We start from the raw sequence: 72,089 nt of genomic DNA on the forward strand, positions 1-72,089 counted from the left end.
ACTTATTTTTTTGAAGCGTGATGTGGGTCCAAAAGAAAAGCATCTTTGGAGGCCTAGCTTTGTCCTCTGACTGTACAGTCCCTATGCAGACATCACTGGGTTCAGGGGTCTGTACCACCTTCTGCAGCCCCTCTAGGGCAGGACCAGTCTCGCTGTCTCTGTACCTCAGTCCTTAGGTCATAGAAACGATATAACAGCTTGCATGTTTTGTCTTATTTCATCCTTATACCCAATTTACAGATGAGGAAATGGAAGCCAGAATGGTTAGGTATATAATTCTGACACAACTTCAACATGTGTCTGATACCACCAAGCAATTCTCTGACACCAGCTGAATGTCCTATCAGATCCCACAGGTTAAGGGCTCAGTTCTACCATATTGCTCCCTCACCCATTTCAGATGCCAATTGCAAGTCCAGGTTATTAACTGTGCTTCTGACCTACCATAAATCGGAGGTTCCCACTACCCCCTCCTTGGGTTTTATTTATTTGCTAGGATGGCTCACAGAACTTGGGAAACATTCTATATATGAGATTATCAGTTTAATATAAAAGGGTATAACTTAGGAATAGCCAGATGGAAAGATGCATAGTGCAGGATATGGGGAAATGGTGTAGAGTTTCCATGCCTTCTGCAGTGGTGCATTCTCCCTGAATCTCCATGTGTTCACCAACCTGGAGGCTCTCTGAACACCAACTTTTTTTTTTTTTAATGTAGGCTTCATTACACAGGCACAATTGATTAAATCATTGGCCATTGGTGATTGAACTCAATCTCTAGCCCCTTTTCCTACCTGGGAGGTTGTGGGGAGTGGGTAGAAGTGAAAGTTGCAACTATTCTATCACATGGTTGGTTCCCCTGGCAACTAGCTCCCATTCTTAAGTTACCTAGGGGCTTTTTGAAAGTCACCTCATTGACAACAAAAGACAGCTTTATCCCTCTCAACACTTAGGAAATTTCAAGTGTTTTAGGAGCTTTGTGCCTGGACCAGGGATGAAGACCAAATATATATATTTCTTATCATAAATCACAATATCACAGGTAACTTGTCCAAAGTCACCTGCTTAGTAAATGGTAAATGCAGGAGAAGGACTGGAGAAGTGTGGTTTTATGCAGATCCTACATAAGCCAAAGCACTGTGCTGACTCATAGCAGTGACTGTTAAACTCATCCAAACATTATTCAGCATTGACAAATTTATAAACACATCTGGACTTGAGGAAATAAGTATAAACTTAAAGTCTTAGATTCTTAAATGTTCTTTCAGTATAAGGAAAAAAAAGATGATCTCATGGTTTCTAAAAGTAGTGATAGTTTTTCTTAGCATAGAACAAAATTCTTTCAGATGTTCTCCCTTGGCCTCTCAGATTACATAGTGTCTTCCTTCACACAGATGTGATGGTTGTGTTTCAATAATCGAATCTTGACTTACTACACACTCTCTCAGAAGAAGAGTGTCTTTCTAGATGCAAGGTGAAGGAGCTTTCTTTGAATTACTGCCATCTGCTGTTGTTATCGTATCGAACTTGGGTCTGCTCACCCACCACAAAGCAAAGCCAACTTACTGACACTGGGTTGTGGTGAAGGAAAGTACATCATTTATTGCAGGGCCCAGCAAGGAGTATTGGCAGCTCATGCTCAAAAGACTTGAACTCCTTGACGGTTTTCAGGGGAGCATTTTTAAAGGCAACATTTGGAGTGAGGGCTGCAGGATTCATGATTTTCCTCTGATTGGTTGGTGGTGAGGTAACAGGGTGGTGCTTTGGGAATCTCAGTCATCAACCTTCTGGTTCCAACCAGTCTGTGGTCTATGTGTTTGTGGTCACCATGTAATCACTATCCTCCACCTGGGGGGCGAGTGGCAGTGAGTGTCTTAGTTCCTGAAGAATAACTCAAATATATAAGATTTTTATATATATCCATTGAGGAGGAACTAGGACTCTGTTTTATTCAGTGATTTTGTCATTACTTTTTTATTTAATTGTTTTTCCTTTGTTTCTTCATTCCCTCACTTCTCTAATTAGTAACTGCTTGTGCCTGATCTTTGGAACTCAGGGAAGGCCTAGGAGACTAAAGCCTTTTTATACAAACAAGAAACAGGGGACATGGAAGGGCTTTGGTACCTGAGAGTGTCAGGGGAAACACTGACTGAAACTGCTCACCATGGCCAGGCACAAAGGTAACCATTTGCATGAGTTATTTTGTGACAGGAGGCCCTGGTAAGGAACACGAAAAACAAGCCATCACCAACCAGAAGAATTCAGGAAAGATCAAAAGGAGACACCAGTCCATATGTCCTACCAACCTCCCAGAATCCTCCTCACTGGAATCCATCTTGGCTGAGTGATATGTGTGCCACCAGGAAGGACCCTGAGTCAGAATACTTGTCCAGAGACAACCTGGAAACTAATCCCATCACTATAAAACCTGAGACTGTGAGCCATGTGGCAGAGCAGTCCTCCTGGGTTCCATTACCTTCCTGCTCTCCACCCAGGTGCCCCTTCCCAATAAAGTCTCTTGCTTTGTCAGCATGTGTGTCTCCTCAGACAATTCATTTCTGAGTGTTAGACAGGAGCCCACTTTTGGGACCTGGAAGGGGTCCCCCTTCCTGCAACAGGAGAGCCCCATAGGGTACTGTTTGGTTTTAATCCCCCCTTTTCTTTCATACTTCTTAATATTCGGGGGAACAAGTGTGGGACAAGAAAAGTAATAAAGTTTTGGATAGAGAGGTTAATCATACACTCAGCAGAGGAACTCAGTTTCAGGGGCACTTGGTTTCCATGTGAGGGTTTGAACTCCAGCTTGTTATCCTTGAAATAAACTGCTGTCTTTCCAAAGATCCACTACCCAAGGTCACTTAGATGAAGACACAGCTGCTGTTCAGGCAAAGGTTTAATAAAGGGCAGAACTCGAAGTTCTTTATAAAAGTTCTGACAACTGAAATGTGAAAAGAATATTTTGAAGAAAAAAAAGACTTAAAAAAGGACATTACATTACTGGATGTTAAAGTCTGTTTTTACAGAAAGACTTGGCCCTGGGTGGTTAGAGAGAACAGGTCCAGCATGATCTGTGACAATGAAGCCAACCATGTCCTCCTTCCCTGCGTTCTGAAGGGCAGGTTCAAACAGTTGTTAATCAGGGAAGGGAGGGGATGCAGAGACAAGGGAGGAGCAGTCAAGAAACAATACTGCAGCCTTGGGGCAGGGTCCTGTTTCTGCCTCAAGGGATACACATAACGATATCTTTACGCTCTTCTACAGAACTAAAACTCCCACCAAATGGAAGATGTTCCAGAGAGAAAGTCACAGTTCAATAACCTCAAGAACCACAGAACACAAGACCACCTGACGCCAGAAGATCTCTAGATTGAAGAAATACAGGCCCTGCACGCACACTGATCCTTATCAGCAATCATGCCCCTTGACTACAAAACTACTCACAACCACCCCACCCCACCCAGGTTGGGACACACAGTTTTTGAGGGCACAAGCCCACTCTGTCTCCCTTTGCCTGGCAAAGCAATAAAGCGATTCTTTCCTACTTCACACAAAACTCTGTCTCTGAGACTCGATTCAGCACCAGTGCACAGAGGTTGAGTTTCCAGCAACAGTCATGATGCTGAAGGCAGACTGGTTTGATGGAGATGGAATGAAACTCAAAAGCAAAGGTTGATTTCATTTCATATTTAAAATTTTCACATTTAAAAAATAGAAAGCGTGCATGCAAAACTGAATTTTTATTTTCTATCAAAAAAGTAAAATGGTCATTACAAAATCAGATGAATTTATTTAAAAATGGTTTATCAGAAGCAGAATATTTGTCACTTTTTGGGCATCCCAGCATCTACCCTTAGCCACACCTGGATTTCCTACTGGAAAGTCCCTCTCTACCAGCCATGTACAATTTTGTTGAGATTCAAAGTTTTCTGCTCTCTGCATCAGTCCTCTGATGACTTTGGACAAGCCAGTCATCTCACTAACCTAGGGGGGATGAGGGTACATGACCTTAATCTAAACTCCGCTAATAGGATTCTCTCTACCGAGGACTTTGATGTTGAGACAAAAACAGTGGAAGTTTATCATTTATTCCAGTGACGATTCTCAGATCTTACTGTCAAAACCCCATATTAGTTTGCTCAGGCTGCTATAACAAAAATACCACAGACTAGGTGATTTACACAACAGAAATGTATTTTCTCACAGTTCTGGAAGCTAGAAGTCCATGATCAAGGTGTTGGCAGGTCTGGTTTTCTCTGAGGTCTCTCTCCCAGGCTTGCAGATGGCTGCCTTCTCCTTGGGTTCTCACGTGCTCTTTCCTCTGTGAATGCATCCCTGGTGTCTCTGTGTCCTAATCTCTTCTTCTTATAAGGACACTGGTCAAATTGGATTAGACAACCTCCACCCCCCCCACCCCACCCCCCCCCCCCCCCCCGCCCCGCCAATGGCCTTATTTAACTTAATCACCTCTTTAAAGGCCAAAATACAGTCACATTCTGAGGTACTGGGGATTAGGGCTTCAACATTTGAATTTCAAATTCAGCCCATAACATCTCCCATTTCTTGTTTACTAAAAGCCAGCTTCCTCCACATTCCTTTCAATTCTGTGAGCTCCCCCTACCCTCACTGTATAGTCTTCTTATTTAAGTTACCTAAAGTCACTTTTTGTTCTTTTGCTAATGCACACCCAGTGTCGAGCAGACTGACAGACGTTACCATGGGATTATGTAAACCCTGACATGGTGGAGCAGTTTGACATAGAAAGGGTCATTCTGTAGGAACTTCTTTTTTGTTTTTTTTTGGTCTAAAATTTGTTGAATCTTGCAGTCAAAAGGTACAAACTTCGAGTTATAAGATAAATAAGCACTGGGGATGTAACGTGCAACATTAACACTGCTGTATGTTACATGTGACAGTGTGAAGAGGGTAAGTCCTAAGAGTTCTCATCACAAGGAAAAAGGTTTTTAAAAAATATTTCTTTAATTTTTTTTACTTACATGAGATGATGGATGTTCACTAAACATTGTGATAATCACTTTATGATGTATGTAAGTCAAATCATTGTGCTTAATTATCATTAAACTTCTACTGTGCTATATGTCAATTATTTCTCAGTAAAACTGGAAGAAAAAAAAACTAACGTAATTCACACACACAAAGCTGTTGAATCAAAATCTTCTCTCAGAAGCAGCTGGTAAGAGAGACGCTGATGAGGCTGGAATGATTAGGATGAGCTAATGAGATGCTGTGATGGGAATTACCGATAAAATTTTATTCTCCAGCATTTGCACTTATGAATTAATTTTGTCATTTATGTGTGTGAATGATAAAAGTTACCTTTTCAGAAACATCCACTGACATTTTACACCATTCATAATAGACACAACTCTTCCTCTGAGACAATAAGAAGGAGGAAGATGAAAAGAAAGTTTGTGAACTAGAGAGCGTCTGAGAGCAGTCACTCCACAGGACCCCATCCTCTCAGCAGAGCGAAGGTGCACCTGTGAACTCTCCTCACAGACTTCAGACACCTCACGTACTTTGATTTCATTTAAAGCTCACAACCAAACTGTGGGAGGAATGAAGGTCACCCACAGGTGCGGTGAAGGGAAATGAGGAACAACTTTGCAACAAGAGCTGGGAAATAAGGACATATCTGGAGCCATCAACTAGAGATGAGCAAATTTCCATTGCAGCACAGCTGAGGACAAAGAAAACACATGTGGGGGAGCAGCCCACTTTAAAGACATTTACCAGCAAAACTTGTGGTTTTTTAACAGGAGAAGGAACATAGATTAGAGGATTTTTTTTGGTAGGATGCCCCATTATTATGTTTTTCTCCTGATAGGACTTGAGTTAAGGGTTTTTGGGAGGAAGACCACAAAGGTAAAGTGTCATAGAGAGTACACACTATCAGCAGACGGTTTATGAATACCAATGCTGACCTTGCTCACCTGGCTGAGGTAGTCGTTGTCAGGTTTCTCCATTGCAAAGTTACTCTTTTTTTCCCTGTACAGTTCTCTTTAGAAGGATGTCACTAGGCACAGCCTGTACCTAAGGAAGGGGGAGAGGATTCTTTTCAAGGTGGAGGATTAGTAAATTAAGCACAAGGGAAATCAAGGGAGGGAGGTAAGGGGTAACATATGGAATGATGGGTGCATGTCTAATAGGACAAACCGCTGGCTGAAGAAGGGGAGCAAGAAGAAACAGGCTGACAGAATTGAGGACAGACAGCTAATTTAGCAGGAATAAATAACTGAAATAGAGTATAGACTGGCAGTCTGTTGGAGTTGGGGCATTTAAAAATGGTGTTGAGATATAAACAGAAGCCAGGTGAGGGTCCTTTTTGCTGGAGCAGAAACCCCTGTTCACACAGCATGGTGAGCAATGGCCCCAAAGAGTGTTTATACTTTACTACAAGTATTGGGCTATGAACTAACACTGTTATATTCTACCACGTAAAAGCCTATCAGGATATGAAAGAGTTTTTCACTTCCTTATGAAACAATAAGACTACAGACCACAATTTAATATCCTAGAATATTCTAAAATTCCTTGACTGAACGATGACATCAGGCTTACCAGTTTTATTTTGTTTACAGTTGATTTTACAGCCCAGCTCATCATTTATACAGTTTCCATCTGAATTCATAGACGAGAAACTTTCCTATGAGCCATCTCTTCATAAATTCACTTTAGAACCATCCCACGTTAGATTTCATATAATATCATTTGAAAAAACTAAAGTAAGACATCAAATAAATTATACCTCCCAGAGACCTTCAAGATGGCGGAAGATTAAGATGCGGAGATCACCTTCCTCCCCACAAATACACCAGAAATACATCTACACGTGGAACAACTCCTACAGAACACCTACTGAAGGCTGGCAGAAGACCTCAGACCTCCCAAAAGGCAAGAAACTCCCCACGTACCTGGGTAGGGCAAAAGAAAAAAGAAAAACAGAGACAAAAGAATAGTGACGGGACCTGCACCAGTGGGAGGGAGCTGTGAAGGAGGAAAGGTTTCCACACACTAGGAAGCCCCTTCATGGGCGGGGACTGCGGGTGGCAGAGTGGGGGGAGCTTTGCAGCCGCGGAGGAGAGCGCAGCAATAGGGGTGCGGAGGGCAAAGCAGAGAGATGCCTGCACAGAGGATCAGTGCCGACCAGCACTCACCAGCACGAGAGTCTTGTCTGCTCACCCTCCGGGACGGGCGGGGGCTGGGAGCTGAGGCTCAGGCTTTGGTTGGAGCCCAGGGAGAGGACTGGGGTTGGCGGAGGAAACACAACCTGCAGGGGTTAGTGCACCACGGCTATCCAAGAGGGAGTCCAGGGAAAAGTCTGGACCTGCCGAAGAGGCAAGAGACTTTTTCTTCCCTCTTTGTTTCCTGGTGCGTGAGGAGAGGGGATTAAGAGCGCTGCTTAAAGGAACTCCACAGACGGGCACGAGCCGCGGCTAAAAGCACGGACCCCAGAGATGAGCATGAGACGCTAAGGCTGCTGCTGCCGCCACAAAGAAGCCTGTGTGTGAGCACAGGTCACTATCCCCAACTCCCCGCCCGGGATCCTGTGCAGTCCGCCACTGCCAGAGTTCCGTGATGCAGGGACAACTTCCCCGGGAGAACACACGGCGTGCCTCAGACTGGTACAATGTAACACTGGCCTCTGCCACTTCAGGCTCACCCTGAAACCATGCCCCTCCCTCTCCCCGGCCTGAGTGAGCCAGAGCCCCCGAATCAGCGGCTCCTTTAACCCCGTCCTGTCTTGAGTGGGAACAGACGGCCTCAGGCAACATACACGCAGAGGCGGGTCCAAATCCAAAGTTGAACCCCGGGAGCTGTGAGAACAAAGAAGAGAAAGGGAAATCTCTCCCAGCAGCCTCAGGAGCAGCAGATTAAATCTCCACAATGAACATGATGTACCCTGCGTCTGTGGAATACCTGAATAGACAACGAATCATCCCAAATTGAGGCAGTGGACTTTGGGAGAAATGATATATATATTTTTTTCCTTTTTCTCTTTTTGTGAGTGTGTATGTGTATGCTTTTGTATGTGATTTTGTCTCTATAGCTTTGCTTTTACCATCTGTCCTAGGGATCTGACTGTGTGTGTGTGTGTTTTTTTTTTTTCTATAGTTTTTAGCACTTGTTGTCCTTGGTGGATTTGTTTTTTGGTTTGGTTGCTCTCTTCTTTCTTTCTTTCTTTTTTCTTTTATTACTCTTTATTATTTCCTAATTTTTAATAATTATTTTTTACTTTTTATTTTAACAACTGTCCTTTCATTCTTTCTTTCTACTCCTACTAATTATTTCTTTCCACTTTTTCTCCCTTTTATTCTGAGCCATGTGGATGAAAGGCTCTTGGTAGGAGTCAGTGCTGTGCCTCTGAGGTGGAAGAGCCAACTTCAGGACACTGGTCCACAAGAGACCTCCCAGCTCCACATAATATCAAGTGGCGAAAACCTCCCAGAGATCTCCATCTTAACACCAAGACCCAGCTTCACTCAATGACCAGCAAGCTACAGTGCTGGACACCCTATGCCAGATTACTAGCAAGACAAGAACACAGCCCCATACATTACCAGAGAGGCTGCCTAAAATCATAATAAGACCACAGACACCCCAAAACACACCACCAGATGAGGACCTGCCCACCAGAAAGACAATATCCAGCCTCATTCACCAGAACACAGGCACTAGTCCCCTCCACCAGGAAGCCTACACAACCCACTGAACCAACCTTAGCCACTGGGGACAGACACCAAAAACAACGGGAACTACAAACCACCAGCCTGCAAAAAGGAGACCCCAAACACAGTAAGATAAGCAAAATGAGAAGACAGAGAAACACAGCAGATGAAGGAGCAAGGTAAAAACCCACCAGACAAAACAAATGAAGAGGAAATAGTCTACCTGAAAACGAATTCAGAATAATGATAGTAAAGATGATCCAAAATCTTGGAAATAGAATAGACAAAATGCAAGAAACATTTAACAAGGACGTAGAAGAACTAAAGAGGAAACAAGCAATGATGAACAACACAATAAATGAAATTAAAAATACTCTAGAAGGGATCAATAGCAGAATAACTGAGGCAGAAGAACGGATAAGTGACCTGGAAGATAAAATAGTGGAAGCAGAGCAGAATAAAGAAAAAAGAATGAAAAGAACAGAGGACAGTCTCAGAGACCTCTGGGACAACATTAAATGCAACAACATTCGAAGTATAGGGGTTCCAGAAGAAGAAGAGAAAAAGAAAGGGACTGAGAAGATATTTGAAGAGATTATAGTTGAAAACTATCCTAATATGGGAAAGGAAATAGTTAATCAAGTCCAAGAAGCACAGAGAGTCCCATACAGGATAAATCCAAGGAGAAACATGCCAAGACACATGATAATCAAACTATCAAAAATTAAATACAAAAAAAACATTAAAAGCAGCAAGGGAAAAACAACAAATAACACACAAGGGAATCCTCATAAGGTTAACAGCTGATCTTTCAGCAGAAACTCTACAAGCCAGAAGGGAGTGGCAGGACATATTTTTTTTTTTTTGCGGTATGCGGGCCTCTCACTGCTGTGGCCTGTCCGTTGCGGAGCACAGGCTCCGGACGCGCAGGCTCAGCAGCCATGGCTCACAGGCCCAGCCGCTCCGTGGCACATGGGATCTTCCCAGACCGGGGCACGAACCCCTGTCCCCTGCATCGGCAGGCGGACTCCCAATCACTGCGCCACCAGGGAAGGCCAGCAGGACATATTTAAAGTGGTGAAGGAGAAAAACCTACAACCAAGATTCCTCTAATCAGTAAGGATCTCATTCAGATTTGAAGGAGAAATTAAAACCTTTACAGACAAGGAAAACCTGAGAGGGTTCAGGACCACCAAACCAGCTTTACAACAAATGCTAAAGGAACTTTTCTAGGCAAGAAACACAAGAGAAGGAAAAGACCTACAATAACAAACCCAAAACAATTAAGAAAATGGGAATAGGAACATACATATCAATAATTACCTTAAATGTAAATGGATTAAATGCTCCCACCAAAAGACACAGATTGGTTGAATGGATACAATAACAAGGCCCATATATATGCTGTCTACAAGAGACCCACTTCAGACCTAGGGACACATACAGACTGAAAGTAAGGGGATGGAAAAAGATATTCCATGCAAATGGAAACCAAAAGAAAACTGGAGTAGCAATTCTCATATTAGACAAAATAGGCTTTAAAATAAAGACTATTACAAGAGACAAAGAAGGACACTACATAATGACCAAGGGATTGATCCAAGAAGAAGATATAACAATTGTAAATATTTATGCACCCAACAGAGGAGCAACTCAATACATAAGGCAAATACTAACAGCCATAAAAGGGGAAATTGACAGTAACACAATCATAGTAGGGGACTTTAACACCCCACTTTCACCAATGGACAAATCATCCAAAATGAAAATAAATAAGGAAACACAAGCTTTAAATGATACGTTAAACAAGATGGACTTAATTGATATTTATAGGACATTCCACCAAAAAACAACAGAATACACATTCTTCTCAAGTGCTTATGGAATATTCTCCAGGATAGATCATATCTTGGGTCACAAATCAAGACTTGGTAAATTTAAGAAAATTGAAATCGTATCAAGTATCTTTTCTGACCACAACGCTATGAGTCTAGATATCAATTACAAGAAAAGATATGTAAAAAATACAAACACATGGAGGCTAAACAATACACTACTTAATAACAAAGTGATCACTGAAGAAATCAAAGAGAGGAAATCAAAAAATACCTAGAAACAAATGACAATGGAGACACAACGACCCAAAACCTATGGGATGCAGAAAAAGCAGTTCTAAGAGGGAAGTTTATAGCAATAAAAGCCCACCTTAAGAAACAGGAAACATCTCGAATAAACAACCTAACCTTGAACCTAAAGCAACTAGAGAAAGAAGAGCAAAAAAAACCCAAAGTTAGCAGAAGGAAAGAAATCATAAAGATCGGATGAGAAATAAATGAAAAAGAAATGAAGGAAACGATTGCAAAGATCAATAAAACTAAAAGGTTGTTCTTTGAGAAGATAAACAAAATTGAAAAACCATCAGCCAGATTCATCAAGAAAAAAAGAGAGAAGACTCAAATCAATAGAATTAGAAATGAAAGAGGAGAAGTAACAACTGACACTGCAGAAATACAGAAGATCACGAGAGATTACTACAAGCAACTCTATGCCAATAAGATGGACAACCTGGAAGAAATGGACAAATTTTTAGAAATGCACAACCTGCCAAGACTGAATCAGGAAGAAATAGAAAATATGAACAGACCAATCACAAGCACTGAAATTGAAACTGTGATTCAAAATCTTCCAAAAAACAAAAGCCCAGGACCAGATGGCTTCACAGGCGAATCTATCAAACATTTAGAGAAGAGCTAACACCTATCCTTCTCAAACTCTTCCAAAATATAGCAGAAGGAAGAACACTCCCAAATTCATTCTATGAGGCCACCATAACCTTGATACCAAAACCAGACAAGGATGTCAAAAAGAAAGAAAACTACAAGCCAATATCACTGGTGAACATACATGCAAAAATCCTCAACAAAATACTAGCAAACAGAATCCAACAACACATTAAAAGGATCATACAGCATAATCAAGTGGGATTTATTCCAGGAATGCAAGGATTCTTAAAAATATGCAAATCAATCAACGTGATACACCATATTAACAAATTGAAGGAGAAAAACCATATGATTATCTCAATAGATGCAGAGAAAGCTTTTGACAAAATTCAACACCCATTTATGATAAAAACACTGCAGAAAGTAGGCATAGAGGGAACATTCCTCAACATAATAAAGGCCATATATGACAAGCCCACAGCCAACATCATCCTCAATGGGGAAAAACTGAAAGCATTTCCACTAAGATCAGGAACAAGACAAGGTTGCCCACTCTCACCACTCTTATTCAACATAGTTTTGGAAGTTTTAGCTACAGCAATCAGAGAAGAAAAGGAAATAAAAGGAATCCAAATCGGAAAAGAAGAAGTAAAGCTGTCACTGTTTGCAGATGACATGATATTATACATAGAGAATCCTAAAGATGCTACCAGAAAACTAGTAGAGCTAATCAATGAATTTGGTAAAATAGCAGGATACAAAATTAATGCACAGAAATCTCTTGCATTCCTATACACTAATGATGAAAAATCTGGAAGTGAAATTAAGAAACACTCCCATTTACCATTGCAACAAAAAGAATAAAATACCTAGGAATAAACCTACCTAAGGAGAAAAAATACCTGTATGCATAAAATTATAAGACACTGTTGAAATAAATTAAAATTGATACAAATAGATGGAGAGATATATCATGTTCTTGGATTGGAAGAATCAACATTGTGAAAATGACTCGACTACCCAAAGCAATCTACAGATTCAATGCAATCCCTATCAAACTACCACTGGCATTTTTCACAGAACTAGAACAAAAATTTTCACAATTTGTATCAAAACACAAAAGACCCCGAATAGCCAAAGCAATCTTGAGAAAGAAAAACGGAGCTGGAAGAATCAGGCTGCCTGACTTCAGACTATACAACAAAGCTACAGTAATCAAGACAGTATGGTACTGGCACAAAAACAGAAATATAGATCAATGGAACAGGATAGAAAGTCCAGAGGTAAGCCCACACACATATCGTCACCTTATCTTTAATAAAGCAGGCAGGAATATACAGTGGAGACAGGACAGCCTCTTCAATAAGTGGTGCTGGGTAAACTGGACAGTTACATGTAAAAGTATGAGATTAGAACTCTCCCTAAAAATAAGGTGAAAATGGATGAAAGACCTAAATGTAAGGCCAGAATCTATCAAACTCTTAGAGGAAAACATAGAACACTCTGTGACATAAATCACAGCAAGGTCCTTTTTGACCCACCTCCTAGAGAAATGGAAATAAAAACAAAAATAAACAAATGGGACCTAATGAAACTTCAAAGCTTTTGCACAGCAAAGGAATCCATAAACAATACCAAAAGACAACCCTAAGAATGGGAGAAAATATTTGCAAATGAAGCAACTGACAAAGGATTAAACTCCAAAATTTATAAGCAGCTCATGCAGCTGAATATCAAAAAAACGAACAACCCAACCCAATAATGGGTGGAAGATCTAAATACACATTTCTCCGAAGAAGTTATACAGATTCCAACAAACACATGAAAGGATGCTCAACATCGCTAATCATTAGAGAAAATGCAAATCAAAACGACAATGTGGTGTCACCTCACACCAGTCACCACAGCCATCATCAAAAAATCTACAAACAATAAATCCGGAGAGGGCGTGGAGAAAAGGGAACACTCTTGCACTTCTTTTGGAAATGTAAATTGATAGAGCCACTATGGAGAACAGTATGGAGGTTCCTTAAAAAAACTACAAATAGAACTTCCATATGACCCAGCAATCCCACTACTGGGCATATACTCTGAGAAAACCATAATTCAAAAAGAGTCATGTACCAAAATGTTCATTGCATCTCTATTTACAATAGCCAGGACATGGAAGCAACCTAAGTGTCCATCACCGGATGAATGGATAAAGAAGATGTGGCACATATATACAATGGAATATTACTCAGCCATAAAAAGAAATGAAATTGAGTTATTTGTAGTGAGGTGGATGGACCTAGAGTCTGTCATACAGAGTGAAGTAAGTCAGAAAGAGAAAGACAAATACCATATGTTAACACATATATATGGAACCTAGGGGGGGGAAAATGTCATGAAGAACCTAGGGGTAAGACTGGAATAAAGACACAGACCTACTAGAGAATGGACTTGAGGATCTGGGGAGGGGGAAGGGTAAACTGTGACAAAGTGAGAGAGTGGCGTGGACATATATACCCTACCAAACTTTAAATAGATAGCTAGTGGGAAGCAGCCACAGAGCACAGGGAGATCAGCTCGGTGCTTTGTGACAACCTAGAGGGGTGGGATAGGGAGGGGAGGGAGGCTCAAGAGGGAAGAGATATGGGGATATATGTATACATATAGCTAGTTCACTTTGTTATACAGCAGAAACTAAAGCAACATTGTAAAGCCATTATACTCCAATAAAGATGTAAAAATTAAAAAATGTATGTAGCTCATAGGATTAAATGGATTAATTCAAGTAAAGTTCTTAGCACAGTTCCTGGGCCAATAGACATTAGCAGGAGCCAGATCTTATAGGCCATGATGAGGGCTTAAGATTGTATGAGAGACAGTTCTAGTGGTAGTATGGAGAATCAAGTAGAAGACAGGCAAGAAGCAGGGATATTAGCTAGAGAGCTTTCGCAAATATTTGGTCAAGAACTTGTGATAGAGCGTGGACCTGGTTAACGGAGTTTGAGGTAGTTCAACTTTGGAGGAAACTAGAGCAGTGTTCATGGAGGGAAAATATTTAAGCTGAGCCTTGTAGGAAGATATTTCCAAGGGAACCTTGGAAAAAAGCACAGATGACGTGTCTTGAGCAGTGAATAGTCAATGTGGTAATGGAACAAGAAATGGAAGAGGAAGTTGAAAGACTGAGACCAGAAAGATGAGTACTTTCAGAGCCTTACTTAACCTGCTTATTTGATGCATAAAAGAGCAGTGAGAGAAATTAATAGAACAGAAAGACATGGCTATGTCTTAGGAGTGACAGAGGAAGACCAATCAGATAAGAGGATCAAAGAAAAAGGGGTTACCAACCATGTAAATATTTTGGTAGGATGAAGATTAATGCCACTGATAACTTGAGGCAGATTCAAATTGTAGCGGCTGAAGACAGATTGCAAGCAACTAAGCAGGTGGGGAAAACTACAAGTCTTCATTTCACTACAGGCTCTTGGATTTCAGCAGATAAAGGTAAAGAACTTTAGCTTGAAAAAAGTACTAGGAGTCTAGGAGGGAGTGGAAGTGGCGGAGGCTGACAAAGGGAAAACCAGAACATGACTATAGGAGAATGCTTGAAGATTAAGATGCAGGGCAAGAGAAAAAGAAAAAAAAAAACCTCTGGAGCTCTGTACCAGAGAATGAACATAAAGTACAGTGTGATCCAAGACAATGATGGAAACCATGCTTTGTGAAAAGGCTATCAAGCTTCAATATATGTTTTTGCCATGGCAATTTTAGAGACTCATGTTTTTATATAAACACCACACTAAAGAAGGAATATCAGGGCTTCCCTGGTGGCGCAGTGGTTGCGAGTCCGCCTGCCGATGCAGGGGACACGGGTTCGTGCCCCGGTCCGGGAGGATCCCACATGCCGCGGAGCGGCTGGGCCCGTGAGCCATGGCCGCTGCCCCTGCGCGTCCGGAGCCTGTGCTCCGCAACGGGAGAGGCCACAGCAGTGAGAGGCCCGCGTACTGCAAAAAAAAAAAAAAGAAGGAATATCACAAGTGACTTCATGAATCATCAGAATGAGAATTTGCTCTTGAATGTGAGCACTTTACTGAATATAAAATCCTCTAGATAAAGTTTCACTTTTGTAGCAAGGTCTCCTTGATTATAAGCTCACTTATAGAAATTAAATCATTTCACATTATTTTACCTTTTTATTTTCTAAAAATGTGTTAGGTAACATGAAGAAAATATGTGAATTTTGGGGTTACCTAAAGTCTTAAATTTCTTTGAGTAAATAGGAAATAGACTCTGGAAGTACCTATAATGAATACCTGTTATATGGCTGCCCAGTATCTATTTTTCTTCCTTCTTGGAGTAATAGCCTGAATTTCTTTTCAGTACCTACCCAGTCCCTCCATTCTCACTGTTGTGATTTACATGGAAAATGGGCCTCACCTGCCCCAGAGAAAGGCCCTGATTCAGAGGCAATCTGAATGTTTTGGAATTGGCACGATTACCTAATTTGGTCCAATCAGTGACTCTTAAATACTTTTGCTGAATATATGATATAGATTCTCTTTGTTTCACAAAAAGGATTCATGTAATTCTTAGAGTTTCTCAAAGTCAGTTTAGGATTATGAACGGGGGTGTGGGGGGAGGGAGTAAGTTTGTCCAAAAACAGTCAACACCAGGGAAGTGACAGTTAAAAACTGAAAATAACTAGGTTCTAAGTCACATTATGTGAGCTTCTAGTCTCACTCCTAGCAATATGTATCTCTGTAGTTTCAAAGGAAGTTAATTGGTTCACTCTATGTAAGCCATTCTCAGTTGGGTTTTTCTATTACTTGCTGTACTTGAAAGCTTCCTAGGTGACAGAATCTGTGATCTAGACACTAAAGCCTATGTGTCACTTTTCCATCAGCTGTCAGGATGTTAGTGAACTCGTCTATGGAAATAGATGTCATTTTTATGAAAAGTGAGCATTTTGGGACCCTTATGTATGTTGTATAAGTTCTTTAAAATGTTTAGTTTTACAGAGAAGCTTTTTTTTATAATAAAGATATTCAACTCACCATGAAAAGCATAAGAGACTTAGAAAAATAAATAAAATCTGCTTATAGCTGAAGGCCCAACTACACAAAAGTTGGATTTGAAGGTTGTCCCTTATCTATTTTCTGACAGCAAATATTGCAGGATCGTTTGCTTATATTAATGTAAGTTTCAATATATGTTAATTATGAATAGAACAAGCCTAGAAAGTGATAAAACCAATTCACACTCAACTTGTCAAAAGAAATAGTAATAAGCTTCTTCCCTTAAGTGAAGCATGTTAACCTCTTCTCCACCCAGGTTCTAAAGTAATTCATAAGTAGACAAGAGGTATGTGGAACATGATATATTATCTTTATTACTAATAACCCTCAATCTCTAATTTCAACCTTATATCTGTGTAAAAGAGGGCTTCCTTACACTGAGCCCCATAATGATACAGACATACGCATCCAGCCGCAGACAGCACCGGACCCAGACTATTTTGCCGCCTGCCCTTGTAAGACTTATGGAGAAATTGGGCCCAACGCATGCTTTCTGTGAGCAGCTTATTCCCAAAGAGGGGGGAGAAAGTGCTAGTTATGCTCACTTCTTTGTCCCAAACTCAAGCAAGTCATCACACCTCTACCAATCTAGGTCCAACCAGGAGACAGAACACGGTAAATTTAACCAGAATTGTTAAGCTATAATAGAGTGAAATAAATACAATTACCCCTCTGTATCCACGGGTTCTGCACCCCGGATTCAACCAGCTGTAAACTGAATTGAAGTAGATTGAATCTTCGGATGCAGAATCCTCCAATGTGGAGCCCCGGGGTACTGAGGGCAGACTGTACTACTCCATTTTATATAAGAGACTTCAGCAATCGCAGGGGACTGGGGGTGCAGGGGGAGCCTTAGAACCAATTCTTTGCTCATGCTGAGAGATGACTGCGTGTTGAGAACTCTTAACAGTACCCTAGGGCAGAGGGAGAGTACCCAAGGAAAGGCAAGCTTGGAAGAGGATCCCCCGCTGGCATTCATACCTCTGATGGAATAAAATTTAAAGGCAGGACAAAAAAAGTTAAACACAGAATTCTGTTTGGACCTTCTCCCTCCCTAATGTCCAGTGTGCATCTGCATTACACATTAAGCAGAGGTCCTCACATCTTCACGATCTAAAACAGAGAGAGATGATAAGTATTTTAGCTACTCAAAATTTGAAAGAGATACTCCTTACGTATCTCCTTGCTGTAGATCAGAGAGAGCGCGAAGGCGGAGCAGGTCTCGTTTCTTCAAGATTTCTTCAAATAGCTTTATGAATGTGCATTTGAAATCAAAAAGTTATATGTGATAATGGAAGTCTGACAGATCAGCACTCAAAATTTGCATGTGGAGAATATAAGCAGAGTGTTGGTAGTACTAGTTCAGCTTCTGTTAATCATTTTGATGATTTATATCCACCTACAGGGAGCTCATGTATTGCTTCATCTCTTCAGAGTCTTCCACCAGGGACAAAAGTAGACAGTTTAACTCTCTTGCAATGTGGAGAGAATACATCTCCAGTTTTGGATGCTGTGCTGAAGAGTAAAAGCTCAGAGTTTTTAAAGCATGCAGAGAAAGAAATAATAGAAGTAGCTAGTGGCCTTCCTGATTCAGGAAGAGGATTTTCTTCCTGGGAAAACAGGCATAATAATGGACTATCTGGGAAATGTGTGCAAGAGGCTCAAGAAGAAGGGAATTCCATACTGCCTGATAGAAGAGGAAGACCAGAAATCTCTTTAGATGAAGAAGGTAGAAGAGGACATACACATACTTCTGATGACTCAGAACTTGTATTTTCTTCTTGTGATTTGAATTTAATCATGGAGGACAGTGATGGTGTAACATATACCTTAAAATGTGACAATAGTGGTCATGCCTCAGAGATTGTATCCACTGTCCATGAAGATTATTCTGGTTCTTCCGAAAGTTCAAGTGATGAAAGTGATTCAGAAGATACAGATTCTGATGATAGCAGTATTCCAAGAAACCGTCTTCAGTCTGTTGTGGTTGTGCCAAAGAATTCTACTTTGCCCATGGAAGAAACAAGTCCTTGTTCTTCTCGGAGCAGTCAAAGTTGCAGACACTATTCTGACCACTGGGAAGATGAGCGATTGGAGCCAAGGAGGCATTCATATGAGGAAAAATTTGAGAGTATAGCAAGTAAAGCCTGTCCTCAAACCGAGAAGTTCTTCTTTCATAAAGCAACAGAAGAATTCAGAAATCTCTTTTATACAGCCCAGACAAAAACAGATAATCACCTGTCTGAAACTGCTCATCCTCAGAGTGCTGGGGTTGATAGTACAAGTCATACAGACATAAAATCTGACCCTCTAGGTCATCCAAATTCTGAGGAAGCAGTGAAGGCCAAAATAACTTCTAAGCAGCAAGAAGAGCTGCCAGTTTATTCTTCTGATGATTTTGAAGATGTCTCAAGTAAGTCTCGGCAACAGACCACTTTCCCTAACAGGCCAGATAGTAGACTGGGTAAAACAGAGTCAAATTTTTCTTCTTGTGAGATCTCCCAAGTGGATGGTTTCCGTTCATCATCAGAAGAGCTCAGAAATCTAGGGTGGGACTTCTCTCAACAAAAGCCTACTACCACATATCAGCAACCTGACAGCAGCTATGGAGCCTGTGGTGGACACAAGTATCAGCAAAGTGCAGAACAATATAGTGGGACATGTAAATACTGGCAAGGCAATGGCTACTGGGATCCAAGATCAGCAGGTAGACTGCCTGGAACTGGGGTTGTGTATGATCGAATTCAAGGGCAGGTACCAACTACATGATTCCTTAACAGATGACCATGAAGAGGAGGAGAATTGGGATCAACGTGGAGGATCTCACTTTTCAGGCCAGTCCAATAATTTTTTTCTGTCCCTTCAGAAGGAAAAGGGGTCAGTGCAAGCACCTGAAATAAGCAGCAATTCCATTAAGGACTCTTTAGCTGTGAATGAGGAGAAAGATCTTTTGAAAAACTTAGAAAAAAATGATATGAAAGATAAAGGGCCTCTTTAAAAAAGGAGACAGGAATTGGAGAGTGATTCTGAAAGTGATGGTGAGCTTCAGGACAGAAAGAAAGTTAGAGTGGAGGTAGAGCAGGGAGAGACAGCAGTGCCTCTAAGCTCAGCATTGGTTGGGTCTTCGTGTGTCATGGAGGACTTCAGGGACCCAGAGCGGTAGAAGGAATGTGCCAAACAAGGGAAGATGCCTTGTTACCTTGATCTGATTGAAGAAAATGTTTATTTAACAGAAAGAAAGAAGAATAAATCCCATCAGGATATTAAGCGAATGCAGTGTGAGTGTACACCTCTTTCTAAAGATGAAAGAGCTCAAGGTGAAATAGCATGTGGGGAAGACTGTCTTAATCGTCTCCTCATGATTGAATGTTCTTCTCGTTGTCCAAATGGGAATTATTGTTCCAATAGACGGTTTCAAAGAAAACAGCATGCAGATGTGGAAGTCATATTCACAGAAAAGAAAGGCTGGGGCTTGAGAGCTGCTAAAGACCTTCCTTCAAACACATTTGTCCTGGAATATTGTGGAGAGGTACTTGATCATAAAGAGTTTAAAGCCCAGGTAAAGGAGTATGCACGAAACAAAAACATCCCCTACTATTTCATGGCCCTGAAGAATGATGAGATAATAGATGCCACTCAGAAAGGAAATTGCTCCAGGTTCATGAATCACAGCTGTGAACCAAACTGTGAGACTCAAAAATGGACTGTGAACGGACAACTGCGAGTTGGGATTTTTACCACCAAACTGGTTCCTTCAGGCTCAGAGTTAACATTTGACTATCAGTTCCAAAGATATGGGAAGGAAGGACAGAAATGTTTCTGTGGGTCGGCTAATTGCCGGGGTTACCTGGGAGGAGAGAACAGAGTCAGCCTCAGAGCAGCAGGAGGGAAAATGAAGAAAGAACGATCTCGGAAGAAGGATTCGGTGGATGGAGAGCTAGAAGCTCTGTTGGAGAATGGTGAGTGTCTCTGATAAAAACCAGGTGCTCAGCTTATCCTGGCTAATGGTTAGAATTGAAACTTTGGAAAAGAAACTTACCTGTCTCAAGCTCATACAGAACACACATTCACAGTCTTGCCTGAAGTCCTTTCTGGAACGTCATGGGCTGCCTTTGTTGTGGATCTGGATGGCAGAACTACATGATGGCCATGAAAGTAACCAGAAGCTTCAGGAAGAGATTATAAAGACTTTGGAACGTTTACCCATTCCTACTAAAAATATGTTGGAGGAAAGCAAAGTACTTCCTATTATTCAATGTTGGTCTCAAACCAAGACTGCTGTCCCTCAGCTGAGCGAAGGAGATGGGTATTCTAGCAAGAATGCATTACGTGCTTACACACTGCTCAACACACCTGATCCTTCCACCAAGCTGAGCATAGAAGCTGACACAGACACCCCCAAGGAGCTAATGTTTCGCAGACTTAAAATTATAAGTGAAAATGGCATGGACAGTGTGATCTCTGATGCTACCAGTGAGCTAGAAGGCAAAGATGGCAAAGAGGACCTTGACCAGTTAGAAAACGTCCCTCTAGAAGAAGAGGAAGAGTCACAGTCACAACAGCTACTCACACAACAGCTGCCTGAATCTAAAGTTGATAGTGAAATTGCTGTGGAGGCCATTAAGGTACCCACATCTGAACCAGAGGCTGACACTGAAATAGAGCTTAAAAAGAGCAATGGCACAAAACTAGACGAACCTATTGCTGAGGAAACACCATCCCAAGATGAAGAGGAGGGTGTATCTGATGTGGAGAGTGAGAGGAGCCAGGAATAGCCACATAAAACAGTAGATATAAGTGATTTGGCCACCAAGCTCCTGGACAGTTGGAAAGACCTAAAGGAGGTATATCGAATTCCAAAGAAAAGGTAAACTGAAAAGGAGAGCACAATAAATGAACAAGGAAGGGATGCTGTTGGCTTCAGAGATCAAACAGTTGCCCCAAAGACTCCTGACAGGTCAAGAGAAAGAGACCCAGACAAACAAACTCAAAATAAAGAGAAAAGGAAATGAAGGGGCTCCCTCTCACCACCTTCTTCTGCCTATGAGTGGGGAACAAAAAGGCCAGGTGGCAGATATGATACACCAACTTCTAAAAAGAAAGTACGAATTAAAGATCACAATCAACTTTCTACAGAGGAGTGCCGAAAGTTGTTTGAGCAGGAGGTAGCTCAGCGGGAGGCTCAAAAACAACAGCAGCAGATGCAGAACCTGGGAATGACGTCTCCACTGTCCTATGACTCTCTTGGCTACCATGCCCCTCATCACCCCTTTGCTGGCTACCCACCAGGTTACCCCATGCAGGCCTATGTGGATCCCAGCAATCCTAATGCTGGAAAGGTGCTCCTCCCCACACCCAGCATGGATCCTGTGTGTTCTCCTTCTCCTTATGATTATTCTCAGCCCTTGGTGGGACATTCTACAGAACCCCTTGCTGCCCCTCCACCTGTGCCAGTGGTCCCACATGTGGCAGCCCCTGTGGAAGTTTCCAGTTCACAGTATGTGGCCCAAAGTGATGGTGTGGTACACCAAGACTCCAGTGTCACCGCCCTGCCAGTGCCAGCCCCAGGCCCAGTCCAGGGACAGAATTATGGTGTTTGGGATTCAAACCAACAGTCTGTGAGTGTACAGCAGCAGTACTCTCCTGCACAGTCTCAAGCAACCATATATTATCAAGGACAGGCTGCTCCAACTCTCTATGGTGTGACGTCACCCTATTCACAGACAACTCCACCAATTGTACAGAGTTATGCCCAGCCAAGTCTTCAGTACATCCAGGGACAACAGATTTTCACAGCTCACCCACAAGGAGTGGTGGTATAGCCAGCCACAGCCGTGACTACAATAGTTGCACCAGGGCAGCCTCAGCCCTTACAGCCACCTGAAATGGTTGTGACAAATAACCTCTTGGATTTACCACCCCCATCTCCTCCCAAACCAAAAACCATTGTCTTACCTCCCAACTGGAAGACAGCCCAAGACCCAGAAGGGAAGATTTACTACTACCATGTGATCACAAGGCAGACTCAGTGGGATCCTCCTACTTGGGAAAGCCCAGGAGATGATGCCAGCCTTGAGCATGAAGCTGAGATGGACCTGGGAACCCCAACATATGATGAAAATCCCATGAAGACCTCAAAAAAGCCTAAGACAGCAGAAGCAGACGCCTCCAGTGAGCTGGCTAAGGAAAGCAAAGAAGTATTCAGAAAAGAGATGTCCCAGTTCATTGCCCAGTGCCTGAACCCTTACTGGAAAACTGACTGCAAAGTGGGAAGAATTACCACAACTGAAGATTTCAAACACCTAGCTCGCAGGCTGACTCACGGCGTTATGAATAAGGAGCTGAAGTACTAGAACCCCGAGGACCTGGAGTGCAATGAGAATGTGAGACACAAAACCAAGGAGTACATTAAGAAGTACATGCAGAAGTTTGGGGCTGTTTACAAACCCAAACGGGACACTGAATTAGAGTGACCTTCAGGGCCAGTGTGGGAGGACGGGCAAGCTGGTAGGAGAGACTCTGGGGAGAAGAAATCCCGTGGGCCCTCTCTCCCCACCCCATTGTCAGGGCTGTGCTACTGATGGCATATCACCCTGGGGAATTCAAACCTGCAGAATGAGCTCACATAAATGAGCTCCATCTACAGCAAGTGGTCCCTGGTTGTGAGCTGTTGGTAGAGGCCATCTGAGGCAAGGGTTTAGGCCCTTGAGACCTTACCTTCTGAGACCCCGGCCAGGCCTGACCCCACTCTCAAGGCTGTGTCTCCTCCTTGGCGGTGCTGTCAGCACACAGACTCATGTGCATCCACACCCACGACCCCTTACCCTGACGATCGGTATTATATTTTAATGTATATGTGAATATATTGAAAATAATTTGTCTTTCCTGGTTTTTGGCTTTTGTTTTGCTTTTAAGCCTCTGCATGCTAGGATCACAGAAGACTTTGTAAGGATGGTTTAAGTTCTCCTGCAAGGTTTAATGTGTTATCATGTAAATATTCCAGAGCAGCCTGCCTTGTGGTTTCGGCCAGCCTTGTGCTATGTAGATAAGATTGATTTACTGCTTAAAATCACTTTACTTGGGCTTCCCTGGTGGCACAGTGGTTGAGAGTCCACCTGCGGATGCAGGGGACGCAGGTTCGTGCCCCGGTCCGGGAGGATCCCACAAGTCACGGAGCGGCTGTGCCCATGAGCCATGGCCGCTGAGCCTGCGCATCCAGAGCCTATGCTCCGCAACGGGAGAGACCACAACAGTGAGAGGCCCACGTACCGAAAAAAAAAATCACTTTACTTTATCCAATTTTTACTGAACTTTTTATGTAAAAAATAGAATCATTAAAGAAAAAAAAAAAGGATAAGTCTATGCCTTCAACTTCTAACACGTGGAAGAGTTCTCAGTGCTTTCTGAGAATCTGCTTCCCAGGTTATAATACTCAGTTTGGCTCCAACCGAATTCCCTTTTTCTTAACTTGATGGTTAATTGAATTTTGGAGAAGGTGCGGTTGCAGACAACCACTGGCTGGTGAGAAAGTTTGCTAGGTTAGGGTCATCTGATAAACAGGAAACAATCACCTAGGGCACAGACAAGCCAAGGCATGTAAGCAGGCTGCTGAGGAAGCTGGGATGTTTCTGCAGGTACCAAGCCAGAGCGAACATTGCCCACCTTGGAAAGGTCTCAGGAACATCCCTGCAGGGGGCAGGAAAGTCAGGCCTGGTCATGCTTGGGAGTGTGCGTGGTGAGGGCTGTGGGTTGCTACAGCATGAAGCCAGAAGCATGCGGTGTGCCTCTTAAGACAGCAGCAGGGTGATCACCAAGGCTCCTGGGCTGGGGCTACAAGGTAGTCAAAGGACTGAGCACTCTGGGTGTGCAATTGGAGAATGAATTTGGAGCTGGGAAGCAATAAGTTCATAAGCAGCTCAGTCGACCCCTTTGACTTCTCAGCTTTCATATGCACCATTCTACACACATTTCAACGCCTGCCCAGCAAAGAAACTACATTTTAGCAAGAAACAGCTAACCCTCTGATAAGTGAAGTTCTTGCCCTTCCCCCAGGTAAACCACAAAGCCCCAATAGTCATTGAATCCATTGCTGCCTATATTAATTAAGCCTCAATTTCAGTCTTAGGTCCTACTAAAGACTACATTGTAAAGTTGACCTCCACCTAGTGTTATATAAAATTAAAATGGGAAGGAGAATTTAGAATAAACACATACATATAACAGAAAGTATGCAAAGCTACCAGTCCTGGTTTCTGTAGTTATTCACAAGGTCAGAGTTGACATCTATAGCTTCCACCTTCACCCACTTATTCCCTGTTTTCCTTGCCCATAGCCAGAACCCACAGCTCCATCCAGATTCTTTACTGGTAGAATGATTCAATCCTTCCCTTCTGAATGGTCTGAATCCTCAATTGTCCTGCCTTTTTCCAGTTCCTGTAGCTTTCCATTGATCTTTACTGTTGGCATGGAAGTATTGAAGGGAACCTCAGAAAATCTCCTGGGTTCCAGAAAAAATCCTCCTTGCTTCCATTAAAAAGGCAAACAATTTCCTGCAGTAACTGAGATCATAACACCAGTAGATTAACCTTTTTCACCTGCTGGTTCAGTGGTATAAGGAGTGTAAGGTGGCCAGGGAGCAGTCTTTGGTAGGCAGAATTCTAAGATGGATCCCACAATTCCTGCCCCCTGGGGTAAACACCAGTGTAATTTCCTTTGAGCATTGTACAGACCTGTAAATACAATTGGATATCACCTTCATGATTATACAACAATATGGCACAAGGAATTTTGCAGATGAAATTAGGGTCCCTAATCAGTTGACTATAATTCAAAGGGAGATTATCCTGGGTGGGTCCAACCTGTCTAATCAGGCAAGTCTTTTAAAAGCAAAAGTTCTATTCTCCAGGATAGATCACATGCTAGGCCACAAGACAAGTCTCAGTAAATTGAGGATTAAAATCATATGTTGGGCTGCAACACACAGGCCTGCGAGGCTTGTAGTTGCCAGCCTCAAGACTGAAGAAAGAGCCTAGAGACAGCAACAGAGACATCAGTGACTTATTGGACAAGGGATCTTACACACTTGAAACAAGGTCCTGGAGCAACACCTCACTGTTTGTGGCAGGTAGCAAGCAGGACATGGCAGCAGTCTGCTACCCGGGGGAAGAGGAGGCTACCATTTATAGGGGGAATTAACGGTCAGGTTGGCTCATAAATCACCAGAGAGACCAGCAGCTGGGGCAGGAAACAAGCACATAGGCAGTTACTAATTAAGCCCTATAATTAAGAGATTGGATAGTCATGTGAGTGAAGCAGGCACTGGCTGAACAGGGGATATACAGAGCAAGAGGACAGTCATTTTGAATGGCGTGGTCAAACACTCCACCCTTACGTACCCTGTACGACCTCTATAATCTTGGCCCATACTTCTTCTGCTATATCCCCGAGGACAGGTAGGTAGAAGTGCAACTGCAACCAAATACCACAAAAGCAGTAGAGACAGTCCAACAGGTGGGCAAGCTTTGGAACCAGGAGCTTATCAAGTCAATTTTTCATGGACTCTCAGAGGTTGACAGTGGCATTTGCCAGCAATCAAACTCATTTCTCAGTGAGGCCACCATCGTCACCCAGTCCACAAACAGATTCCCTTCACTCAGAGTAGGACAAGCTGCAAGATGTCTAACAGGCACAATATAGGGAAGGTCATGACCATTAAGCAAAATACAAGCAGTAACGTCATTCTGAGGTAATGTCACCCCTGTCTATGCGTTTTGTCCTGGCCTGCAATACCATACCACCTGCCCACCCTCAGTCTCCATAGCCAGTGCCGAATACTGGAGAGGTGGTGTAACAGTACACAGGGTTAGTATAATGGTGCCTTTCTACAGTAGAGGCCTGGATTAATTACCTTAGTAATCTGAGGTGGGGCTGGGTAGAAGACAGGTGAAATCTGTAAATCCCTTTCTGATCCTATTCCCCAATGGACAGCAAACCCAAACCACTGAGGACTTACCTGCCAGTCCTAAGGGCTATTTATAATATGTTCCCCCGGGGATAGATCCTGTGAAGGGCAAAAATGAGTTGCTGTCCTGACCTGTAGTTGGCAACAGTCCTTCGGTGGTCAACAGTTGAACTCGAATGGTGTTGACTAGTTACCTCCAGGTTAACATGGCTTTGGCACTGGGATAACTGCTCCTGGGATGTGTCCACGTGTTAAGAGTGAGTTTCCCACCTCAACTGTTGTTTAAGTAGTCTCTTCGTAGCCCGGTAACAGTGGGGTTGTAAGGCAGGTGGAAATGCCCCTGTATGTCCTTTGTATCGGCCCATTCCTGAACTTCATGGCCAATAAAGTAGATTCCTTGGTCACTATTGATGTCCACGGGGATCCTATATGTTGCATACAAATGAATAGTGGTTTTTTGCATGCTCAAAGAATCGGGTAGGTTTTTTTGTAATGTCTTCCACCTGTTGTAATGTATCGTAGACTGCATATAGCTGTTGTTCTATCACACTCTATCATTGCTCTGCCCCCTTCCATAGTCAGGACCAGAAGCCCAAGGGCACTCATTATTTTGCTGTTGCCACAGACCTCAACCAGACACTCCCGGGTAACGGGTCATGTTAATTCACAAGTCTGTCTCTGAATTCATATCCCTAAAGCCTGTATCTCTAATTGTTTAGGGGTGGTAGGTCAGGGGTATGCTTGTATTTTATAGCTAATCCAGGTCCTTGAGTTTTGTCTCTATTCACCAGCCACCCCCGTGCAGTCAGATGAATGAGGAGCACTGGGCTGCTACTTTTAAACAGGGAAAAGACTGAGGTTAACAGGATATCATCAACATAATGGAAGAAAAAGGCATCTCTCATGGTACACAGCTACCACAAGGCCCCACATGTTAGTAGACGGCCTCCTCCCGATCACCTCCACAACTTTCTGTTTCCCGTCCTTATGTCCTGACATCTCAGTTCCCAGGAGTTTTCTCACCCAGAGACAGCAAGAGAGACATCAGGGATTTATTGGACAAGAGAAACTTACACATGAAGCAAGGTCCTGGAGCAACACCTCACTGTGTGTGGCAGACAGCAGGCAGGACATGGCAGCAATCTTCACCACTCCAGGGAGAAGGCAGCTACCATTTATAGGGTAAATTGATGCCAGATTAGCTCATCAATTACCAGGGAAACCAGCAACTGGGGCAGGGGGCAAGTAGGTAGGCAGTTACTAATTAAGCCCTATAATTAAGAGGATTAGAGAGTCATGTGAGTAAAGGAGGGACTGGTTGATCAGGGGAGGTACGGAGAGCAAGAGAACAGCTGTCTTGAGGGCCTGACCATACATCATAGCAAGCATCTTTTCTGACCACAGCAAGCATCTTTTCTGACCACATTTCTAGCAAGCTATGAGACTAGAAATCAACTACAAGGAAAAAACTATCCAAAACACAAACACGTGGAAGCTAAACAATATGCTACTAAACAACCAATCAGCCATTGAAGACATCAAAGAGGAAATAAGAAAATACCTGGAGACAAATGAAAATGAAAACACAATCCAAAATCTATGAAATGCAGCAAAAGCTGTTCTAAGAGAGAATTTTATAGTGATACAAGTCTACCTCAGAAAGCAAGAAAAATATCAAATCAACAATCTAACCTTACATCTAAAAGAACAACAAACAATACCCAAAGTTAGTTAAGGAAAGATATCAAGATCAGAGCAGAAATAAATGAAATAGTGACTAAAAAAAAAAATAGAAAAGATCAATGAAATTAAGACCTGGTTCTTTGAAAAGATAAACAAAATCGATAAACCTTTAGCCAGACTCATCAAGAAAAAAAGAGAAGACCCCCCAAAATAAAATCATAAACAAAAAGGGGCAGTTACAACAAACACTACAGAAGTACAAAGGATCATAAGAGATTACAATGAGCAACTATATGTCAATAAAGTGGACAAACTAGAAGAAGAAAAATTCCAATAAAGGTACAATCTCCTGACTGAATCAGGAAGAAGTAGAAAATATGAACAGATGAATGACCAGGAATGAAATTGAGTCTGTAGTAAAAAATCTCCCAACAAACAAAAAATCCCAGGCCAGATGGCTTCACAGGTGAATTCTACCAAACATTTAAAGAAGAGTTAACATCTATCCTTCTCAAACTAGTTCCAAAAATTGCAGAGGAAGGAACTCTTCCGAACTTATTCTATGAGGCCAGCATCACCCTGATACCAAAACTAGACAAAGAGAACACAAGAAAACAAAATTACAGGCCAATATCACTGATGAACACAGATGCAAAAATACTCAACAAAATATTAGCAAACTGAATTCAACAACACATTAAGAGGATCATACACCATGATCAAGTGGGATTTATTCCAGGGATGAAAGAGATTCAATATCTACCAGCCAATCAGTGTGACAGACCACATTAACAAACTGAAGAATAGAAATCATATGATCAGCTCAATAGATGAAGAAAAATCTTTTGACAAAATTGAACATCTATTCACGAAAAAGAAAAAGGACACCTATTGAATGAAAGATATTTACAAAGACAAATATTGTTTGGTTTTACTTATATGTGCAATCCAAAAAACAAAACAAATGAACAAGCACAACAAAACAGAAACAGAGTCAGATTCAGAAAACAAACAGCTGGTTGCCAACCAGATTTATCATGGCGATTATTTTGAAATGTATAGAAATATCGAATCACTATATTGTGCAAAAGGAACTAACATAGTGTTGTAGGTCAATTAGGTTTCAAAAAGAAACAGCAAACTTATGGAAAAAGAGATCAGATTTATGGTTACTAGAGGTGGGGATTGAGGGGAGGGAGAAGTGGATGAAAATAGTCAAAAGGTACAAACTTCCAGTTATAGAAATAAGTACCAGGGATGGAATGTACATGATAAATGTAATTAACACTGCTGTATGTTATCTGTGAAGGCTGTTAAGAAAGTAAATTCTAAGTTCTCATCCGAAGGAGAAAAAAATTTTTTTCTCTTTCTTTTATTTCGTATCTATATGAGATGATGGAGGTTCACTAAACTTATTGTGATAATCATTTCAAGATGTACTTAAGCCAAATCATTATGCCATGTACCTTAAACTTATACAGTGCTGTATGTCAGTTATATCTCAAGGAAACTGGAAGGAAAAAAAAGTTTCATAATATCCCATGCTGGCTAGGGTAGGGAGAACAGAAATTCTCCAACACTATTGGCAGGAGTGAAAATTGTCATAATAATTGAGGGTAAGCCAGTAATATACCAAAATTTGAAACATGCTTCCTCTTGGACACAGGGATAATTTGCCCTACAGGCACTCTTGCAGAAATGCCCCAGGAAATACTGTGTGTGCAAGGAAATTTCACTGCAGCATTGTTTGAAACAGCAGGAATAGAAAGCAATGTTAACAGTCAGTCAGTCACTAGGGTCTAGCTAAATAAATGATGATCTATTACTACAATGGAATGCTGTGCAGCTGTTTATGAGGATGAGGTAAACATACATTTGTCTACATGAAAAGACATTCTTGGGACTTCCCTGGTGATCCAGTGGTTAAGACTCTGTGCTTCCACGGCAGGGGGAAACGGGTTCAATCCCTGGTTGGGGAACTAAGATCCTGCATGCTGCACTAGCGGCCAAAAAAACCCCCCAAAAAACAAAAATAATCCCACCAAAACAACAACAACAACAACAAAGATGTTCTTAATGTTAAATGAAAGATAAAAACATGTTTCAGAACAATAAAAAAGCAGAAGAATTCTCTTGCTAGTCTGGAAGCAAAACAGCCATGTTGAGATAGGAGGGGCCGCATGGCAAGGCCCTGAGAACGACCTCCAAGTGCTGAGAGCCATCCCCAGCTGACAGCAAGAGAACAGGGACGTTAATCACGCAGCTGCAAGGCACTGAGTTCTGCTAACAACCACATGACCTGTGCAGAGGACCCTGAGCCCCAGATGAGATTGCAGCCTCAGCCAACACTTTGATTTCAGCACGGTGACACCCTGAGCAGAGGACTCAGCTAACCTGTGCCTAGATCCTTGACCCACAGAAACCATGGGATAAAGACATTTCTGTTATTTTTAAACACATAGTCTCATCTTCCAATTCAGTGGAAACATTGTTGTATCCCCTGGCAGAAGCATTCCCTTACTGGATACTTAGATATCCAAACCAGCAGAGCTCAAAGTTGTCAGGACAGGAAGCAAAAATCTGCAAATGGGTTATAAGATGTAATAGTGAGAGAAGCCACTTCCACTTCTGCCACTTGTATTCTGGCTATAGGAGAGAGAATACCATGTAATGCTTTCTGATCCAAAGCATATACTGCACCTGTAAGACAGAACTCTATTCTTTCAGGATGTTTTCTACCAACTGGTACCATCAACGAGTCCTCAGTAAGCCATTTCCCCTCTCATTTAGGCCAGTCACTTCCAGGTGATGGGGGATGTGGAAAGACAAGTTAATTCCATGGGACAAGCCCTATCGCTGCACTTCTTCACTGTGACATGAAGTTTCTTGATCAGAAACAATGCTGTTTAGAGACTTACCTGGTGGTCCAACAGTTAAGACTCCGTGATGCCAATGCAGGGGGGCCTGGGTTCAATCCCTGGTCAGGGAACTAGATCCTGCATGTCACAACTAAAGATCCCGCACGCGGCAATGAAGATCCCACATGCTGCAAGTAAGAAACAGCACAGCCAAATAAATAAATTAAAAAAAATATATAAAAGAAACAGTCCTGTTTTCAATGTAAGGTGGTGGATAAGGCATTCTTGTGAGTCCATGAATGGTAGGTCTAGCAGAAGCATTAAGGGCAGGGAAGACAAATCTGTATCCAGAATATATGTCTATTTCCATGAGAACAAATCTCTGCCTCTCCATGATAGAAGTCCAGGGTAATCAGCCTGCTGCTAGGTGACTGGCTTGTCCCCCTGGGAATGATGCCATATTAGAGACTCAAGGCTGGACTCTCTGTTGGCCCATCAGGCACTCAGCAGAAGCACTAGCCAGGCCAGCCTTAGTAAGGGAAATTACATGTTGTCGAATCCATATATAACTTCCATCCTTGCCACCTCAGCCTTTTTGTTTAGGGGTCTATTGAACTAGCACTGGAGTGCTGGGGAAAGAAGCTGACTCACATCCATAGTGAGTTATTTTGTCCACCTCATCATTAAGAGCCTCTTGTGCAGTTGATGGCCTTTGGTGGGCATCCACATGGGACACAAATACCTTCACAGTCTGTGTCAATTCAAAGAGGTCTTAACTAATGTTCTGGTCTCCACTCAATATGTCCTTAATTCCAGTCCCCATCTGTCACAATATTTACCCGTCTTGGTTAACTTCTACCTATCTTCAACATTATTTCATCTAGACTCCCTCTCACCCACTTTTCCTTTCCAGGTTATTCTGAAGCAAATTCCAGACATCATATCACTTTATCTTGAATATTTCTCTATCTCTAAAATATAAGTGCCATTTTAAAATAACCATAATACTACACACCAAAACCCCAAATCATTTTATTTCAAATATCTATCAATGTTTAAATGTCCTGAACTACCTCAAGCATCCAAATAAAGTCCAAACACTGAAAAGTGTTAATATCTATTAAATCTTCTAATCCATGTTTTCCTTTTTCTCTTTTGTTGCAGTACATTTGTTGAAGAAACCCAGTTGTCTTTCAAGTGTCCCATAGTCCTGATTTGCTGATTATAATCCTGATATGTTAATTAACATATTCTTCTATCCCCTGTATTGTCGAAAATTTAATGGTTGTATCTGGAGGCTAAATCAGATCCAGTTTTTTTGTTTTTGTTTTTTTACATCTTTATTAGAGTATAATTGCTTTACAATGGTGTGTTAGTTTCTGCTTTATAACAAAGTGAATCAGTTATACATATACATATGTTCCCATATCTCTTCCCTCTTACGTCTCCCTCCCTCCCACCCTCCCTATCCCACCCCTCCAGGTGGGCACAAAGAACTGAGCTGATCTCCCTGTGCTATGCACCTGCTTCCCACTAGCTATCTACCTTACGTTTGGTAGTGTATATACATCCATGCTTCTCTCTCACTTTGTCACAGCTTACCCTTCCCCCTCCCCATATCCTCAAGTCCATTCTCTAGTAGGTCTGTGTCTTTATTTCTGTCTTACCCCTATGTTCTTCATGACATTTTTTTCCTTAAATTCCATATATATGTGTTAGCATACGGTATTTGTCTTTCTCTTTCTGATTTACTTCACTCCGTATGACAGACTCTAGGTCTATCCACCTCATTACAAATAGCTCAATTTCATTTCTTTTTATGGCTGAGTAATATTCCATTGTATATATGTGCCACATCTTCTTTATCCATTCATCCGATGATGGACACTTAGGTTGTTTCCATGTCCTGGCTATTGTAAATAGAGCTGCAATGAAAATTTTGGTACATGACTCCTTTTGAATTATGGGTATAATGCCCAGTAGTGGGATTGCTGGGTCATATGGTAGTTCTATTTGTAGTTTTTAAGGAACCTCCATACTGTTTTCCATAGTGGCTGTACCAATTCACATTCCCACCAGCAGTGCAAGAGTGTTCCCTTTTCTCCACACCCTCTCCAGCATTTACTGTTTCTAGATTTTTTGATGATGGCCATTCTGACAGGTGTGAGATGATATCTCACTGTAGTTTTGACTTGCATTTCTCTAATGATTAATGATGTTGAGCATTCTTTCATGTGTTTGTTGGCAGTCTGTATATCTTTGGAGAAATGTCTATTTAGGTCTTCTGCCCATTTTTGGATTGGGTTGTTTGTTTTTTTGTTATTGAGCTGCATGAGCTGCTTATAAATTTTGGAGATTAATCCTTTGTCAGTTGCTTCATTTGCAAATATTATCTCCCATTCTGAGGGTTGTCTTTTCGTCTTGTTTATGGTTTCCCTTGCTGGGCAAAAGCTTTGAAGTTTCATTAGGTCCCATTTGTTTATTTTTGTTTTTATTTCCATTTCTGTATGAGCTGGGTCAAAAAGGATCTTGCTGTGATTTATGTCATAGAGTGTTCTGCCTATGTTTTCCTCTAAGAGTTTGATAGTTTCTGGCCTTACATGTAGGTCTTTAACCCATTTTGAGCTTATTTTTGTGTATGGTGTTAGGGAGTGATCTAATCTCATACTTTTACGTGTACCTATCCAGTTTTCCCAGCACCACTTATTGAAGAGGCTATCCTTTCTCCACTGTACATTTCTGCCTCCTTTATCAAAGATAAGGTGACCATATGTGCGTGGGTCTATCTCTGGGCTTTCTATCCTGTTCCATTGATCTATCTTTCTGTTTTTGTGTCAGTACCATACTGTCTTGATTACTGTAGTTTTGTAGTATAGTCAGGGATCCTGATTCCTCCAGCTCCATTTTTCGTTCTCAAGATTGCTTTGGCTATTCGGTGTCTTTTGTGTTTCCATACAAATTGTGAAATTTTTTGTTCTTGTTCTGTGAAAAATGCCAGTGGTAGTTTGATAGGGATTGCATTGAATCTGTAGTTTGCTTTGGGTATTAGAGTCATTTTCACAATGTTGATTCTTCCAATCCAAGAACATGGTATATCTCTCCATCTATTTGTATCATCTTTAATTTCTTTCATCAATGTCTTATAATTTTCTGCATACAGGTCTTTCGTCTCCTTAGGTAGGTTTATTCCTAGATATTTTATTCTTTTTGTTGCAATGGTAAATGGGAGTGTTTCCTTAATTTCACTTTCAGATTTTTCATCATTTGTGTATAGGAATGCCAGAGATTTCTGTGCATTAATTTTGTACTTTACCAAATTCATTGATTAGCTCTAGTAGTTTTCTGGTATCAGCTTTAGTTTCCTCTATTTTACCAAATTCATTGATTAGCTCTAGTAGTTTTCTGGTATCAGCTTTAGTTTCCTCTATGTATAGTATCCTGTCATCTGCCATCAGTGACAGCTTTATTTCTTCTTTTCCGATTTGGCTTCCTTTTATTTTCTGATTGCTGTGGCTAAAACTTCCAAAACTATATTGAATAAGAGTGGTGAGAGTGGGCAACCTTGTCTTGTTCCTGATCTTAGTGGAAATGCTTTCAGTTTTTCCCCATTGAGGATGATGTTGGCTGTGGATTTGTCATATATGGCCTTTATTATGTTGAGGAAAGTTCCCTCTATGCCTACTTTCTGCAGGGTTTTTATCATAAATGGGTGTTGAATTTTGTCGAAAGCTTTCTCTGAATCTATTGAGATGATCATATGGTTTTTCTCCTTCAATTTTTTAATATGGTTTATCACATTGATTGTTTTGCGTATATTGAAGAATCCTTGCATTCCTGGAATAAACCCCACTTGATCATGGTGTATGATCCTTTTAATGTGCTGTTGGATTCTGTTTGCTAAGATTTTGTTGAGGATTTTTGTATGTATATTCATCAGTGATATTGGTCTGTAGTTTTCTTTCTTTTTGACATCCTTGTCTGGTTTTGGTATCAAGGTGATGGTGACCTTGTAGAATGAGTTTGGGAGTGTTCCTCCCTTTGCTATATTTTGGAAGAGTTTGAGAAGGATAGGTGTTAGCTCTTCTCTAAATGTTTGATAGAATTTGCCTGTGAAGCCATCTGGTCCTGGGCTTTTGTTTGTTGGAAGATTTTGAAATAGGTTCAGGACTTTTCTCTTGCAGTCTTTGGATGTGAGCTCTCATGAAATTCCAGTATTATCCTTGTGCTTTACATCCAAACAGCCAGCTTTCCAAACTGTAGGAAATGTCTCCCTGCTTTAGAGCCTAGGTGTCAGCTCTCTATATACCTGGGGAGTTTGCTTTGATCTTCAGGCCTGCTTTAGTTTTTCTGTACCCAGGAAGATCTCATTCTTCTGGAAATGCTTGTGAGGTGTTTTACTTGGCTGTCCTGCCTGACTTTCAGTCCCTGCCATCTGAAAGTCTGGAGTGCCTGGAGGAGAGAAAGAGTTTCTGCCAGCTCTCCTACTCCACATGGAATATCTTCAGTTGATGTTTCTCAGCTGTCTCTTCTTTCCCAACAACCAGGCAAAGAACTGGGGAGGGTATATAGATGCTAAATATTCATTAAAATATTAGCTGATTTCTCCTGTTCTCATGGACTGCAGACTCTCATGGTAAGCTGCCTGTTCCATCACCTCTTAATAAGGAGGGTCTTGTCACCTTCCCTGTGACCAGGGCCTCACTTCCTCCTGACCCACATTCCTTGTTGTTGTTTGCCCATGTGAACTCCTAAGCTTCTCCTGTTTCTGTTGCTTATGAGGACACCTCCATACCTCATAGAGGAGGTCACATACCCATGCCTACTGACCACTTTCTGTCACCCTCATGAGAGAGCTTGTCCTCATGGCAGATGCACTGCCTCCCTGCCCAGCCCCACCCACCCAACTCCTGGGATGCATCTGCTTCTCCTTACTGGGCCCATCCTTCTGACTTAGCAGACCTAGGCAGTCATGCTCCAAAACATGAAAACTTTTGCATAAAATCTTTTTGGGAACCTTGCACATATTTTCTATGACATTAGTTTGACTCACAAAACAATGGAAATTTAGAGGTAGTTGAAATCTTAGAAATCACGTAACCTGATTTTTTAAATGCTGAGCCAAAGTTTTTTAAATTAAATGCAAAAAACAGTTGTATCATGTAGTCGGGCGGCCTATTAATATTGTCAGGAAAAAAAAAATAGGTCAATACTCAGCATCTGTCATGAAAAAAATTAATTGAAAAACAAGTAGAATTTAAATTTTGAAGTAACCAAAATAATGGAAATTATCTGTTTCATGGTGTATATATTATGAATAAAGTCACACTTTCTTGACATTTCTCAAAATGTCCTTACCTTTCTGATAGATCTTCATATTAGATTACTAAATTATGCTTGTGTATATTTTAGTTAACTGAATCAAAACTCTCATTTAAAGATCCATTAAAAATTTTCAAATGTAGATTAAAAAAAAAGGCAGCACTGCCTATTTAGTGGCACCAGAATTTTAGGTTTCTAAGAAACACTGTGGGAGAATGTCAGGGGGTTGTCTAGTAATGTTATTAATAATTATTAAGAACCTTTAATTTTGTGAAGTAAAATATTAATAAATAAAATTACCATCTGCTTTTATTATCATTTCATAAAAGAAAGGACATCCTAACAGCAACAAAATAGAACCTACATAATTTAAAACTACTTAGCTTTAGTTTTATGAGAAACATTATACCGTCTTCCTTTATTTTCCATGTGACCATAGGTCAGTAAAAACTGTCATGGACCAGCAGTACACAATGTTCCTCCAACTCTATTTGGAAGTCATTGAGGGAAGCTAACCCTCTCATTTTATAGATCAGAAAGTGGTCATGTGGCAAATTTCAATGATTTTCCAAGGTTTTCAGCTATTTCAATGTTCTTCTTACTACTTTGCTAGATTAGGTTTCTGATAACATAAATGCCTTCCCTGTCAATGGTAACATCGGCAACTATTAGATTCAGGATCAGTTAGCCATCTCTGTTTCCCAGTGACTCTGAAGCATGAGAGATTCACACTCACAGATAACACATCAGAATGGATCCCACATATTGTGGGATTCCTCGAGAAATAAATATGGAACTTCATTTTTATTGAGATTGTTATTTGATTAAAATTTTAATTTCATATTAATAGATAGGATTTTTACTCATAATAGAAAATAACAGAAGGTCCCTCTTTAAATTCCTCATGTCTCAAGCATCTATAAGTTTATAGAGAGCATCTCTTTTTAAGTTTACAGTCAATTTAAATTTTTCCTTTCTTTCTCTGACTATCCAATTTCTCTGTATTCTCAGTTATTCTAATAATTTCTATCGCACATATTATTTCTACCATTGCTAATTCTGTCTACTTTCTCCCCATTCCAATCCATTCATGTTTTCTATTAGTTTAGGATTTGCTCTTTAGTACTAAAGTGAATAAATTATCATTTTCTGGCATGTAAATGATCAGAATCTATTACTTATTCTGATATCTCTCATCAACTAGTCCAACTTCTTCAATTGTAAGAAATTCTAGTCATTTGAAATTTGACTGGAACATGGAAAAAAGAGTCATGAAATTATATATATCATTCTAGATAAAAATAAGAGGACAAAAAATTTGTAATAGATCAATTTAAGCCATAAATATGTTTGCCTAGTCAGAAAGGACACTCATAAAACTGGCATTTGTCATCAAAATAAAAGATTATTCCCATATATTTTAATGATGAAATTCTGATCCTAAAACTATACAGTGCTAAGTAGGCGGTCAATGATAAGTAAAAATTCCCATTCTCTTTATCCAGATTTCAGAGTGCAACAGAGAGGAGGGTAGTATTGGGGCACCTTTGAGTTAAGGGTGGAAGGAAAACAGATGGCACATATAGAATATCTAGAATTATTGACTAATTTTTATTCTTATAAAATAAAGAATACTATCAAATAGTTTTGCTGAGCAATAATGAACTGTTTCTCAAATTGTTCTGGAGCCTTATAAAGCAAATAATGGGCTCGACTGCTCCTTTAGTCAACTGAAAACAATATTTTGAGACATCTCAAGAAAGCTACCAAGTACTTGGTTCTTAATGGCTTGACAATTTTGAAATCCATTTCTAATAAAAATGTATGATTTTTTTTTTTTTTTCGGTACACGGGCCTCTCACTGCTGTGGCCTCTCCCGTTGCGGAGCACAGGCTCCGGACGCGCAGGCTCAGCGGCCATGGCTCACGGGCCCAGCCACTCCGCGGCATGTGGGATCATCCCAGACCGGGGCACGAACCCGCGTCCCCTGCATCGGCAGGCGGACTCTCAACCACTGCGCCACCAGGGAAGCCCAAAAATGTATGATTTATTGCTAGCTCAAAATCATAAAAAATAATTTCTTGATACTTTGGCTACTGATAATTGACTTTCAGAAAATGATTATTCTTATATATCATTTCTAAAATGGCATAATTTCAGAGACTGTTTAATCAAATCCAGAGATCATTTAGTCAAATGAGAAAACCTGGCCCAAAGAAGCTTTGTGTCTCTCTCCAGGACAAGTGACTGAAAATAGGTGGAACAAATACTCTATTCCTTGATTCAGGGTCATTTCCAGGTATCCAAAAGGAAATGTGGCCTTGGAATGCTGACATTTAAGACAAGAGATGAGACAGGCTCTAGTACAGTTTAAATATTCAGAGCCAATTGGCATTATGTAATCTCACATGTTTGAATGCCTTTATATTTTTTAAACCAATTTTTTTCAAGAACAGATTTCTTGAGACTGTTCCCATTGTAATTTTATTTTAATTAATAAAAAATTTCATTTATTTATATATTTAAAATAAAAATTGTGTAATTCAAGGTATACAACATGATGCTTCAATACTCATATACATAGTGAAATGGATTTTATAGTCAAGCCAATTAACATATCTCCTTACATAGTTATCATTTTTGTGTGTGATGAGTACCCCTGAAATTTACTCTCAGTATATTTCCCATTTTTAAATTAAGTAAAAAAGAAAGAGGGAAAGAAAGAAGGGAGAAGATAGGAAGAAGTTAATTACAATCATTCTACTTAACATAGTTAATAATTTTATGCAAATCAACAAATATTCCTAGAAAATTGCTATAATTAAGTTTAATAAACACAGACACTTGGACAAAGAAGTCATGGTAAATGATTGCTGTGAAAATCCTGAATATATTCCACTCAATATTTCACATGGAGCTATCGAGCTTTCACCTGGAAGTAAACGCTGTAAACTGGAGTGAATGTGTGTAAACTTGATATCATCCAACCTCCTCTGCAGCTGTTTTTAAAGCTAGGGTAATAAACACCTTAGGTCCACAAGGATCTGTCATATAGGCAAAGAACGGTCTCTCTGGAGCCATCTGTGTTGGTGACAGAGGGCATGTCTCGTAAAGAGGAGACCAGGACCAATTTACATTCCCATTAATAGTGTAGGAGGGTTCCTTTTTCTCCACACCCTCTCCAGCGTTTATTGTTTGTTGACTTTTTGACGATGACCATTTTGACTGGTGTGAGGTGATACCTCATTGTAGTTTATTTATTTATTTATGGCTGCGTTGGGTCTTTGTTGCTGCATGCGGGCTTTCTAGTTGCAGTGAGCAGGGGCTACTTTTTGTTGTAGTGTGCGGGCTTCTCATTTCAGTGGCTTCTCTAGTTGTGGAGCACGGGCTCTAGGCATGTGGGCTTCTGTAGTTGTGGCACGAGGGCTCAGTAGTTGTGACTGGCGGGCTCTAGAGTGCAGGTTCAGTAGTTGTGGCTCACGGGCTTAGTTGCTCCGTGGCATGTGGGATCTTCCCGGACCAGAGATCGAACCCGTGTTCCCTGCATTGTCAGGCAGATTCTTAACCACTGCGCCACCAGGGAAGTCCCTCATTGTAGTTTTGATTTGCATTTCTCTAATAATTAGCGCTGTTGAGCAAGTTTTCATGTGTTTGTTGGCCATCTGGATGTCTTCTTTGGAGAAATGTCTATTTAGATCTTCTGCTTATATTTTGATTAGTTTGTTTGTTTTTTGATATTAAGTTGGATGAGCTGTTTGTATATTTTGGAAATTAATCCCTTTTTGTTGCATTATTTGCAAATAATTTCTCCCATTCTGTGGGTTGTCTTTCATTTTGTTTATGGTTTCCTTTGCTGTGCAAAAGCTTGTAAGTTTGATTAGGTCTCCTTTGTTTACTCTTGTTTTTATTTCCATTACTCTAGGAGACAGATCCAAAAAAATATTGCTGTGACTTATGTCAAAGAGTGTTCTGCCTATGTTATCCTCTAGGAGTTTTATAGTATACAGTCTTACATTTAGGTATGGAGGTTCCTTAAAAACTAAAAATAGAGTTACCATATGATCCAGTGATCCCACTCCTGGGCATATATTCAGAGAAAACTATAATTTGAAGAGATACATGCACCCCAATGTTCACAGCAGCACTATTTACAAAACACAAGACACGGAAGCAACCTAAGTGTCCATTGGCAGATGAATGGATAAAGAAGATGTGGTATATATACACAATGGAATACTACTTAGACATAAAAAAGAATGAAATAATGCCATTTGCAGCACCATGGATGGACCTAGAGATGATCATATTAAGTGAATTAAGTTAGACAGAGAAAGACAAATATCATATGATATCACTTATATGTGGAATCTAAAAAAATGATACAAATGAACTTATTTACAAAACAGAAATAGACTCACAGACAAAGAAAACAAATGGTTACCAAAGGGGAAGGGGGTATAAATTAGGAGTTTGGGATTAGAATACTTACACTCCTATATATAAAATAGATAACCAACAAGGACCGACTGTATAGCACAGTATATTACAATATCTTGTAATAACCTATAATGGAAAAGAATTTTAAAAAGAATATATATATGTATATATATATACACACACACATATATCTGAATCACTTTGCTGTACACTGGAAACTATCACAACATTGTAAATCAACTGTATTTCAATAAAAATAAAAAACAAAAAAAAATATAAAAATAAAATTAATTAAAAAAGGAAGAAACCAGAAGCAGTAATTACCTAGGCATGTATAGGACTCTCTCGGCCACCAAGAAACCCACCCTGAAGAAGAGGTTGCTGGCTGGGATGAACAGGAAAACCAGGAACAACAAGCCCACCAAAACTTCCCTGTGCTCCAATCTCTGAAACACACAATAGTGGAGGACAAATTAATCTGGGTTTAATTCCACTTCTGTCAGCATTTAACCATCTTTCATTTTCAACTTCTCATTGAAGGAATGAATAAATTAGAACAATGTAAACCTTTTGATCAGTGTGCTGAATTCATCAGAGAAAGCCCTTAGGCTAAAACCTCTGGCTTGTGGAAATATTTACATGTATCCCTGATACACATTTGCCACCCAGAACATCTGCTATTTGCATAACATGATCAGTGACCATTATTTCTTATTCTGGGCTGGCCTTACAGCCATCCTGCTTCTTGGCCTGGCTCCTTTTAGAGTCCCTGTGCCCCCAGGCAACTCATTCCAGGGAGCAAAGCAGCTGGATAAGGATCAAGCCCACTAAGGCATCATGGAGAATTATTGTCCTCTCAGAAACAGAATGCATTAAAAGCAAAACAAATTAAAAAAAAAAAAGAACCCCCCCCCCCACAAAACCCACCAGGAGAGGCAAAGCCGAGCATGAATTAAATTAAATGAAAATGGTGAAATGTGGGGCACCAATGAGGGAGATCATTTGAGCTGAGGTGTTTTTAGCATCTTTCAAAATAAGCCAGTAAACAAGTATTTATTCCATGAAATTTTTTGGAATCAAAATTCATTACAATAAATCATTAAACTGACAGAACACCTTTCTCTTACATTGTATATATTAATTTGTAAAGATTTTTGTCACTTATAGTTAACATAAAATATTTCTATTTATTACTAATAATATGTTGTAATGGGCACTGTAAAAGCTAGTGTGTATTTCCAAATAGACATATTTGAAGGAAAGCCTATATAAAACAAACCTAAATGTATTGGATGGTATTACTTTTTTCTTTTTAAAAAAAGTTTAAGGGGAAAACCAAATAGAACTTTCCATGTTACAGTTTTAAATTTTTTCTTATAAATAGCCTATTACTTTTAATAATTGTGAAAGACTAAACAGAAGAATTTCAAAAACATAAATAAGATTCCCTAATACAAACTACTAATACTTTAAGTAGACAAAGTAAAAGATTTCAAACATATTGAGACATTTGTCACCTGGATTTTATTAAAATCTTTGTTTTGCTGACTACAATATATTGAATAATAGAATTTCTAAGAGCAGTTCCATATGAACAAATGTGATTTGGACAATTTCCTTTAAAAGTAAGGGAACATAACTAATGATCTCATTTTTTACCTAGAGTAATCATACTCTTTAGAATTAAAAGGTGAAAGAAGAAGAAGAAAAAATTTTGCATAACAAGCCTTCAATTCAAATGGATGCAATAATGTTATATGTTCTATGACCCACTTAAATTGAAGGAATAAAACAGGTGAGAAGTAACAAGTTCATTATATTTAAAAACTGCAAGCTATCTTTGTAATTTAGATTTTTCTTTCAGTTTACAGAGTATATTTCAGTCCAAGAATTTAAAGTTTATAGAATTTTTAAAAGAACAAACACCTTCATAAGAATTCTGTAATATGAAGGCAAATATTTCTTGACAAAGCTGAAAATAAACCCCAGAGAGTGAGCATCACGTCAAGCGTTGCTCATGAGCTCTGAGCCTATTATTGATGTTCTCTTTTTATAAGTGCATTTTTATTTTTCAGAGATAGTTGACTTTTTTGGACACTTTTCAAAAACTGCAATACTTTTACAAAAGTATTCATGTGTCTTCTCAGAAAGATTTGTAAAGAGAATGTAATACCCCCTATTAATTAATCCTAAGCATGAAGGCAAGGGCAGGGGTTAAGAGAATTCTGACCAGGTCACCATCCAGGTCCCTGGATCGTGTTTTACCCCGTGAGGCGCCTCCCCACGTCATTGCGGTTATTGGAGATCAGCCCTCACTGCGGATCTGAAAGAGGCGTCACCTTCACACCCCCAGTGTCACCCCTTGCTGCCTGACCGAAGGCCCTTCCTTACTGTAGTGTCGTATGTTTCCGGCCTTTACCCAGCAGAAGCCCAAGCTGGGGAGCCAGTAGGTTGGGAGGAGCCGGTGTCTGGGGAGCACAGAGGCGCCCTCGGGCTCCTCCCTTCCTGGTCCCGAGAGCTGCCGCCGCTGCTGGAGGTGCGGAGATGGGGCTGCAGGCTCCAGGCATGGCCTGTATTCCCTTCCTGGCCCTCATCCCAGTTGTGATTACGTATTTATCTATGTGCTCACTGTCATTAATTAATGTCTCCAGCAGACTGTAAGCTCCATGAGGACAGGAGCTGCTCAGTTGTGTTCAGTGGCGCGTGATTTGTGCTCAGCTCAGTGCCTGGCACTTAGTGTTTAGAAATATTTGTTGAATAAATCAATAAATGTTCCATGTGAGACAGAAAACTGGGTGTGAGAAGGGCAGAGGATAGAGAGGGCTTCCTGGTGGAGGCAACAATCTGGGTTTGAAAAATGAGTGAATACTCACAAAGCAGAAAACGTTGAGGAAGGGTCAAGACAAGGGTCTTTCCAGGCAGAAGGTACAGAAGGTAGGAGACAGGTAGGTGTCGAATGCCACACAGTGTATTTCAGAGGCAATCTGTACCTCTGAGTGTAAAGTGCAGGGCAAGACTGATGGGAAATAAGACTAAACAAGTGGGCAGGAGAAAGATCGTGAGGGTTTCTATGGTCTTTTGTGAGCTGACCTTTACCTTGAGGCAAAGGGGAGCTGCTGGAGGGTCCTTCCTGCACAGAAAATAAAGCCTCGTATTGGGAGTTGCTGTCTGGACTTCAGTTGTGGCCTGCCACTAATATACCATTGGTCACCCTGGGCAGGCATGTTAGCCTTTCCACCTTCAAGGTCCTGAACTATAAAATGTGACAAGTGAGGCTTAGGGCTCAGAGCTCAGCCCAGTTGGGCTGGGTTCCAGAAGTTCCTCCAACTCTGAAAGACGTTGTCATCTGAATTACGTTACCCTGTGATATGTGGCCACTGGAGAGAGGAGAAAGGGGAGACTTCTGAGTGGGAGCTTTGACACGTGGAGGGAGGCCACCACTCCCTGTTTCTACTAGGGAGTGCTGATCTGAAAAGGGAGGAAGCAGGCCTGTGTTTCTCTTTATTTTAAAAACATCTCACTTAAGCCCAGGGCAAACTATCTAATTTCCATGAAGGTAATTTTGAAAACAATAATATTCACAAATGATTCTTTAACCTAAATTTTAATTGTCCATACTATTTGTTCTCTCTCCTTTCCAAACAGCTTAGTTAGATTCAAAATATGTAAAAAGATATTTCTTTAAAATATGAGTGAATATGCCAAGCAGAAAATTGGGAAGTTAGGAAAAAAACTTTCATTAGGACATGGCTAAATTTCCTAGGACAAGAAAAGCTAGGAGGCAGTCCAATTGTGGATCTGGGGGATCCAGATACGACAAAATTTGCTAAAGAGTGCATAGCTTATTTCAGCCTAATAGGTGCAGATGAAACTCAGAAAGAATAAGGACTAGAAAGAGGGATTTGGGGACATTGCCAAAGGAAGTGCTTAATTTCCTAAGAGACTACTTTAATTTTTAGGAAAAGAGTCCAGTGAAAACTGACTTATTCCTAATTACATGAGGAAAGGGAATAGAGATTAGAATGAAAGTACCTAATAATGTAGCTACTAATAGCCTGTTATTCTACGCATGAGCAACTGTGTGACTTCAAGAAAATTACTTTTTTTTTTTTTTTTTTGTGGTACGCCGGCCTCTCACTGGTGTGGCCTCTCCTGTTGCAGAGCACAGGATCTGGATGCGCAGGCTCAGTGGCCATGGCTCACTGGCCTAGCTGCTCTGCGGCATGTGGGATCTTCCCGGACCGGGGCACGAACCCGTGTCCCCTGCATCGGCAGGCGGACTCTCAACCACTGCGCCACCAGGGAAGCCCAAGAAAATTACTTTTTTTGTGCTTTAACTGGATGATCTGTTAAAAACAAAGGTGTTGATATCTGACCAAGCCTGTCTCATAACGTACTTGTGAAAACAGAGGTGGGATATTAATATATTCCCCGCGGCAGCTATTACTGGCTTGAATCTTCTTTTCTGTCTTGGGAAGATATAGAAGAGCCTCCTCCTGAGCTGCAAAGAGGTAAACAAATACCTTCTCTCAATACCTGAGTAGAAGTCTCCATGGTGACTGAGTGTAAGCCCAGAGTCACTCAACTTCTGCACAGCTGCACATCTGCCAAGCCACTAATGGAAGAGTAACAGTTTTTTTCAATGCTATAAATTACAGCAGATGAGTTTCAGCTCTGGGGTCGAAGTGTAACCTGGGAGCTCCTGGCTGTTCCTTCCACTTTTACTCTGATCTCAGCTTCCAGAGCATGGGGCATAGCTGAGGAAACAAAGATCTGCACACAGATACAGGACATAAACACATACACAGACAGACCCAGGCAGCAATATGGGGCAAGAAAATCTGGGGCAATCTTAAGGTAAGAAAAGTTAAAAGCTGATTTTGAAAGCAGAATCACTTCTGCCTTATCTCTTAATGATTTTGTACTCTGCTGTGTCTCTGATTCAGGATTGAACTGCCATAACACTATGCTACAGAGGGGTTAGGACAGTTCTCCCACAACTTGAGCACAGGCCATATCTGTAGCTCAGATGCAGACATGGTCGACCAGATGACCCATTTAGCTTTTTCTTTCCTCTAAAGGCAGCAGGACAAAGCTGAACTGGAGTGGAAAATGATTGTTACAGGACCTCATACAGCATGGCTGCCAGCCCACACTCTACTTGGCTTAAGTTAGCAATTCATTTGATAACTTTCATAAGCTCTAAAATTCACTGATAAAAGTTAAATGAGAAAGCGAAATAGTTGGGAGACAAAAGTAGATTTATACAATCCAGTCTTCTCTCAGCCAATTCAAAACTTGCTTTTCCAAAGCTGAGCTTTCTTCCCCAAGAGGTATCAATGATAGACAGGTGAAGGCAGATTAAAATCAGCGTATTTATAAAATTATAAGACATAATATCTCATTCTTCTTTCACTTATTTATTGTCACCTAGACGATGGTGCTTTTGCTCTGTAATCTGAAATCAGTAAGGAAAAGAAACTCAGTATAATCGACAGAGTTTCACTCACTTGGTGAAGATTCAAATGTTTTAGACCTGCATATCATAAAGGTAGTCAAATGTTCACCATACTTTATCAAAAAAATATGGTGAGAAATTTCTGGCTTACTTCATGACATATGAAAGTAACAATAAATCCAGTAAGCTTCTATTTTAGCAGCTAAAAAGAAGGAAAAGATTTAGTTGCATAACAACTTTTGAAGGAGCTCCTATTGATAGATTTGATTCCTGCAATCATGCTGCATTTATCCAAAGCAAAATATCTTCCATCATCAAAATATGCTGCATGTCCTTGGACAGGACCCAATTTCCTGCTTCTGAGACATATGGTTATAAAGTGTGATGGATTATTTTGCTTTTTAAGAGATGTTTAAAAAGCTACTTTCACAAATAACTCACCTAAAAGAATAGTTCCACTTCCCTCATAATTAATACATAATACATTCAAACAGCCAACCTCCATCATTTAAAAGGGCAATTGTAATTGACTGTTAAAATGTAGCAATGGATAGATAAAGAAGCCTTTATTTAAAAATGACACCAAGTGCCTGTATTTCTATGAGCTCAGCAGATGCATCAACACACACATGCATCAAGACATGGAAGGGACTGCTTTCCATCAAATGGTGTCAACCTAAATCTTTAAAGTATATCCAAGAAAGAAGAAACTATTTGATCCACATGAAGCTTGAAAATGTAGTAAAGACACAGTAAAATCTCAGCCCAATGATCACTAACTGGGAGTTGTTTTTTCCTAGAAAATTCCTTGGAGATGACAAAAACAAATGTGTTTGGCTAAAAAAACCCAGTAAAATTGGTTTTCTAGTAGTATTTGGCATTAAATTGTTACCCAAAAAAGACCTTGTTAAAGGCTCATGTCTGTCTATATATAGTATCTGTATATAGATGATTAAAATACACTGGCCAAATTACGAATGGCAAAAGAGATTGTGACAGCTTTGAATAAGTAGAATTTTCTAGTGATTCCAGGAAGGCTGATATTAAAGATATTCCTTTCATTGGGTTACTTTTTAATAAAAAATATCAGAGTCCTGGTGTTGGAAATTGACCTAAGCCAATTTGGTTGCTTAAAGATTGCTGGATCCTTTTTGAACATGAGTGGTCCCTGGTGTTTAGAGCCAGAGGGGATGTAACACTGATAGCAAGTTTTGGCTAAAATACAGCTGGAAATACAAACATTTATCAGCAATCAAGTAAAAGCTCTTGTAGGCCCAGGGAAGTGCCCAGTCAGTCTTGTAGCTCTCGTACACTATGTTGCCTGGAACACTCTCTCTGAGGACAATGTGAAAGCACTCTGAGACATAGAAGCCACCTTCCAGTCAAGTCAGGCTCATAGACTTTGTGAAGTGTGGGCACACAGGACCCAACAGAGCGTGGGTTCTAGCTTAGCAAGGTTGCTGGGCTTCATTCATTCAAGGGAGATTGTGCCTGTACACTCTTTCTAGCCAGCCACCTACCTTGGCCCCACTTATCCACCAGTATAAAGTTATTTTCTAACAACCCTCACCTCTGGTATGGATTATTTTTTTTTGAATTTTTAAAATTATTATTATTTTATACAGCAGGTTCTTATTAGTTATCTATTTTATACATATTAGTGTATATATGCCAATCTTAATCTCCCAATTCATCCCACCACCACGACCACCCCACACCCTCACTTCCCCCCTTGGTATCCATACGTTTGTTCTCTACATCTGTGTCTCTATTTCTGCCTTGCAAACCGGTTCATCTGTACCATTTTTCTATATTCCACATATATGTGTTAATATATGATATTTGTTTTTCTCTTTCTGACTTACTTCACTCTGTATGACAGTCTCTAGATCCATCCATGTCTCTACAAATGACCCAATTTCGTTCCTTTTTACGGATAATATTCCATTGTATATATGTACTACGTCTTCTTTATCCATTCGTCTGTCAATGGGCATTTAGGTTGCTTCCATGACCTGGCTATTGTAAATAATGCTGCAATGAATATCGGGGTGCATGTGTCTTTTTGAATTATGGTTTTCTCTGGGTATATGCCCAGTCTGATATGGATTTTGACAACAGTATTGGAAGAGTATGTAGAGGACTCTCAAGAGCAGGGACTCCTGAGTATATTACTTCACTTTTTTCTTTTTATTGAAGTATAGTTGATTTACAATGTTGTGTTAGTTTCTGGTGTACAGCACAGTGATTCTTTTTCATATTCTTTTCCATTATGGTTTATTACAGAATATTGACTATAGTTCACTATGCTATACAGTAGGACCTTGTTGTTTATCTATTTTATATGTAGTAGTTTGTATCTGCTAATCCCAAACTCCTGATTTATCTCTCTGCACCCCCTTTCCCCTTTGGTAACCATAAGTTTGCTTTCTACGTCTGTTTCTGTTTTGTAAATAAGTTCATTTGTGTCATATTTTAGATTCCACATATAAGTGATATTTTTCATTCTTTTTCTTATTTCACTGAGTATGATAATCTCTAGGTCCATCCACGTTGCTGCCAATGGCATTATTTCATTCCTTTTTATGAGTAATAGTCCATTGTATATATGTACCACATCTTCTTTATCCACTCATCTGTCGATGGACATTTAGGTTGCTTCTATGTCTTGGCTATTGTAAACTGAGTATAGTACTTTAAATGCTAACTACTCCTAGTGTACCTTAAGTTAACTAACCTCACACAAGGCAACACGATATTGACATAGATGCATTTTTAAAGTGAATTGTCACACTTTGCGTCGCTTTTTAAATCAACAGTCAACCAGGTGAACATTTGACTTTCCTCCCAAGGCATCTTCTATTTACTGTTGACTGGTTAGAAACTCTCTATACCTTTAAAATAAAAAGTTCCAAAGGAATGCTTATTTAGGTAGTGATGTTAAAGGGATAATTCTGTGAAGATTTGTTTGGCTGTTGTTATTCTGGAAGGGATAAGTTGGAAAGTTTTGAATAATGCACCGAAGGGGTCATTACAAGTCTGTACAAATTACGCCCTTCCCTTCATATGTTTAAATCAACATTTTTCAAATGATGTAAAATTTATTTGATGACAGAATCCCTATTTTGAGTAAACCCTCTTAGTATCTAAAACACACTCTGAGAAATGCTGGTAATAAACTATCCCAGACACAATGAGGTTAAAAAGTTTCCACATAAGAAGAGGTTTCCACATAAAACCTTTCTCAAGGAAACTTCTCAGTATCTGGCATATTTTAAACCCATTTCCTGCTCTTCTGTTTTCAGTAGATATGAGAGCAGTGGGTCCCCATTTTCATTGTAAGAAATCATTATTCATTTAGAGAACCTTATTACAATGTCCATCTACTTCCTCTGCTGCAACAGCAGTGGGTCCAATTCATTAAATATACTTTAAGTTTTAATCTTCAGCAAGGGATAACCCTCTTTGTGGCTCTGCTAGGTATGCCATGGTGCTTAGAGACCACTGTAGAGTCACATGGGGGTTAGGTTCTAAAATCAGCATACAAAGCAAAAATCATGCATAGTCAAGATTACTCTTGAAAATCGTTTAAAACGGCTCCATGTTGGAGAGTGACATACCATATCCCAAGAAACCAGACCCAGAGAAATCATTCTTAAGAACTGGAACAAATGGCTATTTCATCGACTGAGTACTAGATAAAGTAAGACTCATGTAAGGATGTCACGTTGTAGGAAAAATGCAGATCATTAAATCCTAGAATACCACTCACCACTGCAAGGTTCTCACACCACGAGGGCTCACAGGAACTCAGATTGCCTGGAAGAAGGACAAACTCACCTGTCTTATCCCCTTCTCTCTCTTGGGACTACACTTGTGGAAGGCAATAGCCAGAAATTTATCTACACTACTTAAGTTTTTACTCTCTCTTCTCTTTTTTCAGTTTTTTAAAAAAAATTTGTACTGATCCAGCATGTTTGCGTAAATATACCTAGGCAATATCATTTTTAGTCAATTTAAAAAGATAAATATATAAATATATATACATATTCATATATAAGAATACATATAAATACATATTTGCAGAAATATACATATAAAAATATATACCTTACAAAGCACAAAGTACAAAGTACAAAGCAGGATAAATTCATTCAATTTTGTTTTGTTTCATTTTGTAAACATTATTTTGATTCATTTCAAGAAAAATTTTGATGCCTTTAAATAATATTAGTAACATAGGAGAAATGCTCATGAGGTAATGTTAACAAACACATGCTAGTTTAATAAATATACATGAAGCATTTAACATGTGCAAGTCACAGACTTAACTTGAGGCTCTGATTAGTCAACGAGACAGCATGGTCACTGGCTTCATGGAGCTCTATTCTAGTGTGCACACAGTAACAAGTGGCACATTCATTGAAGAAAGTAATATCCTGAACGAGATATTTACATATGGCACACAGTATCATCTCAATTACATGAAAAGTGTATGGATAAGTAAATGATTGGAAGGAAATCCAACAAAATGTAATAATGTATTTTAGGATTGTGAGTGATTTTTATATACTTTACTGTATTTATATGATATTTACCCAAACCTGTACCAATTTTTTAATATAAACCTATTATATAGTTCTAAAAAACAAAAAGAAATGTTTTTCAAACACCCACTATACGTAAAGAGTGAAGGGACATTTGGGCAAAAAGATGAATACATTACTCCCACAGACCTCAAAATTGGTGTACTTATGAACAACTAAATCTAGAATCTAAGAAAGATTATGTTAAGGATAGTAATTGAACAAAATCCCCTAAACTACCTAGTGTGAGTCATCTTAAAGTCTCCTTCCCCATTCCCCATGAGGCTTCTCTTAGTCATGCAGGGCTACTCATCATTCTCTCACTCAAATAATTTAGATGTGGTGCCTTGTATATGCCAGACACCATTCTATGTTCTCTGGGACACATCAATGAGTCAAACAGAGAAACATTCCCTACTTCTGTGGAGCAGACATTCTAAATGGGATGGGTAGTGGGGTCTCAAGAGCCATGACAAACAAATTAGTAAATTATTTAGTATTTTAAAAACGTGACAAGGGGGCTTCCCTGGTGGCGTAATGGTTGAGAGTCCGCCTGCCGATGCAGGGGACACGGTTTCATGACCCTGTCCGGGAGGATCCCACATGCCGTGAAGCGGCTAGGCCCGTGAGACATGGCTGCTGGGCCTGCGCGTCTGGAGCCTGTGCTCTGCAATGGGAGAGGCCACAGAGTGAGAGGCCCGTGTACCGCAAAAAAAAACCCCAAAACAAACAAACAAACAAAAAAACGTGACAAGTATTACAGGGAAGAAAAAAGAGCCTAACAAAGGGTACCTGGAATGCAGGGCTTCAGGGTGGGTAGGGGTTGGTTGAACTTTACGCAAGGTGCTCAGGGAAGGCCTCTTGGGAAGGGGATAATTCAGCAGAGACTTGAAGGGGGAACTCTGGGGCAGAGGGTTCCTGGTGGAAGGACCTGGTAGAGGCCCTAGGCAGGATGGCCTGCTGTATTCAAGGAGCAGCGAGGAGAATGTAGCTGGTGCTGAGCAAGCAGAGATGAAGTCAGGGAGGTGGTGGGAAAGGTAATGGTGTGGGAAAGTCAGGCTCAGACCAAGTTCTGTCTTGTTTGCTTTTGTGTTTTTATTTGCAGAAAAATGGGAAGCTGCTGGAAGGTTTTGAGCAAAGGAGGGACATGATCTGATGTGTGCTTCTGGCTGCTGTTCTAAGAAGAGACTCGCGGAGAGGATGTAAGTTTAGAAGGAAGGAGGGGAGTTAATAGAAAGTGTGGTGACCTGGACCAGTGTAGTGGTGAAAAGTGACCAGATTTTGGATATATTTTCATGGTAGAACAGGTAACATCTAGTGATGGATTAGACATAATATTGAGAGAGAGGTATCAAACATTTTGGCCTGAGCAACTGGTAGTCTGACCAGTTGCTCATGACCAAGAAGGAGAAGATTGGAAGGAGTACAGGCTTGTGAGGGAACTCCGGAGCACAGTTCTGATGGCTGAGATGTATCTGATAATTGAATAGAGATGCATTTCCATTGTGCCTTTATTTCCAAACATCCCAAGTTCCTTACATGTACTAATTCTTTCTTATAACACTTCAGGAAGAAAAGTAACAGGCCATGTTATCACCAAAATTTCCAAGTGTGAAAAAATAACAGGTAAAATATTTTATAATTTGTCTAAGGATTCAGAGATAAAGAAACAACTCCAATTTTCCCCTGTATTTTGGGCAACTAATTTTTAGCAATGCTTTCTGAGGATTTGTTTTTGGTAGTGTTTTCTCCCCCAGGAGATTGTGTCAATCATGTTTTCCTCACATTTATAGGCATTTTAGGCAGCATTTTTAGGACTAAATAGATACACTGGAAGGATTTGATGATAAGTTACATCTGTCTCCAATGCATTAAGCAGTTTCCAATATGTTTTTTGCTTTTGCTACTTTTATCCCTAATTATACATTTTGTGATTTTCTTAGGAGAGAAAAGGGTGGTGATAAAATCAATTTACTGAAGAACTAGAGGAATCTGAGCCAGCAGTTGTCCATTTCCCTCTTTTTTTTTTTTGCGGTACGCGGGCCTCTCACTGTTGTGGCTTCTCCTGTTGCGGAGCACAGGCTCCGGACATGCAGGCTCAGTGGCCATGGCTCACGGTCCCAGCCGTTCCGTGGCATGTGGGATCCTCCTGTACCGGGGCACGAACCAGTGTCCCCTGCCTCGGCAGGCGGACTCTCAACCACTGCGCCACCAGGGAAGCCCTCTGTCATTTTCTAGCTGGAGAAATGGGAACCCTCAGGGGTGAAATGACTTGCCCAAAGTTAGCATTCCATTGGGATGGGAAGAATCAGAGAAACAAGTCAGGGGCCTTGGGGTAGATGGGACCCTGGTGAATGGATGCTGGTTAAATCTTCTTTGCCAAATTATAGAAAATCTCCTTTAAGTTTATAGATTCTTCAAAATTTCCAGTTCTTAAAAAATTTTATTTTTAAGAATGCCGTCTGAAGTCAAGTCAGACTGTACACCTCTTTGTGATTCATACGAATTCCCCTCCCTTACGTCATTCCCAGGGTTTGTTCACACCCCTCCCACTTCCTGACATGTCCAATCCCAGAATTCCTTCCCCTTATTTCTTCACCATCTTCTTCCTGTGGACTCCACTAACCCTGCCCCTGGATCCCTGACATTGCCCTTGCTTCTCTCCTCTGATCCTTCCATCCCAGGGTGATCTCAGGCTCTGAACACCCGCCCCCCATTGGGGGAACACGGAGCCTCTTAAGGAAACTCAACTGTAAAGTGATAGCATCAAGAAATGTTTGAACTGAATGGAGAGGAGGAGTTTTCTAGAATCTTCTTAGGAATATGTACTCCTTCAAAAAAAAAAAGGATGAAAAAGAAGAAACGAATTCAGCTAAGCATTCAAATGTAGAATTTAGAAAGAGAATGAGATTGATTTACAAGGAAGTTCACAGGAACGTTGAAGCAGTCCCAAAGTTGAAGATGGCAGCAGAGACTCTGAGATAATATATATTGTGTATGATCAAACACATCACTTTAAAAAATACTGAGTGGGAGAAAAAATGTGTCTCCTGGGGTTGGGGAGTTATTGACTGGTTTGAGGCCAAGGAGAAGGTTTTTTGTGTAAAGACAATTTCCTAGGATTTTCACCCTGACAATAAATCACTCTGCAGAGAACAGTAGTGGGCCATTGGTGGGAGGGAAGATGATGATGAATGTGTCCAGCTGCCTAGATGACTAAGAAGCATGTGGAGAAAAGTTAGCTAACACTTTCCCAAGCTCTGCATCTGGATTCCGCTTAGCACAGTGTAAGGGTAGGCCTGGCCCCTGGCTTACAGGCACTCAGCTTGGGTTTCTGTCCTACTCACCCTCTCACCTGACCCCTCACAGTCATCCCCAAAATGTCCTTTTGTGGTCCTTGGGAAATGTCCCCTTCCAGTTTTCCTTCTGCCTAAGTTCCATCTGTCTCTCACTTCTAAAGGAGCAGATGCAGAAGCCATAGTCACCGCCCAGGTGAGTACTAAGTGCTAATTGGGCTCTGAGTCCCTCTTTGGAGACCTCACAGTGAAAACCGGGAGGAAATCCTCACCCAACTGAAACAACTGGGTCGTTTCAATCATCACAGCCTCCCCTGCACAGGGGGCTCTGCTGAAATGTCAGGAAGGCTGACATACAGGCAGGCAAACTCATGGACTTATTTCTTCTCTTACTCATTTCATTCACTGACTTTTACTAAGCACCTACTGTGGACAAGGCTGTGTGTCAGGCAATGAAACAGCTGGGCCATTACCAACAAAACCATTGTTTCCAATTAAAAACCTCCAAAGACTGTGGGAGCAATTTTCATTACAGTTCACGCAATCATAACGGGAGTGAGTGCTACAAATACTCATGTTGGACTAAGCTGAAGATGAATTCTCACAGATCTCATCTACACCTATCTGCTAAGATAACCTGCGAGTCTTGTTATTGCTAATTTGAAAAGTATCTCAATTCTATTTTTGCTGTGTATGTGTGTTTGTTTACTGTATTTTAAATCAAAAAGATAGTCTGCAGGCAAAGGATTTTCAGCTGCTTTCAGTTTGAAGGAGCAAATATTTATTGAGAGTCATTCGTTGATACATTCATTCAACTAACATGTATCCTGAGCACAGTTGTCGTTGTGCCAGGCAGGGGTGCAAAACCAACCGGCCAACCAGCCTGCAGACAAGGCGTGGCTCCCAGGCTAGGGAATTCTGTATTCGGGTGGAGGGGCCAGACATCATTTAAGTTTACGCATGTATGTGATCCTCCATTCTTATCATTTCTGATGTGATAGAAGGAAGTGCAGAGATTAAGGTGTGTACAGGATGAAATGGGAGCGTGAAGAGGGAATCTCTTTCCCTCTCAGTAGTAACCTATTAGATGAGAAGTGTAATCTCAACCTCTTAGCCTTTTATTTGTGGTCTCCACCTTTCTGACTCCATCATCTCTTACTTCCATGTGCAAAACCCCAAGTAAACTGGCTGCCTCATTTTTATCCAAACATGTCACATACATTTCCAATTTCATGCCTTTGCTCACTTCCTTTTCCTGTCTGGAATGCTGTTTCTCTAGTCCTGATTCATTTAAGGGCAAGCTCATATGGCCCCTTAATCATGAAAGCCTTCCATATCAAGTCCCCTCCCAGCTCAGTGCCTGGCACTGGGATAAGTATAATTTCACTGACTGAGAAGATTAACTTCTAGCCTGAACCAAGCACATTCCGCCTATGTCACTCATTTGGCATTTCCCTCTGCACCTCTGCACTGTGGATTATTACTTTATTTTTATATCTTGCCTTCTAACAAGACCCAGGGCAATTTCACATCAGAGACCACATAATTTACAGCTTTGTTTCCTCATGCCAGCAAAGGACTTGGCACAACTGATATTTATTTTTTGTTATTCATGAAGGGTATATTCTCTCAAATGCCATGTGTTACTAATTTCTTTCATTCTTCAAATATTCGTGGAGTAGCTGCTATGTACTTGGCACTATTGATATTTGTCCTAGCGCTGAACATAAAGGTCTGCACTTGTGGAGGTTGTATTCTAGTTGAGGGAAGCAGAAATAAACACATAAACATATAATATGGCAGGTGCCAATTGATATTATGTAAAAAAATAGAGTTAAGGAAGGTGGTGGTGGTGGGGTTGGGGAGTGTTGTTTCATATCCATTGGTCTGGGAAAGTGCTTATGATAAGGTGACATTTGAGAGAGGTCTGGAGTAAGTGAGGAAGTCGTGTAGCTATCTGGAGGAAGAGTGTTTCAGAAGAGGCTGGAACATGATAAAGGGGAAGAGTGGGAGGAAATGAGGGCTCTGGAAGGACATGACATTTACTCTGAATGAGGTGAAGCCTTTGGAGAGACTTGAGCAGAAGAATGACATCACCTGATTTACATTATAAAATGATGGTCCTGATTCTGTGTGGCATGTAGGTTACCAGGAACAAAGGTGGAAGGAGGGAGAGTAGTTAGGGGGATTTTATGGTGACTTGGACCTGGATAGTAGTGTGGGAAGTAGAGAGAAGCAGTCAGGTCTGTATGTATTCTGGACATATTTTAAAGGTAGAGCCAACAGAATTTACTGTTGGATAGGATGTGGGTGTAAGAGAAATAGGAGTGTAGATGATGGCAGGATTTTTGGCCTAAGGAACTAAAATAATGGACTTGTTATTTATTGAGTTTTCAGAAGTGTGTTTGATGGTAGCAGGAATCAGAACATTTGTTCTGGACATGTTGAGTTTGAGATGCTCTTCAGACATCCATTCAGAGATGTCAGGAAGTTATCTGGGCATATAAATGTGTAGTTCAAGGAGAAATTTAAGCCATGGATATAATTTTGTATTTGAAAATATATAGGTAGTAGTTAAAGCCAGGAGACTGAATAGGATCAAGAGAGTGAGTGTCCATAAAGAAGGAAGAATTCCAAGGATGAGACCTGGGGTACTCCAACATTTAGAGGAAAGGGAGATGCAGAGGATACTGGAGGTGGACCATGAGGTGAGGGGAGAACTAAGATGGAGTGCAGCCCAGGAAAGAAGCAGGGGAAGCACCTCTGTCAAATGTTGCTTAGGTCTAGTAAGATGAAGACTTATAATAGACCAGTAGGTTAGAAAATGGGGAAGTCATTGGACACTTTGACAAAAGCTGTGAAGAGTTGAAGTGATGGGGTTGGAAGCCTGACTAGAGAGGGTTCAAGAGAGAACAGAGGACAGGTGTGTGAGCAAAGAGTAGAGACATGTATTTTGAGGAGTTTTGCCAGTGGTATAGGGAGACGTGGAAGCAAGAGAGAATTTTTATATGGGGGGAGATATTGCATCTAAAAACTAGCTTTATAATGGTTATGAGTGAGAATAATTGAGTACTGAGTAAGAACAACTAAGAAAAATTCAGTAGAGTGAAAAAGATGGGTAATGCTGGAGAAAGAGTGGCAATTGCGGGAATAACATTTCTGAGTAGATAAGAGGGGAAGGCGTCTAGTGTACAAATGGATAAACACAGACAGTTTACCCACAACAAGTAGAGGGAAGGCAGAGTCCACACAGGGTAAGTTGGGAGATATGGTGGTGGTGGTGGTGTGTGTGTGTATGTGTATGATTGGTTTTTGTGTTTTCTATTTACTCAGTGAAATAGAAAGCAAAGTCATTGGCTGAGAGTAATGCGGAAGGAAGAGTTGGAAGTTTGAGGAAAGAGAAAGTGTGAAATGATTGTCTATAAAATGAGACAGTGAATTGGCAATGAAATGAGCAAGATCACGTGGCAGCTCCAAGGGTCCACTTGAGGTAGGTGGTCATAAATTTAAAGTGAGACCAAATGAAATTATAGTGACAGAATGTGAGTCACAGTTTGCATCCTCTATAGCAAGGCAATGACTTATGTATTTGGGATATAAATATAGTTGGGATAAGGCATTAGCAATAGGAATGGATCTTTAAACATGTTTCATTTTAAGGTGAGGTACAAATCTTAATTCTGTATTTTCTAACACTATGGCAAATAAATCACTGTTAAAATAATGTAGACACAAATTTCAGCTTTGGAACATGACTTAAGTACCAAAGTTGGTCATATATACTGATCTTGAAAACGAAACCAAGAAAGTAGCAGAAAGTTACCACCATAAGTAAATAGGTGGCAGATGGAGGAGCCAGGTAAGAGTAGTGAGAAAAGGCTGACCAAGCCTGAGACAGTGGTTTCACTGAAGCCTGGGACACAGAGTGACAATGACCATGCCCCAGGCACTGGTGGTCGTGGATAGACAGACCATGGTGATATTTGGTCAGCACCTCTTCTATCAATGATTGCTGTGGTCCCAATGCAGAATATGCTGGCACAGGCAGTAAATGGCCAGCATGAAGAGGATTTTCATGTAATGAGGTCAGGAAGAGGATGGAGAACATGGTGTCTGGGGAGAGTAGAAAATGAAAAATGAAATGTGGTCTAGAGGAAAAAATGATTGGCGTTGACATAGAGCCATTCACCATCCAATACAATCTTCATTCTCCAAGTTCAACTTTATTTTCCATTTGGTATACTAAGACATGATGCTTATTCCCCCAAATTTCATGATTGCTCTTTTTCTGGATTGGCAAAATATTCCAAAGTGTTCTATACGTCACAAAATCACTTGACCTTAAATATGGCTCAGCTAGATGCAAAATGCCTTCTGGTTTACTGTTCATCTTTGTCAGTGCAATGGTCTGCCGTATTGTACTGTATATCCATAATTTAGTCTACATCCTTTTTGGAATGAGATGAGATATAATTAGCAAATAATCACTTCACAGTAGTATGGTAGACAGGTTCTAAGGTAGCCCCATGATTCCTGCCTCCTGTGGTTGATGTCTTTGTACAATTTCCTCCTCTTGCATGGGAGCTAAACTTACTTTTAGCCATTAGGTTATGGCAAAGGTGATGTAAACACTCCTGTGATTACAATGTCTCCATATTGCTAACAGACAGATGTTAGAGACTTTCTCCTTGCAGACTGTGAAGAAGTAAGCTGCATGGTGTGAGAGGGCCTATGTAGCAAGGAGCTGTGGGCTACAGTTCCTCTAGGAGCTGAGAGTGACTCCCAGCTGATAGCTAGCAAGAATCCAGGGACCCCAGCCTTACAGCTACAAGGAGATGAATTCTGCCAAGAACTGAGTGAGTTTGGAAGAGGATCCATCCCCAGTCAAGCCTCCAGATGAGAACCCAGCCCTGGATAACACCTTGACTGTAGCCTTGCAGAGGATCCAGCTAAGTCAATTCCTGGACTCCTAACTCTCAGAAACTGTGAGGTAATAAATGTGGATTGTTTTAACCTTAGTGTGTGGTAATTTGTTACACAGTAATAGGTAACTAATAGTGGACCATAGTCTAGTTTTACTTTCTTGTTGGGATGTATTTTGAGAGAAAGAGAGAGGGTTTTTTTTTTGACAATCTCTGTTTTTCTGTAAGTTATCTGTGTGTTATTTTGGTGACTAGGTTGATTGGGGGCTAGGATATAAACAAGTATGGAGGCTAATCAAGAGCAAGGCTGAGAACAGACATCTCATCCCTCAGAGGAACACAGCCACCTCCCAGAGTAAGGAGAAGCATTAGCCCCCGCTCCCCACCCTGCCATTTTCCCCAAGTTGTAACTGGTGATCACCTCCATTGGTCAGCAGATTTGTCTCCTTGTGATTCCGAGAATTTGGCTTGTTTTCCAGGTCCTAGAGCTATAACCTGTGATTTGTGTGGTTTATGAGGAGATTAATATAGGAAAAGATAGATGGGTACATGGATAGATTGGGACAGACAGTCACTTCTATCAGGAAAATAAAAAAAAACCTCAAATCACCCTGCTTAGGGAGGTTCCACTACTTCATACCCAAGTACAAAGACATCTTGTCATTATTAGGCAAGTCAGGCCTCTCCCACCCTCAACCCCACTCAAGGTTCTTCATTTTCAAGTACATCACATGACTGTAAAATAACAGTAAAATAACCCCAATTCTCAAGATACCTTGTGAGAATGTAATGAAAAACCAATACACAAAAAATTTACTCATAAATAAAATTCAGAGATGTTTCTTTTTTTTTTTTTTTTTTTTTTTTTTTTTCGGTATGCCGGCCTCTCACTGTTGTGGCCTCTCCCGTTGCGGAGCACAGGCTCCGGACACGCAGGCTCAGCAGCCGTGGCTCACGGGCGCAGCTGCTCCGCAGCATGTGGGATCTTCCCGGACCAGGGCATGAACCTGTGTCCCCTGCATCGGCAGGCGGACTCTCAACCACTGCGCCACCAGGGAAGCCCGAGATGTTTCTTTTTGTGCAGGGAAACCACATTAGAAGGCATTGGAAATAGAGACTATAAAAAATAGATAATGGCATTAATTCTCTTAAACAATCAAAATTAAACTGGCTGTTTCCTGATTTATGTCTTTATTTATGGCAAACCAACATACCTAGCTCAGCTTGAATCTGCAAGAGTCATAAAGGAAAACACAAGTTCATTTTAGCCTAAGATCCTCCTGGGTATTCATAAAAGAAAATAGAATAATTAGCCTTCACGGCTTAAATACCCTTTATCTCTATTGTACATACATTCCAATGAAGTGATTATCCTAATCACAATGTTGAGAGAAAATTAGTTCATTTAAAAATCATTTAAAAACCATTATTGACAAAGGAATTACTTCAATGTTGAATTTCTAAATTGATCTCTGTATCATGTAAGACTAACTTCAGCCCAAGTGCATGAGGTTGTGAGAAGTAGGAGGAAATGACAGAGGGGCACAGGATGGACCACATTCTACATTAGGTAATAAGGACCACATTTCTCTGAGGTACAAAATGAGATGTTTTTTCTGACAAATAATAAACTACTGCTCAAGCCAAAGTTTCTTAGGCTACGAAAAAACAGAAAACTAGAATTAATTTCTAACTTCATCTTGTAATTATCTCCTTAGAATAACAAAACCTTGAATTCCGAATTTTGACTCTTTTCCCTCAACTCTGGACAAAACTTTGGCAAATTCAAAAATCTATGCTCTGCATCATCTATTTAGACTAATCCTCCTGATGTTGCAGTGTCCTGAAATACTCTGCAACTTGGAACAGTATCTAATTCAATTTTCTTCTCAAACATACAGAGTTTGTGTTTGTTTTATTAAGTGTAAAAATGTACAAGAGCAAATATTCTATACTGGTCCCTGGAGGGTGGAGTTTAGGGACGAGGAAGATAATGCACCTGGTATTTTATTTTAAATGGTGTTTTATTTCTTAAATATCTTACTCTCAGCTTTATAAAATGTAGTTTCAGTGTAAGTGAAGAAATGAAGCATTAAGGATAACTGTAGCAGAATGGAGTATTCAACCACTCCCTTACTCCCCTGACTCATATCAAGGTAGAATGGCAGAACAAGGTGTTTGTAAGTTGAAGAAGAGATAAAGATTGCAAGCATAAAAATGCACCAAAACTAGGCATTAAGGTGAGGCCAACACTAGTAAAAGAAAGATTTGTATGTCTTGTAGGCTCTTTATTAACTCAAAGCCTGTTTTTTCCCATCAATCCCTACCCCACCCCTGCAAACACACACAGAGCATCTGGAGAATCTGAATTCTTTTTCCCTAGTCTTGTCTCCATCTCCCATGGCCTTGTTCCCTAGACAGAACCAATTGACTTTCAACAGAAAAGCCAAATGGAAGAAGAAGCATGGCAGGAGAGGGGAGAATAAGTGAGGCTTAAAAACACAGAGGCTTGATCCTGTACACACACACACACACACACACACACACACACACACACGTACACACACATGCACATGCACATGTGCTCCCTCATCTCTCTGGTATCATTTTATTTGGCTCTTCCTCTGCCCCACACTTTTCCAGCCAAGCCAGCCTCCTTGCTGTTCTGTGTACACTTTCCTGCCTGAGGGCCCTGCCACTCACTTTTCCTCTGTCTGAGATGTTCTTCCGCAAGTTGCCACATGGCTCACGTTTTTACTTCCTTCATGTCATTGCTCAAGTATCATCTTATATTCGAGGCCTTCCTTGACTTCTTCACAGCACTTATCAACACCTGACACACATTATGTAATATACGTAAATAAATCAATTTATATTAATAAATGCATACACATGTATTATATATGTACCTAATACAAATATACATACATACAGACACAAATATTTATATTTGTTTATTATTTCAATTGTAAGCTCAATAAGGGCAGGCCCTTTTTTTGTTTACCACTGTAGTCCCATCAACTGGAAAAGTGCATAGCCCGTTATAAATCATCTCTGCAGAGTGAATGAGGGGGGGAAGAAGAGTGAGACTCCAGAGAACAGGCTCTCCCTGTTTAACAATCAAGTGGATTAGGTACAACTGTGTGTCAACTCACGGAGAAAATAAAAGAAATATTTTGTATCATCCTTCAAACTCTACACATGTCTCTGTGTATATGCTTGCTCATTCAATAAACTTTTTTTCCCTCTGGTAATAAACTGTACTTATATACTCTTTCAAAATCTAAGAACATAGCTGTGGTTATAAAATCACTTCAAAGAAACTCTCACCAGTACAGTCCCTGTGACTTGGAAAACATTCTAGGTTAACAGAGTTGTAATTACTGTATTGACATTTTTGCATGTATCTTACCCATTGTTCATTTTTATTAGGGAAAAATATGTCCATAAAGCAGGACTTCTATTTTCACAAGCATTTACTTTTATTGTTTGTTGTCCCAGAGTCAGAGCCCTTAAGATCATGTCCTTAGTAATTAATAATCACACAGAAAAAATAGTTGTCCCTCCCTTGAGAAGTTACTAAGTAGTAGGAGACTCTGACTTTGAAAGCCTTCCAATGTATAAATAGATCTGGAAAAGAGAGAAGCCAGGGCACAAAAACATGGGATAGAAGCTAAATCTCTTTCTCCAAACTCTGAAAGAACAAAATGTAGAGAGTAACTGGCCTCCCCAGATTGCCAGATGGATTAGTTAATGTTTGCAAAGAATTTAAAAAATGAAAGCCACCACAGAAAAGCTAAATCTTTCTATTAATCCAGATGAAATGCTTTCCTGATTTTTTTCATGCTGCATTAAAGAATCTTTGAAACAAATTCCACTCACACACAAAGGCGAATGATCTTTCACGGAGGAAGTTTTCACTCATCCATCACATTATTAAAAACGCTCTGGGAAGAAACAAGGCTTGCCTGTGTGGAGTCTACTGCCGCTGTGAAGTTCATACTTAACACCCCTGACCAACACCACAATCTGTAGGGGCTCAGCACTCTCCTTAATTAGTTAGGAAGGAGTCAAGGAAAAGCCTTACTGACATACCAGTCCAGTGCTCCATTACATTTGCTCCCACATCCATTATTGTATGGCAACATGTCAAACCATGGGTTAAGGCCAGATCCTAATAATTCATATTCATCCCCAACATTTTATGATGCCATTGAGTTTGATTATTTTATAGGTCATACAAGGTTCAGTTAAAAAAAAAAAAAAGGATTTTGGTGACTAAAATCCAATTGAACAGAACGTACCAGTAGCTATTAGTCTGGAACGCCCTTCCCAGCTCCTTCCACCTGATCTCCACCCTTTCCTCCTATTCCTCCAAGGCTGGAAAAGGAAAATAATCAACAATGATCAGGTTGCAGGTCCAGGAGAGGGATTATTCATTCCCCTTACTCTCAAGCCTCAAGGGATAAATGGGCTGAAAGAAGTGAAAGTGAGCATATTTCAGTGGAGCTTCTCCATTCTTTCCCCTACAAATGTTATTTGTAAAAAGTTAAAAGTAAAGATAGTACAGTGTATGCTGAAGGCTTGACTGTTGCTTTTTCCCTTTTGGGCTTGGGCCTCAGTGGTCCTTGCATCCTCTAATAGTAAGGCTCGCTTTTGTACAGTGTCCTGGCCGATGCTGTGTGCCTAACGACTTAGTGAAGACTCTTGTGGCGACCAGACTTTACAGGAAGATGGCACAGCTTTGTCACCTATCATACCCTCAACCTGCCTCTTAAAAAGGTATTTTAAAAGTTACATTCTCCTCCTCTTGAAATAATGAATCTAGGGCAATGATCAACAATGGCTGCTAAAATACTAAGTTGAAGGCTGATAAAGGTAGATCAAGCTGACAACACCAGAACAAATTTTAGGGCCACACAGCAGAAAACCAGCCATTCTCTCGATGGAAGTACAATAAACCAGCTATGAAGTACTCATGCTAATAAAATAAAATAAAATAAAATAAATAAATCAGAGGCTGATCCGATCAAGCCTCTAGGTCTAGCCCCTTGAAGTTTATAGCAAACACAGGAAACAAAAATACAAGTCAACTGATAACCCAGAGATAACAATCAGCAAAATCCAGAATGTGGGAAACTATAGATTAAATGACCCAGTTACATCAATGAACACATTGCAAAGAAAAATAAGAGGAAGAGGAACAATAGATTTAAAATGAATTAAAAGACTTCTCAAGCATATTAAATGTGTTGATTTTGTTTAGATCCTGATTTGAACAAAACAACTGTTAAAAAAAACATCTACAAGATAATTGTTAGAGGAATTTAAACATTGATTGGATATATGGTGATGTTAAAAAGTCATTAATTTTTTTTGGAGTATAATTGCTTTACAATGGTGTGTTAGTTTCTGCTTTATAACAAAGTGAATCAGCTATACATATACATATATCCCCATATCTTGTGTCTCCCTCCCACCCTCCCTATCCCACCCCTCTAGGTGGTCACAAAGCACGGAGCTGATCTCCCTGTGCTCTGTGGCTGCTTCCCACTAGCTATCTATTCTACATTTGGTAGTGTATATATGTCCATGCCACTCTCTCACTTCGTCCCAGCTTACCCTTCCCCCTCCCCATATCCTCAAATCTATTCTCTACATCTGTGTCTTTATTCCTGTCCTGCCCCTAGTTTCTTCTGAACCATTTTTTTTAAAGTCATTAATTTTTAAAGTAATAATTGTAGTTAGGTTATACTTTTTAAGAGTTCTTGTCTTTTAGAAAGTCATAATAACATGTATACTTATAAGATGATATGTCGTCTGGGATTTGCTGTACAATAACCCTGTGGGAGTGAGGTAGGATGGTGGAAATATAGATGAAACAAGGCTGGACACTTATCGATGATTGGTGAAGCTGGGTGCTGGTTACACGGGGTTCATTATACTGTTCTCTCTACCTCTGTACAGATTGGATATTTTCTATAAAAAACACTTTAAAAAAAATTAGGGGCATGGGAAATAGAATTGCAATAGAAACATTTTCTTATTTTATATCTAGCTTCAGCTTGAACCATGGAATATTTGCAGCTGTATGCAACATTACTCATTTGATTTTAAGCTCTCTTTTTGGCCTTGCCATATGTGTTGTCTTCAGTCTCTTTTTACGTTTTAAATTTTCACTATATTATTAAAAAACAGAAAATAGAAAGAATAATATTTTTTTAAAAGTTATAATCTCAATGAAAATTTTTAGATAGGTATTTTAAATACCTTCATTGTGAGTTTTCAAAAAGCAGATTCTGAAACCCAAGTAGGTTAAAAAAAAAGAAAGGAAATAAAAATACAACTAAAGGGGACTTTTTTTAATACTGTAGAGTCATGGTTATTTACCCCAAATGGTAGCCCCTTTTAAAATACATTCATCCTAAGTGGAAACTGGTAGATACCCCCTACCTTGTAGCTCATTTGAATTCAGATCAATATTGCTAATAAATTGTTTAAATACTACTTGAAAAGCTGGCATAGCATTGAAATATTTTTTATGCATAAAGGAAGCCATTTGGAATCACTCCAAAAGTAATTACATTTGGCAGGGAGGTTCTAGTGGAACCAGCTGTAATCATTGACTAAAATATTTATTTTTAACTAATTGACTTGTGTATTACTTTCCAAACAATCATTGATTAATTTTTGATAATTAATTCTGATAAAATTTCAGAAGCTTAGTAATCTGTTGAAAATTTCTTCCCTGCCAGGTGTCTCTCTCTCTCTCTCTGTTTAAAAGCAATAGCCGAACAAATTATTCACAAATTTTCTACTATGAATTCTGCTAATGGGAAGAAGTGGCTTGCTAACAAAATGGAATATATAGCACTGGACCCCAGAAATTCAACTTAAGCAATTTTGTCATGTATTTTCATTGTTTAGCCTAACAAGATTAAAGAGGCTTCCTAACAGAAAAAGGAGGGAGAAGATAAGCCCATGGAAGAATTTGCATTCATCAACTGACACTTAATGAAATTGTGAGGCTCTATAAATTCAAACCATAATTTTCATCAAGAGAATTAAAAATAATTCAGAATTCTTTATGTGCCAAAAGATACTCATAGCTCTGCTTTTCACCTGAGGAATAACAGAAAGCTAATGTACTTCCTTGTCCTAGAAATAGGCCTGTGATAGTACATATGAAAATGGATACTCTGCAAACAGAAACATCAGTAGCACTTGCTTGTTTTGTATGAGACTGTGACTGCTCAGAGCCAAAGGATTTTTATGCTTCTTTCACTTACAAAACTGTTTCCTTCTATAGAGATGTGGTAGGTTGTGTCTGTTCTATAATTTGCACCTTTCTTGGGAAAGGTCATGTAACACTGAGTGGGTTTGCACCCCCTCAACCTAATTCCACTGTTGCCTTCCCAGTCACCAGCATATCACAAATCATACCATGTCTACTGACTATCACTTTCTTATTCAATCCTGCTTTTGGAAGAAAGACAAATGTACCGATAGCACGTTGTAGATCTGGAAATTGTCTTCTGATAATCTCAACTAACATGCTAGAGTTCAAATGGAATATTAAACTCAAGTCACTTTGGAGACACTGTAAAGATCATCCAACCTCCTTCCTCAGTGGGCAGACAAGCCAAACAAAAGCGGTGAATGACATCATCGGAGCTTATGCATATAGAGAGGAAACATATACCCAGGACAGCTACATAATATGCAGTGCAAAATAAAAATGTGGGCATCTGTGTTCAAAATGCAGGAAAAGTGCAGTTAAAAGTATTAACATGTAAAGGTGTTTTCTTTAAAAAAAATTTATTAGTGATAAAATGTAGTATGGGTAATTGTGGAACAAAAGTAACAAAATAACCAGAATATTATTTTTGGTGTTATTCTATTCAAACAAAAAATAGTAATACTTTATTAATGTGAAATCTTGAGCGACTATAACAGTTTTCTTATGGCTTGATTTTCTGCAAATTCATTTATTAGGATATTATACTTTTAATAACTTTATTTTCTAAAACTTAGATGTAATTGACTAGAATATTTTATTTTCTTTATATTTGGCTGCGTTGGGTCTTCGTTACTGTGTGTGGGCTTTCTCTAGTTGCGGTCAGCGGGGGTTACTCTTAGTTGCAGTGTGCATGCTTCTCATTATGGTGGCTTCTCTTGTTGCAGAGCACCGGCTCTAGGTGTGCAGGCTTCAGTAGTTGTGGCATGCAGGATCAGTAGTTGTGGCACGTGGCCTTAGTTGCTCTGTGGCATGTGGGCTCTTCCCCGACCAAGGCTTGAACCTGTGTCCCCTGCTTTGGCAGGCAGATTCTTAACCACTGCACCACTGGGGAAGTCCCTGACTAGAATATTATATTAGTTTCAGATTTACAAAATGATGATTCAATATTTGCATATTTTGAAAAATGATCACAATAAGTCTAGTTAACATGCATCATCATACATAGTTACAATTATTTTCTTGTGATGAAAACAGCTTCATTTTGAATTGATAAAATTGAAAATAGTGTCAGACACTCTTGGAAAATTCAAGATCACAACTAATTTTTAAAATTAAAGTATAATTGACCTACAAAATGATATTAGTTTCAGGTGTACAACATAGTGATTCATTATTTCTGTAGATTATGCACGATACAAAATTATTACAATATTATTGATTGCATCCCTGGTGCTGTACATTATATCCCTGTGACTTATTTATTTATTTCCCATTAAGCTTTCCCCCCCAGTCTTGTTGAGATATAGTTTACATACAGTACTGTATAAGTTTAAGGTGTACAGCATAATGATTTGACTTAAATGCATCATGAAATGATTACCACAAGTTCAGTGAACATCTGTCGTCTCATATAGATATAAAATTAAATAAATAGAAAAAAATTGTTTCCTTTGTGATGAGAACTCTTAGAATTTACTCTCAACACCTGTCACATGTAACACACAGCAGTATTAATTACATTTATCATGTTGTATGTCTCATCTCTAGTACTTATTTGTCTTATAACCAGATGTTTGTATGTTTTGACTCTCTTTCTCCAATTCCCCACCAACCCCCAACCTGTGATAACCACAGATCAGATCTTTTTCTATGAGTTTTTGTTTGTTTTTTCACTCTGACTTTTTTTTCACATCTTTATTGGAGTATAAATGCTTTACAATGTGATGTTAGTTTCTGCTGTATAACAAAGTGAATCAGCTATATGTATACATATATCTCCATATCCCCTCCCTCTTGAGCCTCCCTCCCACCCTCCCAACCTCCCTATTCCATCCCTCTAGGTTGTCACAAAGCATCGAGTTGATCTTCTTGGGCTATGCAGCAGCTTCCCACTAACCAACCATTTTACATTTGGTAGTGTATATATGTCAGTGCTACTCTCTCACTTCGTCCCAGCTTCCCCTTTCCCCCCATGCCCTCAAGTCTGTTCTCTACGTCTGCATCTTTATTCCTGCCCTGCCACTAGATTCATCAGTACCACTTTTTAAATTTCCACATAAATGCGCTAGCATACGATATTTGTTTTTCTCTTTCTGACTTACTTCACTCTGTATGACAGACTCTAGGTCCATCCACCTCACTACAAATAACTCAATTTCATTTCTTTTTATGGCTGAGTAATATTCCACTGTATATATGTGCCACATCTTTATCCATTCATCTGTTGATGGACATTTAAGTTGCTTCCATGTCCTGGCTATTGTAAATAGTGCTGCAATGAACATTGTGGTACATGTATATTTTTGAATTATGGTTTTCTCATATACTGGGTATATGCCCAGTAGTGGGATTGCTGAGTCATATGGTAGTTCTATTTTTAGTTATTTAAGGAAATTCCACACTATTCTCCATAGTGGCTGTATCACTTTACATTCCCACCAACAGTGAAGGAGGGTTCCCTTTTCTCCATACCCTCTCCAGCATTTATTTTCTCCCATTCTTTTTTTTTTAACATCTTTATCAGGGTACAATTGCTTTAAAATGGTGTGTTAGTTTCTGCTCTATAACAAAGTGAATCAGTTATATATATACATATGTTCCCATATGTCCTCCCTCTTGCGTCTCCCTCCCTCCCACTCTCCCTATCCCACCCCTCCAGGCTGTCACAAAGCACCGGGCTAATATCCCTGTGCCATGCGGCTGCTTCCCACTAGCTATCTACCTTACTACGTTTGTTAGTGTGTGTATGTCCATGACTCTCTCTCGCCCTGTCAAAGCTCACCCTTCCCCCTCCCCATATCCTCAAGTCCGTTCTCCAGTAGGTCTGCGCCTCTATTCCCGTCCCACCCCTAGGTTCTTCGTGACATCCTTTTTTTTCTTAAATTCCATATATATGTGTTAGCATACGGTATTTGCCTTTTTCTTTCTGACTTACTTCACTCTGTATGACATATTTTCTCCCATTCTGAGGATTGTCTTTTCATCTTGTTTATTGTTTCCTTTGCTGTGCAAAAGCTTTTAAGTTTCATTAGGTTCCATTTGTTTATTTTTGTTTTTATTTCCCTTACTCTAGGAGGTGGGTCAAAAATGATCTTGCTGTGATTTATGTCATAGAGTGTTCTGCCTATGTTTTTCTCTAAGAGTTTTATAATGTCTGGCCTTACATTTAGGTCTTTAATCCATTTTGAGTTTACTTTTGTGTGTGGTGTTAGGGTGTGTTCTAATTTCATTCTTTAACATGTATCTATCCATTTTTCCCAGCACCACTTATTGAAGGGGCTGTCTTTTCTCTGTTGTATATTCTTGCCTCCTTTGTCAAAGATATGGTGATCATATGTGTATGGGTTTATCTCTGGGCTTTCTAACCTGTTCCATTGATCTATATTTCTGTTTTTGTGTCAGTACCATGCTGTCTTGATTACTGTAGCTTTGTAGTATAGTTTGAAGTCAGGGAGCCTGATTCCTCCAGCTCCATTTTTGTTTCTCAAGATTGCTTTGGCTATTCGGGGTCTTTTGTGTTTCCACACAAATTGTAAAATTTCTTGTTCTAGTTCTGTGAAAAATGCCATTGGTAATTTGATAGGGATTGCATTGAATGTGTAGATTGCTTTGGGTAGTAGAGTCATTTTCACAATATTGATTCTTCCAATCCAGGAGCATGGTATATCTCTCCATCTGTTTATGTTATCTTTGATTTCTTTCATCATTGTTTTATAGTTTTCTGAGTACAGGTCTTTTGCCTCTTGTACCTCCAAGGTAGGTTTATTCCTAGGTATTTTACTCTTTTTGTTGCGATGGTAAATGGGATTGTTTCCTTAATTTCTCTTTCTGATCTTTCATTGTTAGTGTTAGGAATGCAAGAGATTTCTGTGCATTAATTTTGTATACTGCAAACTTACCAAATTCATTGATTAGTTCTGGTGGCATCTTTAGGATTTTCTATGTATAGTGTCATGTCATTGGCAGTGACAGTTTTACTTCTTCTTTTCCAGTTTCTATTCTTTATTTCTTTTTCTTCTCTGATTGCTGTGGTTAGGACTTCCAAAATTATGTTGAATAATAGTGGCAAGAGTCGACATCCTTGTCTTCTTCCTGATCTTAGAGGAAATGCTTTCAGTTTTTCACCATTGAGAATGATGTTTCCTGTGGGTTTGTTGTATATGGCTTTCATTATGTTGACGTAGGTTCCCTCTATGCCCACTTTCTGGAGACTTTTTATCATAAATCGGTGTTGAATTTTGTTAAAAGCTTTTCCTGCATCTATTGAGATGATCATATGGATTTTATTCATTAATTTGTTAATATGGTGTATCACATTGATTGTTTTGCATGTATTGAAGAATCCTTGCATTCCTGGGGTAAATCCCACTTGATCATGGTTTATGTTCCTTTTAATGTGTTGTTGGATTCTGTTTGCTGGTATTTTGTTGAGGCTTTTTGCGTCTATGTTCATCAGTGATATTGGTCTATAAATTTCTTTTTTCACGATATCTTTGACTGATTTTGGTATCAGGGTGATGGTGGCCTCATAAAATGATTTTGGGAGTGTTCCTCCCTTTGCAATATTTTGGAAGAGTTTGAGAAGGGTAAGTGTTAACTCTTCTCTAAATGTTTGATAGAATTCACCTGTGAAGCCATCTGGTCCTGGACTTTTTTTGTTGGAAGATTTTAAATTACATTTTCAATTTCGTTACCTGTGATTGGTCTGTTTACATTTTCTACTTCTTCCTCTTTCAATCTTGGAAGGTTGTACTTTTCCAAGAATTTGTCCATTTCTCCTTGGTGGTCTATTTTATTGGCATATAGTTGCTCGTAGTAGTCTCTTATGATCTTTTGTATTTATGCAGTGTCAGTTGTGATTTCTCCATTTTCATTTCTAATTTTATTGATTTGTGTCTTCTTCCTTTTTTTTCTTGATGAGTCTGGCTAATGGTTTATCTTTTTTTTTTATCTTCTCAAAGAACCAGGTTTTAGTTTTATTGATCTTTGCTATCATTTCTTTCATTTCTTTTTCGTTTATTTCTGATCTGATCTTTATGATTTCTTTCCTTCTGCTAACTCTGGGTTTTCTTTGTTTTTCTTTATGTAGTTGTTTTAGGGGTAAATTTAGATTGTTTATTTGAGATTTTTCTTGTTTCTTGAGGTGAGCTTGAATTGCTATGAAATTCCCTCTTAGAACTGCTTTTGCTGCATCCCATAGCTTTTGGATCATCATGTTTTCGCTGGCATTTGTTTTGGAGTATTTTTAAATTTCTTGATTTCTTCATTGATCTTTTGGTTATTTAGGAGTGCAATATTTAGCCTCCATGTGTTTGTATTTTTTACAGTTTTTTTTTCTTGTAATTGATATCTAGTCTCATAGCGTTGTGGTCAGAAAAGATGCTTGATATGATTTCAGTTTTCTTAAATTTTCTGAGGTTTGACTTGTGACCCAGGATGTGATCTATTCTGGAGAACATTCCATGTGCACTTGAGAAGAAAGTGTATTCTTCTGCTTTCAGGTGGAATGTCCTAAAAATATCAATTAAGTCCATCTGGTCTTTTGTGTCATTTAAAGCTTGTGTTTCCTTATTGATTTTCTGTCTGGATGATCTGTCTGTTGGTGTAAGTGGGGTGTTAAAGTGTCCCACTATTATT

At 40.0% G+C, this 72,089-nt stretch overlaps 1 pseudogene; it reads left to right on the forward strand.

The window, feature by feature from the left end:
- The first annotated feature begins 16,309 nt into the window (after nucleotides 1–16,309).
- LOC136131421 (histone-lysine N-methyltransferase SETD2 pseudogene) lies at nucleotides 16,310–22,946 on the forward strand (annotated as a pseudogene).
- The last annotated feature ends 49,143 nt before the right edge of the window (nucleotides 22,947–72,089 follow it).

This window comes from Phocoena phocoena, chromosome 11, assembly GCF_963924675.1.
Source record: "Phocoena phocoena chromosome 11, mPhoPho1.1, whole genome shotgun sequence".
NCBI classification, from domain to species: domain Eukaryota; kingdom Metazoa; phylum Chordata; class Mammalia; order Artiodactyla; family Phocoenidae; genus Phocoena; species Phocoena phocoena.